This window comes from Manis pentadactyla, chromosome X, assembly GCF_030020395.1.
Source record: "Manis pentadactyla isolate mManPen7 chromosome X, mManPen7.hap1, whole genome shotgun sequence".
NCBI lineage: Eukaryota > Metazoa > Chordata > Mammalia > Pholidota > Manidae > Manis > Manis pentadactyla.
The window spans coordinates 28,636,940-28,709,028 of NC_080038.1; the positions used below are offsets into that span (position 1 = coordinate 28,636,940).

General features: G+C 38.0%; 1 protein-coding gene across 1 annotated transcript; it reads right to left on the reverse strand.

The window, feature by feature from the left end:
• Positions 1–13,109: 13,109 nt before the first annotated feature.
• LOC118934030 (transmembrane protein 47) lies at positions 13,110–41,969 on the reverse strand. The gene is made up of 3 exons (XM_036929129.2): positions 41,467–41,969; positions 26,430–26,570; positions 13,110–16,477 (listed from the first exon to the last, which is right to left on the reverse strand). Exons 1-3 carry the CDS (start codon positions 41,690–41,692, stop codon positions 16,299–16,301), a joined length of 546 nt encoding a protein of 181 aa, XP_036785024.1. The 5' UTR covers positions 41,693–41,969; the 3' UTR covers positions 13,110–16,298.
• Between the last annotated feature and the right edge of the window lie 30,120 nt (positions 41,970–72,089).

Consider the following 72,089-nt stretch of genomic DNA (forward strand, 5'->3'; position numbering starts at 1 on the left):
CACCCAAATTAGCACAGGACAGAAATAGGAATCAACGATGGACCCTATGATGTCATGTTCCCTTCTTCTTACAATTCCTTTAGACAATATATGGCAGGTGTTCAGATTTAGAGCAGAAAACAGGATGTTTAAGAAGTGCAAGTCCTTAAGGTGTCACTAGTGCTGATAAGATGCTCTGGCTTTTTACATTAGTAATAAATATATGCCCTTCTTGACTTGACAGCACCAACAAAATAAATCAGTGCAATCCAATTTTAAAAACATTAAGTTATAGAGCTCTGAAGTCTCAAAATTACCCAGTTTGTCAGACAGAAGAATCCTTTGAGGACCCTGACCTTAGTGGGAATAAGAAGGGGGAAATGAAATAGGGTCTATTCTAAGATACTAACTGACAGATAAGGTACATCAGCAGTGTATGATAATGAGAAGTTTTAATAGATTATTGCTCTTTATAAATATTCTCTCCTGATCTATATGAAACATTATTTGTAACTGGGAGAATAATTTGATTTGGATGTCCATATAATTGACTTACCTGAATCCACACATAGGGAAATCAATTGCATTGTAACTACAGGGCCGTTTACTAGTGTAGTCAATTCATTGAAGAGAGGCCATCTAAAAGACAATACATAGGACAGCTCTAGAAACATTTTGATGCATAGTTTAGTGCCAAATATGTAATAGGAACGTATGTAAAAATAATCCAAATGCATATTTATACATAATGTATCTGTTTAACTGGCTAAAATATAATTAGATATACAAAGAAGAAATAAATGTGAAAAATACCACCATCACCATGTTTAGGCAAATAAAGTGAGGTAAGCATGAAATAATTGTATTTAGCTATAGCTCACAAATTCTCAAGTGCTTTTGAGATGGCTTGTCTGAGAGTATTAATATAGAATTTAGCTACTCCAGCTTCATTTTTATTTCAAGGAGTTAGTAACCAACAGATAGAATGCTACAGGGTTATCGTTGGCAAAAGACCAGGTGTTTCAGATGTCAGTACTCACTGGCAATGCTCGAGTTTTATGAGGGTAAAGAGTTGGGAAATTATGTCTCTGTGCTGTATGTAAAGTTGTGTCACAGAATTATTTATCTATCACCAAGCATCTCAAAATGCAGCAATAATATGCAAGAAGACAACTGGATTTAGAGTCAGAACACTGCCTTGAAATTAAAAATTAAAATTTAGTAGCTGAGTAACCTTGAAAATTAACCAGACTTCAGTTTCTTCCACTGAAAATGGTAGATGATAATTCCTTTTTACAGAAGGTTGTAATAGTAATTCGAGGTTGAGTCATATCAAATTGCTGATATTCGGTCATTTTTATCTACAAAAACGATAATTTCATTTGGCTCAACCTAATAGTAATAGCTACACTATTGAGTGTACACTACACTAAATAGCTATTTATTGAATCCTCGGTCTTATAGGTGCTTTGCTGTGTTTTACATGTTACAATAGATTACAATGATGGCTTCAATCTGTTTATCCCTTCCTTTATTTGTGCCCTTTGCTATATACATTTTTAGTGTCCTCCTGTCACTAGTAAGCTGACCTACCCTGTCCTGTGAGTCTGGGCTCAACAGCTTGACTTATTTCTGTCAACAGGATGTTAGCTGGGTGAGCAAGTGCAGAGTCTTGTAATGGACTTTATCAATGGGGCTTGCCCTCTTGTACCATGAGAATATGTCCAGGTAGACTGATAGAGAATGAGACACATCTAGAACAGAGTCAAGGATACCCAGTCATCCCAGCCTCGGCCATCTCGGATCAACTGACATCCAGCCAACTACAAGACTTGTTCTTGAGATCGAGGATGATGAGTATAGCCAACCTCTAGCCAACTTCCAGCTATAAACATTTAGTTTTTAACCACTGAGGATTTATATCAGTTCACATTTTATTGTGGCAATAACTAACAGATACAAATGGTTATCTCATTTCATTCATACAACAAATCTATAGGCACTATTATCATTCTCACTGGACAAAAGAAGACACTGTGACCCAGGGAAAAGCTCAGTAAACTGCCGTGGGTCATATTGACAGACAGTAAATGACAGAGGAAGGGTTCAAAATTAGGGAGCCTGGTTCCAGAGGCCATATTCTAACCAATACACTGAACAGGCTTTGTTCCTGTGAAGATGAAATGAGATTTTTTTTTGAAAGTGCTTTGTCAATGTTAAAGCACACTGAAAATAAAAGTCATTATTATGAAGCTGCAACTCGTTTTCAAAGATGCTGTAAAATTTCAGCTAAGTTTTTTCTTTGTCTCATGGAAAAAGAAACCCCAGGCAAGCATGAGATGATTTAAAATGCACTGTTCTTTGATATGCCAGTTACACATGGGGAAAATTGATAAATGGTGAAATTTAACATGCCACCTTCCTTCCGAATCAGTGATAGACCGCTGCTATTTGCTAGGCAACTACCAAGTAAACAGAAAAATAAGCCACGGTTTTCTTGGCAAGTGTCATTAAAAATAGATTAAGTTTACAGTAAATGTAATCTGTAGCATAGATCATACAGACAAAAACCTGAAGGGGAAATGAAGGCATTAATAAGATATTTCTTAATTTTATGAAGCCTTACACACATCAGCCCACTGAACCAAAATAACCTAGGGAAATAACAATGAAACAGGGTGCTTATTCCTCAGCTTTGAGGAGGCATGCAAATACAAATGGTGCAAAACAAGAAGCTGATTATGACAAAAATAAAAAAGAGAAGTCTGGAGATGCTAATAGGCATTAAGTTTATGAGGTGTGACTTTATTTACATGGAATATTCTCTATGGGTATGAATTTTCCAAATACCATTCGATTTTTCATTTTTACATATATTGAATTCTGCCCCCCACCCCTTGTCCCAAAGTTATTATTTTCTTCAAAAAAAAAAAAAAACTAGAAAGCTGCACTAGGTGAAATGCATGTTGGGGAGAACTGAAGGGAAACAGGCCTCTCTGTGGAAATGCCACCTAAGTTGAGCAAGGCGTGACCAGAAGAGGGACTTTTTGATTGGGGAGGCTTCTGTCTGAAGGTTTCGTTCTTTCTTTTTTTTTTTTTTGTAAAACACACAAGTGAGACTTCTTTAAAAAGAGAAAGAAAAAAATAATAACCTTAACAGAAGAAAAAGCAAAAAGGAACCCAAAAGAAATGGATTAAACAGAATAAGAAAGGAGCAGAAAGGAGAGTTCTGCTTTGGAAAGCATCACTAAGACTTAAATGATTTATATGAAACCTAAGTTTCATAAATGTCTCCAAAAAGTCCTAGGTTTGATTTAACTGGCTCTTATTTGAATCATTTGCTTCTCCTGTGACAATTGTCACCTAATTTTTTCTGTCCTTTGAATAAAAAGGAAATTTAGAAGAAAGACAACACTTAGTACAGCCTTGCTCTTGAATGTCTTTACTTTCCCAAGTATTCAGCTTTGAACACAAACTATACATCATTCATTCATTCATTCATTGACTTATTCAATAACTAACAAGCATCTACCAAGAGATATGATAGCTCCTCATTAAAAGGTGGGCATACAAAAGCTCTGTGGAGGGAAAACTGACCATGCTTGATGTAGATTTGGAGAGCATTTTTTTTCCCTGACAACTGCACCTTTGTGACATCCCACCCTCTTTTACTTGAGAAATTCTGTGACAGTCTCCTCACAGAGTACTTGGTTAGATGATGTAGCTTTGTATAGTACCTGCTAAATTTTACCTTATTGTCATTGCTTCATTGTTCCAGCCTGTCAGTAGTTTGAATCCTGACAGTATAATCTGACCATGTTATTTGCACATTTTTGTGTATTCTTGAAAGTCATTGCAAAAATTTTTCACAGGCCACAGGACTGAAATAAATTTTAAAAACCTGAAAAAGTTGTCACTTATTACATGCCTACTGGACATGCAAATTGATACTGCTGCTTTGGAAAACTGTTTGGAAATAATTAAGCTGAATGTGTGGATTCCCTATAATTCATCAATTATATTCCAAGTTATAAACACACAGCAGAACTGTGTTAACAGTTTTATCAAGGGGCCTGTACAGGACTGATCATGCCATCAATGTTTTTCTTATGTCTTGCTTTTTTTATTACAAAGTGTGATTGATATACAATATTATATTTGTTTCAAGTATACAACACAGTGGTTCAACAGTTGCCCACATTATTAAATCCTCATCCCCACTAGTGTGGTTACTGTCTGTCAACACAGAAAGATGTTATAGAATCATTGGCTATATTCTCCATGCTGTACTACCATCCCCATGACCAACTTACATTATGAATGGGAATTTTTTTATCCTAATATATAAGTATAAATATAAAAGTGCCCTTTTATCCCCCTCACCGTCCTTACCCACCCACCCCAACCTGTCCCCCCATGTTAACTACCGGGCACTTCTCAGTGCCTAGCCATCAGTATTTGTCATAGCCCTAAATGAAAGCAAACTATATATCTAGCCATAGTAGAACAGATAATTATGGCATCTTCATATAATGGACTACTGTACATCAATGAGATGAACAAACTACATTTTATATGCAATAGTACAGACAAATCTCAAGACCATACTGTTGAGCAAAATAAGACAGAAACAAAACAAGTACTGCTTAAGTCCATTTTCCTGAGTTCAAAAAACAGACTAAATAAAACTAGAATGCATAGCAATGAATAGTTGCATGGTCAAGCTATTTTTTAAAAAAAGGAAACAAGGAAATGATTATCCCTAGTGTGGGTGAAATAGGGGGACAGTGACAAGAGGAGCATGAGAGATCTCTGAAATGCTGGCAATTTCTGTTTCTTCATCTCGGTTGAGGTTATGTGGATGTTCACTCCATGGTAAATTACTGAGCTCTACATATGGATTTGTATACTTTTATGTGTGTTTTATTTCACAATGAAAAAGATTTAAAAGCAAACAATACTAATTAGAAAGTCATGTATGGAAGCCCCCCTACAAGATGATCTTCTGGTTCATCTCCATTCCTAATAGCTTAAGCTGCTATTAAGCATTTTTTAAATGGTTGCTTTTATATAGAGCAAATCTTTCAAATAAATCTTATCTAATATTTTACCACTATTGTGTAAATGACATATTAGCATGGAATTGCTAGGCTGGAAACATATTGCAGAAGATATATAGATAAGTCTCCTAAAATTAAAGACACTGAAAAACGTGACAAAGATATATAAGACAATGAACTCTTCTTAAATCTCTGATATAACGAATAGTTAATCCTGAGGTGAAAGTCCTTTAATCACTTACAAATAAGTAATAACCACATTTCATTAATCTTAAAACATATTTTCTTACACCTGTGATGTCAGGGTGCATCTTACAATCAGCTGCATCCTCAATCCTTGTCAGCCTGGATTGAAGTTAAGGTCTTCCACAGAATTTTCATTTGCTTTTGCCAGTACCCATCTGAGACCATTTTAAATTAAATTCTCTGCTTGAGGTTTTTGGACCACTCTGGAAGTGTGAATTCAGAGCTCATACCTGCCTGAGCACTGACTAGTTGTTCGAATTCTCCAGCCACCCCATGCCAAGGTTGAGATACTAGGTTTCCCTTTCTGTGTGGCTACTGTATTGAGTCACTTAATTTTACACTGAACCTATAGCCTTTGGTGGCCCAGCTTTATTTGGAGGACTCCTGTTCAACCACCCTTCTGCCCAACTTGGTTGTGCTTTTCCTTTGTTACTGATACGTAAAATTTTACAATCAGTGGTGTCTTAGATTATACAAAATAGAGGTCACGGGTAGAGGTCTGCTTTTTTTCAAAAAGAAAATATTTAGCCTACAGTTGGGTAGGAAAACCAGACTGATTCTTACATGTATCATTTTGTTTAACCAGGTATTCATCTTGGTTAAAATCTTGTTGCATACTCTATAGTGTTATTTAAAGTATCAGATTGCAGTGAAATTAGTGAACTTACTTTGAGAACTGTAAATTATTCTACAGTATAAAGCAGAATTGTTGTTTCTATGTGCATGCTTTGTGTTTCCTACTTGAATTATAAGACCTATGAAGTCTCAGATTATACTTTTAAGAATGTCCCATTGCCTTGTTTAGTATTGGGCCCATATTAAAGATGTGGTAAAACTTAGTGAAAGTTTGGAGGGCTGAAAAACAAACATATGAGGTTTGCAAGAAACGAACAAGCAAAACTTCCATAAATAGGGTGCATGTGTGTGTGCATGTGAATACAAATCCAGGCACCGAAGCAACGAGAGCTTCTTGGTTGGTCTTTATTATGAAAATATTTTGGTCTTGCCAGGATTAGATTATGGGAGAGTGCATGGGAGGGGATTGGGAATCCTATCTACAATGCTTGCTCCAACAGATTCCATTCACAGCAGTACCAGTACTAAAAGGACCCTCTGGACCATGTGAGGGATTGCCCGGGCATAGCTAGGTGCATTGGCCATTTTATGTATGAATGCCAATCTCAAATAAATCACTTTTCTGTCGGCTGTGAAAGGAAAGAGGATATTTCTGTCAGTAAGTGAATGGAGGATTACTGACTTTCTGACCTTTCCTGACTGTGATAAAAGATGACTTCTTTTCTTTCAGCAATACTTCAAAAATGGAAATTGCTCTTTTAAATGTATGATGTGAGAATGAAGTAGGGAGCCCACTATTATTCCATAAATAGATGGTAGCAGAGGGCACCCCTTGGGAAAGGGAGAAATTCTCATTAGGGCTATTTTTCTGAGAGCTGTCAGTATGCATGTGTTTGCATGCATCCATTTAAAGACTGGAAAGAGGAGGAAGCAAGTCCTGACTGGATGTATTTTTAAGGCTCTATTCTTACTCCTGCAGCACTTAAATATAGTGTGTAAAATACAGCACTCCTAAATGCCTCATGCTATGTATGTTATGTGGATGATTCTTATAGCATTTTCCTGATGAAGGAGTCAGGAATGCAAAGTTATTTTGCCTTGCATTGTTAGATCCAAGTAAAAATGGAGAGTTATGACACATGCATTTTCCTTTGACCCGAGGAAATGTGACAGTTGCCTGGCATTTCAAAAACAAAGGGCCTCTGCTGCTCAGGCCACAGGAACAGAATATTCTAAAGGATTGGACTTTTTGTTAAATGTGTTCAAGGATCTCTTGAAGGCCTGAGAAATTTGACACCATGATGATGATATTGAGTATTTAGTGATATCAAATATTGAAGCAACTAAAATGACCCAGAGGAAGTCTCACCATATTCCTGAGGTCTTCTATCAATTAAGTCTTAAGGAACCCTTCTTTCAGTAGTACCAGTTGTCAGGACCACTGTTTTGTCTCACATTCTGGGTGTATGTGGCTTGTCTGGGTGACTTGATGATACTGTTCACAAAAAGCATGCATCATGTATTATACCAGTGGATGCTTCTGGTAATGGATCACTTTGGCTTAAGGGCTCAGGGCCCTCTGCTGTCATACAGAATCACAGAAAAATGTCCCCAAAGCTGAAATTCACATCAATCAATAGAACTTTATTTGGAAATTAAATAGGGGAAAAAACCCCACTCTCAAAGTGGATGATTTAGCCCCTGGATGAAAGATGTGGAGATGACAGATAATTTAACTGCCTATAATACTTTGTGCTAGGAAGTAAAAAAATCATACTAGCATGCCATTTAAACACCTAAATATTTTTGATCTCATTGCAAGAAAGAATAATTGTCCTTTTGAAGGTGTCACAGTGCATCTGATATTGAAATACATATGACATCAGTGGATTTTCATGAACAAGTAATGATGTTGTCTTAAAACACATTCACACACAGATTTGCCTTTAGAATACAATAGCAAGAAGTGGTGGGTTGGGGGTTACTTCCCATCTCTTGAGTTGGGAATACAAATACTGGGGGAGATTAAGTCCTTGACCTTGGGTTGTCTGTGTACAACTACTTTTTCCTGTATGGAGCTGCTACATTAGCCAAAGGATGGTCCAAGAATAACCATAACCATTAGGTTGACTTGCTTAAGCACCCATGCAGATCAGGTGGCTAGAGGAGTTGGATGAGTAGACTCCTTTTCCATATGCGAACAACAGATTCACTCCAACATGCTTGATTCTACTTAGGTTTGATTCACCTGAGCCCAAAGTAGCACTAGAGTGAAGACAATGGAACCGTGGTTGATGGCATTGTGTGTATTCAGGTGTCACTCTGAAATCCTTGTGAGAAGCCTTAAGTCAAAAGAAATAGCTGAAGTCAGCAGAACTAATGTTTTTGGACAACACAGGTGGATGGTGCTCTCTGTAATTGTGCTGCACGATAACCCTTATGGGCTAAGGTAGATTGCCAATGCATTCTAAACAAAATATGGGGCACATAGTACCATGAGTGGCTTCAGAGATTCCAGGGCTTTCCTGCCATCTGAGAGTCATTGATCTTTCTTAGCAAATGACTTTGATCCTGGAAAAAAATATACACACAGAAGGGAGAGTTTACACTAAAATATTTTTACTTAGTTACATTTTACTGTGGATGAGACAGCTGGGAAGAATTTTTGATGGGCAATAGAGTGTTAGGCACCCTGGGATGGGATGGGAAGTGTGTCAAGAAATCTTCATGTGCTTCCCAATTCCTTTTTTGAGATTTAGCGCAACCTGAATACTGAACCTTCTAACAAAGGATGCTTTGTCAAACAAATTCTGTTGCTTCCAACTATAACTGGCTTATTCAAAACAGGAAATTACTGGAAGGACACGGGAGTATTTCATGTAACGCAAGGCAGCTTGACTTTATAAGGAACTGGGACCACGAACTCTTTCATTCTCTCTAGGTCTTACATGGTCCCTCTTGATGCTTCTCTCTGCACGTCTATTTCATTCCTTTCTTCTCTGCAGTTTTTCTTTACATCCTTGCACACACCCCAGAACCCCATAGTTTATGTATTTTATTACTAGCTACATGCAGAGACCAATTCCAAATAATGGGCAAGAGAAACAGAGGGGACTAGCTTAAGGCAGGAAACGTCTCTGCTGTAATCACCTCTGACCAGGGGTACAGGGTCATGTGGTACAAATATGGCTGCCTGCTAAGTACTCTGTTGTTCTCAGAAAATCATTATGGGAAGAACATAGACTCCAAAGCTAATCAATTACATCAACCTGTCAGGTTTCTACTCTCATACAGTCCTGTACCACACAGTTATGACTAAATGTTAAGCTTGGAAGATCCAATTGTTTGATCTCCTTTTCCTGTAGATAGTTCCCCCAATCTTCACTTTTACTTTATATTTCCATAAATTGTAAATAACTCTAAAAATGCTCCAGTTCCAAAACAGATAATATGCAAACCATTCTAAGTATATACATGCATGGAATTTGTACATATTTATACTGGTAAATTAAAAACAGCCTAACTTTAAGAAAACAGCACATTACATGTGTTTTCCCCACCCAAACAGCACCATAGTCCAACAAGCCTAAATGAAGCTAAACAGTGTTTTTGATTTTTTTATGGGTATAAGAAGTCTTAATTGTTGCCTCAACTTTCAGAGCATTTCTAATTCAAAGATGTCATGCAATCATCGGCAGCAGGAGGTTGCTGTATTTAGGATTGTACTTGAACTTCCTAAATCTCAAATACCTGGCTAAATATGTACTAATGTTTATTGACTTTCTGATATCAAAAGGGAAAGAAATAATTTTATTCATGCCTGAAAAAATACGGGTGACAGTTTTTCATGTCTTGAAAGTTGGTTGGAAAGGTATGTGCTAAATACTGAGGTTTGCAAATACTCTTAGAATAGATTTTCCAACTCTACTTCATTAAGCTACATTAAAAAATATCAAGGTATTCAGAAAATACAACTGGAAATTTTATATGAAGCATTATGCCTCCATAAGGATGTCTAAATTATGTCGAATTTGTTCCAACAGTGAACAGCATGGTGGGAGTTCAATGGGAAATAAGCGATCTTAAGTGTTAAATGTTTTATGTAGGGGGGCAAAATTTGCTACCCCAAAATACGTCTTTGGCATGTGGACTATTTCAGGCTGATTCTTTTTAAGAAATGGAAGACTCAAGTTTTTCTTTTTTGCCTTCCTCCCAACTGCATAAAAAGAATTTAGATGGACAACCTGCTCTAGGAAGGGAGCTATCACCACACATAACTTCATTGTAACATGAACTGAGGTGATGTACAGGGAAGAACTTAGCAAGACCTTATTACCAGTCTTCTCTGTGTCCCATTGTTTCTGGATGGCCCAGCAAACATTTGTTTACCAAACATTTACTCTTGTCATTCTTCCTATGAATTTCCTTCCTTCTCTCTGTAGTCCCAGACCCATATCCACCTCTCCTTAGTCCAGAATGATATATATACCTCATTTTATCTGTTTTTATAATGTCTCATGTTTATATGGATTCTCCAGAAGGACATAATTAAATTTGATTTTCTCCTGTTAATCTGTCTTATGTCAATCTGATTCTTAGACTAGCCAGAAGAAACTTGAAGGGTACAGGAAAATTCTTCCTCCCCAACAATTAAAATTTCTCCTTTAGCTTCTTTCAAACATACGACTATCCAAATCGTTAGCACAACCGTAATGGCTAGATCATGTTAAGAACTGGAAAATTTGTTCTTCATGTCAGGAGTTGCCCCATTCCCACTGAGCAGTGATAAGGCCGCAAAAGGGGGAGTCACTCTCCAAGAACGCTTGATACAGAGCTTTGCCTGGGAAAGATTCCCAAGCATGATCCCCTTATCTTTCCAGTAAACACAGCATCAAAGACCCGCTGTGTTTCTCCATTTAATCCTCAGTAATTTAACTCCCCAAATTTAAAATAATCTTAAGAGAAATGCTTTCTGTTCAGGTTTAAAACAATTTCTTTCAACTTTCCCTTATGAACTATATTTTTACTAAAAATAATTAAATAGGCTGTATCATATTATTTTGTATCTATGACAAATTCAAACAACCAGGGGGCAGTCTTCAGTCCATCATATATATATATATATATATATGCAGTGTTTTAAGTTTTACTCTATGCCTGACTGCCTTTCTTCTTATACAGTATAAGAAATGCTTCTAGGTCACCCACAAACTTATTTCTCACCCATGCCAAAATTAGTATATAAATATCTAAACTGTTTAGATACTATTTTCTTCATTAATCCTTGTCACATGCAGAAATGGAAGTACTCAAGGTTTTTGCTGGTTTGATGACATGGTTTTCCAGTACTTGTTCCAAGCTTCTTTTATAATCATTATTCCTATGAAGTCATTCAACTTGGAAATAATTGCTTGCCAAAACTGAGTCCCTCTGGTGAACCACTCGACACAGCTTTAGTTTTACAAAGAATACCATTCTTTGTATGCTATTAATCTTGGCTAAGAAACACCACACAGTATTCTTCCCACTTAAACAGCTCAGCTCCTGTTCTCTTGGTTACACTTTAGAAACACTAGACTTACTGCTGGAATGTAAATGTGTATCTATCACCTAGCCGGTGACTCTGAAAACAGACCTTCCCAACATAGATAATACAGACCCTCTGCTATGGCAACATTTAATAGTTGTTAAAAATGTGGAGGACTTCCCAGTCTGAAAACCTGCCTTATATAAGGTTTCTGGCATTTTATTACATGGAGTTTGTTACTTAGTCTGATTTTAATGTTGACATTAAGCAGCTATGATAACATGTTCATAAATCACGAGTTAATTTATACACATAAACCAGTGCTTTCTGTGAAAATACTAAGCACTTAATTCTAAATTTACTCTTTTAATCTAAGCTCACACTTCTGAAAAGCTATTAATAGGTCATAAGGTGAAAAGTTTATAAATAAATTAGAAATCCAGGTATTCAGTGGATTATTCTAGAGAATACAAAATTACTACCAATTTATTTTCTAACCAAAATGAATTAAAAGCCATCAAAATGCAACACTGTGTTGACATAGTATGGGCCTGACTTAATTAAACAAACTGCTAACAGGCTATATGGACATTACGGCAAAGCAAATTGAAATTGCCTTCCTGTTTCATATTCACAATGAAATCTCTGAGGCAAAGGATTTTCCCTTGTCCAAGCCAGTGAAGTTATGTCTCCAATGTCTTCCAAGTTCAAAGAAACTGGGTCGTGGATAATTATCAGGCAGAACATGTTGTAAAGGTGTTTTGTCCATGAGAATTCTGTATAAAAATGAAAACACTTTATACTGAAAATAAAATACATCAAGCGAATCATGCTACTCCGTCAAATTGGAATAAGGCCATTGGAAAGGAAAATTTCCAAAATCAAAGTTTGTGAAAATGTTAGAATTTCTAACTGTTAAATATGCATACTTTTGAAAGTTTGATATTAAATGTATCAGGGTTGCAGACAATTTACAAAATTTTCTTCGTAGCAGAAAAATATATTGTGAACCTCTCAAAATGTGAGGGTTCATATGACACATGAAAGAGTATCTTCACTACAAAAATATATATTTTACATTCAGACTATTTTATCTAAAATGTAAGTTTTCTCAATTACATATGGTTCTATTTATATTAAGAAAATTTTCTGACAATCCATATAAAGTGAATTTTGACTAATTTAAATTTCTTTACAGATATACTCACATTTTTATATACACAAAGGGTGATGTGTAATTTTGACTTTAATTCTATTCTTCACATACACACGTGTGTATATGCACATTGAAAATTTAAAGTGCCTCTCAAATTAAATATAGACTTCAGGAAAGCCTGCTTTAACATACCTTGCAAACACTGAAAACTAAGCAAAAACCAAAATAGAGTAACAAACCCTTTTATTACTTTTTTCTAATTGTGTGATTAGAAAATAGGAGAAACAATAGCCTATATTGTACCTTCTTCTGTGCACTTTAAAACACTGTTTAGAAAGACATTTAATATTCTTTCTTTCTTTAATTGTTCATATAACTCAGCTTCACAGCATAGCATTTTCAGAGAACATTCGAAATGAAAAGGCTAAATTGTATACAAAATAGCATGTCATATTTACCTGTTTTCTAAATAATATGTATTATAAAGGAGAAAATGAACTGAAGACATATAATTTAGGCACCTGTTAAAGGGTCTGCACAGTAGAGAAGACTCAGTCAAACCACATCAGTGAAACCACTTTTATTTTTATTTTTTCCATGTAGATAATTTCATGTCAGCTACAAAAACCATGAAATGAAGAACCGATTGTGAAACTGCAAACTCAAAACCACTGGAGTGATAAACAGGTGCCCCCAGAGGACTGTTACAAAAAATAATCAGAATACCATGAATTCATATTTAAGTAGTGAACATGTATATTTAAAAATAATAAATATAGAACAGCAGGAGAGAAACTAATAGCATAAACAGCATGAAGTACATTTTATTTTTTAAGACAGATGAAGTTTCTAGGCACAGTTTTAGGCATTAAAGAGGACACAGAGGCATAGGTTAGTGTGCGCTGCTCTGTACAAAAATACAGTCTGAATAAATTACATTGCTAGCCATACAATTGGACATCACTTACCAGTCAGTTCATTGCATGTTTAATAATATACAGGTACATGCTAATCCATATATATCATTTATATTTCAAACACGTAGGTCTCTCTATATTTGTCTTTAAAATTTACATGTTGAACTTACAAAAAGCTAAACAGTTGTGCAAGAAATCCAAATAACTAGCCCTGCTGAGTACTTTATGCTATATGTGTGTATGTGTATGTGAATATATATCTCTCTAAGATAGACAATGGGTTTGTAGTTAACAGGTTTGCTCGTAAGAAAACATCCAACAAACCTCAAGCTGCAAAAACATTATGTTAATGTAGGTGAAAATTCACTTGTGTTTATTCTGATAGACAAAACAGTGTTTCAGGTGAGCAACAATAACGTTCATGTTGTACTGAGCTTGTTAGTAATGAAAACACTTTCAAATATTAGTGATGGTAGAAATATAGCATACGGCTCTTCACCAGGAAAGGGGAAAGTTATATAATAAGTCTACTTTCCAGTAAACTGCAAATGTGTGTGCCTTAGCCTATAATATATTCTGTCATTTTCCAGCTTGTCATATTGACAGAGAATGAAAACTTGGTAAAACTTGAGATGTGATATTGGTCTAATAGCACACTGCATCCTCTACTAGGACTAAGAAAAGCGCCTCATTGATGTCAGCACCAACATACTGTTCTTCCATTATTCACGAATAAAGAGGTTCTCTCACAATAGAGAGTGTTAAGTAGCCGAATTCTCTATCCAACAAATCTATTTCTCATGCTGCTCTGACAATAGGTAATTAACTGCAAGACAGTTTGGCCCAGATTTTACTATTTGTCAAGAAAATTGCTTCAAAAGAGTCTGTAATACTACTATCCTTCTGGAAAACTTCCACTCACAGTTTCTTATGATTCTATATAGAATCATATACTTTTATAATGGTTTCTCTCTAGCATGCATTTAATCACTTCTATCATTGCTAAAATCAGAATAAGCCTGGTTCTTCTTGTTTACTTTGTGATTCTATAGAAAAGTTACAAGGCAAGAGTTTTTTTTAAGCATTTGAATAATAAAATAGGTTTTTCTTTCCTGCTGTTTTGGCAACAGATCCTAAGACAAGCTGAAAGCAGAACTCTGCTTTGGGAAGGAAAGCAAATTATTAAATACCACTGATGCGGTCCTGCTCTTAACAGATTTTGCAGTACAGTAGAACATAGGTACATTTTAAGTGATTTTTCCAGTGCTTCTTTCTGCAAGAGGGCCAAAACCTGGACATAACTGTTTTAGTGTCTTTGTTAAGAAAAATATCATTTATAAGTTTTATATTAGAACTGTATATTTGATATAAAAATATGTTTATAATTAAACTATCCAAGTTTGTGTATTAAATAGGATTATCACAAGTTTGCATTGTGAGATAGTTGCAAACTTATTCCCTATTATTGACTTTTCCTTCCATTTGAGCAGCCAGCAAATGATTCCCTTAACATAAATCCATCATTACTGTGTGCACAAATCAGTTAGCCCATTAGTTAATTCAGAGGACCAGGTAATAACCAGATGAATTCTACTCCTCTACTGAGACATTTAGACATTTATAAAAATCTATTGCTATTCCTTTTTCATAAAGACATTTAAAATACTTGAAAAAGCAGCCTTCTATTTTAATGAATTTTAAACAAAATGATCATCCTAATTGCTACTCTCTTTTCAACTACAGCACTTATAGAAGAATCATTTTCCGATTAACACCATTTCAATTCTTCTTCCTATACAATTCTATTACAACTTTCCAGTCAAACAGTAGAGTACGTAGAGCAAAAGCTTTTAAGGTATATGTGCTTTTGTACATTAAGTAAGCGTGAATACCGATCTAAGCCTCTTAACAACGTGTACAAAGTTAGTGTTCAAATCACTTCACTAGAGCAAACATTAATTTTACGTGTAATAGGCAAATGCATGATGTAGGGCTAGGGAACAGCTCATTATCATTTATACTAATGGTTCACCTTCTATAAAAATATTTAAGCTGTTACATATGCACGGTTATTTGCTGTAATGTTTAGTAAATGATTTAAAGGGCAATTGGGACAAAAGCAATTCATGCATATATCTTTCTAGTTGCCCCAGGGAAAGTAGAGCCTCTCCATTTTCCTCATTCTAGATATGGCTGAGGCACAACTTCTAACCACATAATGAAAAGCACATGTCTCTAAGTCTTGACTCCCTTCCCAGAGAGATGCTGATTGCCAGAGCATAATCTCCCACTAAAAAGAGTATTCATAAAGGTGGAATATGTACCATTAACCAGTTACATTCAGAACTCCCATTAATGCCAAAGGGCAGTTCACTTTTCAAGAGCTCTCTCAAATAACCGAGGGCCAATGGGTGGGCTAAGCAGGTGATAAGCACTCTGAGAGTGGAATCCTTGTGGGTGTAAAGGAACTTCTAAATGTTGCTTATGCCAGCTGCGCCCCTGCAGGCAATAGGAGACTCAGGCATTTTGCACTCCAGCTAGTTTCTCACAATGCTTGCTGGCATTTAGGACCCTTCACTTGTCAAGAAAAATGACATGAACGTATTGGAAGTTTGCAGCATTTGCCTATGTCTAATCAGCTCTCTTAACTTGTGCAGGTCCCTAACATGGATGTAAAAGGTGGTTATGATGTTGACAGCCAAAAGGCAAGACGTTAAATCAAGTAAGTAAACTGCTTGATGCTCCACAAGTGTTTTAGAAAACAGTGAGTTAGAAAAGATGCAGGCGTAATCCTTTTGTTGAATGGTTGTTTGTTTTTAAATTTGAGACTATTGGTTCTAGTAGTAGTCTTCGTAGTTCTTAGGGTTCAGGCAATAAAGGATGGCACCCCCAAACGAAAATATAGTTGCACCCCAGGCCAGGCCATAACCCCAATTGAACTCATGGTAAATTTTCAAGCTCACAGTTTCAATGAACTTGATTGGGTAAAGGACCAGGCTGCAAACCTGTAGAACAACTGAAAGAAAAGCAAATCAAAATTAGAAAAATGTTAGTTACAGGAAATATAATGATACAACAAACAAACACACATATATATGAGAATTACTTTTTAATCAATAAATATAAAAGCCAAAATATGTGAAGCATCGCTTATTCTAGATGGTATACTTTAAAATACTAATGGTTTTTCTATTTCACAATATAGTAAGAATTACTATATTAATAATCAGTAAAACACTATAATAGTATTTGAAGAAATAATTAGTACAACAGAATAATTTATATGAGTATACAAAGTAGCGATTTTCACTTTACAAATACATACATTATTATCGCTATTATGGCAAGTAGTGGTAGTTAGGCTAAACTGTTCCACTATACAAACCCTGTAAATAGCTCCCTAAGGACAGTGACCTGGGATACCAGCTAAAATCCTTTTTACTTATTTATGCTCTTAGGGAACTGGAGAATTTGAATTCATTTGTACTGATGAAACTGGTCAACCTGTGATTTAAGTCTTGCTTTCATTATTGTTGCTTCTAACTCAGCGCAGTATTTCACCAATTCCTACCTTGATGTCTTTACTTCTATTACTCTGATGGAAAACTATTTTCATACTTTATCTCTCATCCAGTCCATACTCAAACGTCATCTTTGTCAAGAAGCCGCATCTAATTATACATTTTCTATTAGATATAACAGATGACATTTACATATTTATTCCTCACCTACTTTTAAAAAAGAATTAATTCGATGAAGGCAGAGGAGATAATGGTCCTGGAAAACCTAACCTAATGATGGCTATCTACAATAGAGCACAAAACTTGGCTCTTAGTTCTTAGTTAAATCCTAGTACCCTGTGAGGGCTCAAGGGGAAATGTGGTGAGTCATACCTAATGAAAGAGAACAAACCGATTATCAGGAAAGGGAAGGGTTTTTGTGTGTGTTTTTTTGAGTATCTAAAATTAAAATGGTATTTATCCTGTGGATATTTTTACATGAGAGACACAGGATTATACAAGAGATGATGTCTTCCATTCAGGATCATAATTTCCTATTAGATCAAATATTATATAATTTCTATTTTATTTAAATCAATTTAAGTAGAATTCACGGGATGCAGTGGCCTCATTCTCTACTATATGATTGCTAACATCCTCAAAAACAGAAACTCTTCTCCCTGAAAAATTTGGCATACAGTAATACTTGACAGGGGTTTGGCAAACTACCAAATCTAGTTTGCTGTTTGTTTTTGGAAAAAAGCTTTATTGGAGCATAGCCAGGTGTGTTCATTTATATCCTGTCCACACTACGATGACAGGTTTCTGCAGCAGAAACCATGTGGCCCACAAAGGCAAAATATTTACTATTTGCCCCTTTATTATAAACTTTGCCAGTGTCTGATACATAAACTTTTGCTCAAAACAATTGTTATTTACTACATCTTAAAAATACTGTAAATTCCAAATGTCAACAACAAAAACAATTAAGGAGTAGGAGATAAGAACATACTTTGATATACTAAAAAAAGATAGTTTATTACATTTCTTAAGAGCAATAGGATGGATACTGTCTTTAATTAACTAGAATTTTGTGCTTTAAAATATACTCTCATCTATTCCCACTACCTGCGAAAGATCATTATTACCAATATAATTAATGTTCCTAGAAAGTCTAGGAATGTTCCTAGAAAGTCTATTTGTGCACAGACCTGAAGCACAGATACAAGACCTGCACAGATACAAGCCATCTATCTGTGGCATAAAACTGATGCATAACAGAAAATTCATGAGGGCAAGATTACTCAAGATCATTACTTTCCATCAGGCTCTGACTGCGGGGTCAAGTGACCTTTGTGGAACCAGATAAAAGAATTCCAACATCTTTGCCGCAGGGCCAGCACCGGCCCACCATACTTCCACATTATTACTGAGCAGGTGGCTATATAGGTCCATATAAAAGGAGAATCTCTCAACATCCAAAATGGAAATCACACCTTATTTATAGTTTAAAAATCTCAGAAATAAGTTTAAAGTCGTTGTTAGGACAACTGACAGCATATTATACAACACACACTTCATCTATTTCCAGCCAGTAAGTGTTAAATGTATATTAATTTAAAAATATTCAGCTGGCTCTGTGCCTTTGTCATGGAAAGGGAGCTCTGATGTTTTAAATGTCTTAAAACTAACAAGAAGTCAGTGGCTACCAACTATGAAGTATGAAGAAAAAAAAAATTCCAAAGTTACTAAGCAAGTTCAAAAAAAAGGCATGTCTCCGTTTTCTACCTTTATCTCACATCTACCTACCACTTCAGCATTTTATTAAAAATAATAATAATAATAAGGGAGAAATGTGGGATTCACATATAAATCAAGTATAAAAATCAAACGAATAATCATATTTGACCTGATTGTTTATAGTTCATGATGCGTGATCAAAACCGAAAGTTTCTGTGATATGACTGCCCCTTGCACTGTTCACCATGTAAGAACTTGTTCGTTATGCTTCAGAAGATTGGAGTCTGTTGAGAATTAGGCTTGGGGTTGATTAATGATTGTGCATTGAGTCCCCTATACAGAATTTTATTATTGTTAACAACCATTTGATCAATAAATATGAGAGATGCCCTCTCAAAAAAAAAAAAAAGGCATTTCTCCTAGGTCTCTATATTCTGGTCACTAGTCAAAGCATGACTGATGCTGCCTTGACATGACTGAAATATGAATGTGAATTAGGAATTGTAATTCATTGACTCATTCAACACATTCATTCATTCAATAAATATTTGAATGTTTCTAAAGTGAGACAGTTAAGGCGCTGGTAACAAAAGTTGCTACTCTCATGAACAGGCAATCCATTAGTAAATAAATACAGAATACAACAAGTATTGCTGAGAAACGAAAATACAAAAAAGCAAGACAAGATGGAGGGGCACAGGCTGCTTTTTTAGACTAAGAGTTGAGGGCGGCCTTTCTGGGGAGGAGTCATTTGTGCACAGACCTGAATGAAGTGAGGGGTGCACATTCATATAGCGGGGAGTGAGCAATCTGGGTGGAAGGCATACGCAGTGCAAAACTTCTGCCACAGGAGTACACTGGGTACAGTGAAACTTCAGTAAAGATGTGGTTGTATCAAGAGAGCAAGGAAGGGACTGGCATGAGATGAGAGGGACAAGAGAGCTGGGGGCCTGTTCAGGAATGGCCCTACACACCATGGTCAGGGGTCTGGATTTGATTCTAACTGCGCTGCACAGCTGCGAGAGGAGTTTGAGCAGAGAAGTAATAATTTACCCACATTAGATTCTAGAAGAATTATACCGCTTCTTTTGTGAATCAGCTAGTATCTGGAGTGAGATGTTTACCTAAACTGCTTTTAATATTCATTTCAACGTGTTTTATTTAGCAAACATTTGGCCTCCAGGGTACAATATGTCCCTCTAATGGAAAAGTGGAAATACAACTTCATTAGGCTCCACTGGCATACTCTTCTGAGCAGCTTTCATAGAGATAAAACTTTATGGTGTTCAGCCAGATGAAAACTACCCTAAAACGTTTTATGCCTTTGACTTAATTTTACTCTTTGGAATCACTGAGAAAAAGGCATGTAATAGCAAAATTGAGAAAACAGATAATCCCACATTTGTAAATAATTTTTTCCATTTAATAAAAATAACATAGATGCAAGTAAAAATGCCTCCTTGACTTTTATAGATGCTGTAAAGAAAAAACAAACAAACCTAAGAGTCCACAACTCAAGAAAACACCACCACACTGTATTTCTACTTTACCACCGACCAATGAAATGTAACAGGCACTAGCTGTGGTATTCTCTGTGCTCTACCTTAGAGGCAATGTGGGTAAAGTTGTATAGCATTTTAGAATTTGAAGGGAATTTGAGGTTCATTTGATTCCCCCTCCCCACTTTTTTGAAAAGAGGCAATACAACTACCAGCCCTGAAATTGTGTGGAGAGATGCATAACAAGAATTTAGATGTACCGATTCTTGTGTTATTTCTAGTTTTAAGGGGGTATTTTTCACTGTTTTCAAAATTGAAATATTCAAAATATTTGATATTTTCTTCTAAGAGGATATTTCAGTATTTCAACAACCATTTACTGGATGTACACTGGGTTCTAGGTGAAAGGGATTAAGATATTTCATACTTTATAGTGGAGAAACACAGAAATAATTATTCCAAATGAATGTGTTCAACAGTAGTTACTAGAAGCATGTTCACTTCTAATCCACTCATCATGTGTTTACTGAGCTCTGACAACATTCCAAGCACCACACTTCATCCTGGCAAAATAAGAGAGGGTATTCAGAAAGGAAGCTCCATTTGAACCGGTTCTTAATGGATGGACAGGATGAGGTCAGAAGTGAAAGAGGAAAAGACCTCTAGGAAGAGGAAGCAGCTCGTATAGCACTTAAAGATATGAGAGTGTGCTTGTAGAAAAGGTACATGGGTTGAAAGAAGGGTACACTCACACGGAGATGTTTGGTTCATACTATAAAAGGCGTAGTGTGTCATAAAAATAATACACTGGTTTCTCCAGGGAGAAATCTTGGAGGTTTTTTAAATTGTGGATGCTGTTGGTGCCCTGTCTGTATACTCTCATCCTCATCACCCCAGTACATGTCTGTCTGACTTCCAACTGTCAACACCTACACTTCTTTGCCTGACTTTTCCTCTGGCCACTAAAGCTACTTTGTCTGACTTTAGGGGCGGGCCTGGCATTCTGGGAAATGAAAACTGCTGTCTTCCCATCATCAGCAATAGCCCTTTCCAATGACTCTCAGAATATGGTTTATAAATACCCAGATCCCCAGGCCTTCCAGTGAGATTACTCTGAGGTGTGTGTTATATACTGGTTTCTAGAATTTTGCCAGGAAGATTAAGCTACAGCTGCTTATGGCGACAACTTGGTTTGATAAGGCACTCTCTATTAGCTGCCTTCCCTTTCCTGTGTCAATTTCCACATCCTTTATTTTTTTTTACCTCCCCAAATAAGTACTTGCACTTGATTCCTGGTCTCAGGTTCTGCCTCTGGGGAAACCAAAAGGACAAGTGACACTAGCCTTGTATTCCAGAACGACATCTCATGTGTTTATGTGCAAGACAGAATAATGCAGAGGAGACTAGAGAAGGACAGGCCCCTAGGAAATTAGTCAACATGTGCAGACCCGTGTGTAGTGATAACTAAGGTTGATGTCAGCAGGAAAGAAAGGCCAGAGAATGTAAAGAAGAGACTACGGATAGAAGAAAAACTGAAGCTGGGTTCTGGGAAAGAAAAGAAGAGCTACAGACATTTAAAGTCAGATGTTACCAAAGAAAATAAAACACAGTAGGGGAAGTGCAATTTGGGAACCAACAAGTTCCATTTGGGGAAGAGTTATGTCCTCAACTAAGGCAGTAATGGTGATTTATGCAAAGAAGCTACAGACTTAGAAGATAATTTTAAAGAAAAAATTGATAGAACTTAGCAGCCAAGTCCTTAAATATAGAATTTACATAAAAGAAATGGTAATTTGGAGAATAAAAACATTTGCCCATGAAGGATTAATATGAAGCTATCCATTCCTTTTCTTGTTAGAATTTACTCAGTACCTAAACCACATATTAAATTAATTATTGGCAGTGATCATGTAAACTGTTCTAGCCAAAGGACAGTTTGATATTGATAAAAATCTAAAATAGGAGAACTCCTTTTAAGTTTGAAATCTAAGCTGGACACTAATTTTTCTGTCAAAATGTAGACTGAAATACCTCCAGCCATCTCTAATACAGGGTGGTGAGGAGGGCTGCCATATGCAAGCCTCTAATCAAAGCTCAGAGATGGAAAGTGGTCGCAGGATTCTGAAAAACAAAGTTACCATTTTGCATAAACATTTCTTTACAGGAGGCTTTTTGCAGATGTTACAGAGAGGAAACATCATTAGTAAAATTAGTGGGGATTCTGTTGTTTAAAATCTGAATTATAGAAGAGTGGGAATTTTCTGCAACTTGTATCAAAGGCCTTAGAAAAAAGGGAAACAATCATCGTAAGTCCAAGTGGGGTATAAAAAGATCTATAAAGCCAGAGAATAAAAGAAGAGGACCCAGAAAGAGGCAACCCCTCTAATTTCACCAAGTCTTTAGTGAGAACTAGATGCCAGTTAGCAGAATCTCATCGTACATTATCTGTCACTGTCAGTTAGACACTAGGAAATGTGCTGTAGTCAACTGTGCTGGAAACATGCACAGCTTTCATGATGTGTCTGGTTCAGTCATGCTGTACTGATTGTTTATGGTCCTTATGACATCTCAAGTTGACTTCCTTCAGGTGCTGCTTCCAACAGATGGAGTAACTAGAGTTACAGAATGGACTCCAAATGAAGTACAGTTGGCAGGTGAATTTAAAATTCAAGGCTGATTCTGCTCGTTTTCCTACGTGTTGTACGTACCCCAAGCGAAGATGGTTCATGAATCCACCCACACATGAGCTTTCAAGCCAGATAGATGCCCTGAACTGAAACCCTTGGCTCTGTAACTTACTAGTTGGATCATCCTGGGGTATTACTTAACCTTTCTAAACCTATTTCTTCATTGATAATATGAGGATAAGGAATATCTAATCTTAAGACTGTTACATCAGAGATAGCATATGCTATGTGTCTAGCAGTGTGACACATAGTAGGTGCTCAATGAATGATTATTATCAACATTATTGTTACATACGCCATCTTAAGCTGAAGTCTAGATTTCTAGGACCAATGAGTGAGAGAGTTGTAGAACATGAGTCATTTTAAATGGGCTGTAGTGATGACTAGCTCTTAGCACTTCTAGCAACTATTCAAGAAGGTAATGAGCCGATTCTCAGTTAAGGACCTCAGAGAAAAAGAGATCAACAAAAACCTTTCAAATCTGTTTGGCTGTCTTTATGAGGCTTCATCATCAGTTTTTAGTAAAAACCCTTGGAGAATATATTATTTAACACCAAGATAGTATAGTCACATACTACAGGTGTGCAACATGTATTTGTTAAATAAGTGGATGAAAACATGAATCAATAAAAAAATCTTTCTTACAACTATTACTTGTTTGTTTGAGTTGTTTTGGTCTTAGCTTTGTGGTCAAGTGAAACTCACTGCTTTATATATCCAAAGAAAGAGAAATGGTTTATGAAAAACTGAATTATAGTTAGCTAGTTGTTTACATGCCTATCACATTAGAAGCCACATAACTTAGTCATCTTTCTATCATTCACTCAACTATTTATTGACTGCCTTAGAAAACCAGACACAGCACATGATAATGAATTAATTAAGTATGTAGTCCTGTGTAGAGATGTTTCAGAGTGGCAATGCTCTGTTTCTACTTTATGTACTGCATGTCTCAGCAGGAGAAAACAAAGAATATTTCTTTGTTGAGAAAGATATTTGTGTGTGAACACCAAGACAAAGCTTCATATCATATGGAGAAAAAGAAAACATTTTGAGAAAAGAGGAGAAACAGACTACTTTCAAGCAGACCAAGATGAGTAAAAAGGGGAAATGGCCCCAAATGCACATTTGCAAAGAATCACCAAACTGAATTACAAGTGACACAAGCCATCTGCTAGAATAAGTATGTTTACTAAGAAGCAAGCAAAATAGACCACCATGATTTTAGCTAGCATTGTTGCAAACAGACTTTCCAAATTTGTTAATCTTATGTCCAAATAAATAATGGATTATTATGTATAATGAATAACCTTCCTAGAAATCGGCTATAGGCAACTCTTTAATGGCTTTTGCAGATGGGAGAAACCTTTTCATTCCATGTTTCAAAACAGCCCCTTGCCTATATGCAAAGTAACACTAAACTAATGGTTATTTTAAAAAAGAGCTTCACAAATACAGTGTCAGAACAAAATGGGTAAAATTAAATCTCAGCACATGTAGATTTTTAAAATGAAGGAGTATAATGCTCATTTTAGGTCTCAGCAGGTAGAATAATCTTATGAGTGTTGCTATAGGGATTCTTTTCATCATTTTATCATTTACTAATATTTGTGATAGCTAGAGCTGTATCAAAATCTTTATTTCCATTACCTTTAACTTATGTTCATTTGCAATGTTTGTTTGCTGTTATAACCAGTATTTACTTTCACATTTTCATGAATATTGCTATGCTTGGAAAAACATACAGAACTTTTTTAGAAAAAATGAAATTTTGAGTTACTTTACTAAGCATGTTGACAATAGGTGTTACGAACAATGCGTTTCTTTATAGATTCTGCATATGCCATGTGGTAAGTTAAAGGCTAAGTGGGATAGTAACTAAGTAGTACAGGAACAATTGGATATTATAAGAGAATGCCTAGAATATCTCTTTACCTTCCTAAAATCAGAAATTTCTGAGTAGTCTAAAAATTAAACATAATTCCAGTTTGAAAGAATGGCACAGCATTTCAGAACTTATCAAGAAAGTCTATTATAACTGATTATCTAATCACTATGTTAATAAATCCTAGCTGCAAAGAAAAACTTACACTATAATTAAAATATCTAAATTATTTCATTCTAAAAATCGCCATGGTAAATTCATGAACCAAGAAATAAACTAGAGTGATGGAATCTTTAGAAGAATCTTCATGTTATACTATGTGATTCACAATGGAGATCTTTATCGCACATGAGATTAACAAAGTAATGATACTACCTACGGCCACTGCCTAAATCCTCAAAATGTTTTCTGCAGTAGTGTTCTCTACTCTATTAGAAACTATCTGTGGTACTGTTTAGCCAGTTTTACAGGTATCAATACAATGTTCAGTCCATTAATAAGCACCCATAAAACAGTTGAATGAGTGAGTGAGGGAGTCAGTAGTGAATGAACCACTAGTTTAAGATTCAGTAGCCTCTCAGCCCCAGGTCAACCAGTAACTACTATGTGATCTTGAGCAAGTGAATTAGATGTATGTCTAGATTCCTTCAGCCCCTTTGGACCTTCATTTTTATATCTGCATTTCGACTGGTCTATAGAGGAAAATGAACACAAACAGCAGGGGGCAGCAGAACACTTCTGATTGTTTTTTAGCTCAAACTATCCTTTAAATCCTGGGAAATTTCATCTATTCCCATCTTTAAACAGCTTAAAAAAAATCTATCTAACAGCTTAAAGGGTTCTGTCAGTGTCTTCATTATTGACAGTCACAGGGACTTATTTTTCAGTCTTCAAATCAGGTGTGACTGACAGGGTAAATTGAAGGCACCAAAAGATTATTTCAGTTTGAGTCAAAAAGAACAATATAGTCAAGGCTGTTCGTATAAATGAAAATTAAAACACATAAAATAATGTACTGAGCTTTTAGTCTTTTAAGCCCCTTTTCTAAATACCAAAGTGACTTTTAGTAAAAGTAAAACTTTTACTTTGGTTGTTACATTCATCCAAGCTGTGCTTTATGGAATGATAGTTGTTAAATTAGTGAATATGCCATCAACCTCATCCAACTAAACTAGCTGATGGTTCCCGTTACACATTATGATTTTTTAGTATAACCATGTAAACATTTCCAAACAGATTTACACTTTTAAGCGTACATATATTAGAATTTGTTTTCAGTTCCAACACAGAAAAAATAATGTTGCCTCAAGATCAACAAGGTGGCAGTCAAAGGAGGGGGGTGGGGGAACTGGATGTGAAGAAAAGACTTGGTTAATACACCTGCTGCAATTCCTAAGGCAGCAGCCCTGTCAAGAACTATTACTTATTCATGTTTTTTCAGTTAGAAGTTTAGAAATTGCCACTGTACTTTGTGAAATGCTTAACACACTGAAAACTGATAATGTGATAAACCCTTAACCAATTTACCTTAAAATATAACAAATGCCTCTCCATCTGTATGTAATACAAGCAACCATACACTGCTTCTGCCTGAGAAAGGATAGTAGGAAGGTTCATGAAACTTTAATACCGGTTTGAAAGTAATGAATATATTTACCTGCTGCAAAAAGCATGACAGCAACAGGTCTGTAGAAGCGCCTTCGAGATCCCACGCAGATAGAAATCAAGCCCACCAGGAATGCAATGAGAATGATGGCAGCACCGCCCAGAAGTAAAGCCAGAGTAGCAATCTGCCAATCTGGAAAGAAAAAAGAAAGGTATCGTTTTTAAGCAGAGGGTCCTCAAAGAATCAATAGAACTGTGCTCAGCAGCCTTCCACCTTGCTGTAGCCAAACAGATGTGACTTTACTGCATGCTAGGCATCCTTTGGGATTTGAAATGTTTTGCAACAAAAACTACTATAAATGTCCTTATTTAGAAAAGTCTCCTATGCTAAATTCAGCAGAGCTTTTTAGACCAGAGGTTTGCCATGCTTTTCTTCCAAGGAAGCTACTAAGCCTTCATGCTAAATTTGGTTACCCCTCCAAATTTTCATTATTATTATTTCAATTTCTACTGAGCTATAAAGTTCATGAATCTTAAACATAGGAAGTAGAGAACTTGATGAATTTTTATATTTAGACACCCATGTAAACCACCACCCAGATTAAGATATAGAACATTTCCATCGCCCAGACGGTTACCTTGTGCCCCTCACCCAGTCAATAACCACCCTCCCACTCAAGCTACTGAAGGACATCTATCACCTTGGATTTGTTTTACCTGTTCTTAAATTTCATATAAGTGGTATGAACTCTTTAGTGTCTGGCTTTTACATCTGTGATATTTATTTTATGTCTGACTTTTATGTTTCTGATATTCATCCATGTTGTGTGTGGCAATAATACATTCTTCTTTTTAGAATTGTTGGCCTTTCTTGGACAGCCTTTCTTCTCTGCCCAAAAGAAAAAAAAACAAGTTTTTATTTGCCTTTCTCCCCCTCCCCTTCACTGAAACAACTTCCCAAAAATGAACACCAGGAGGATTTCTTGTTGTTTTTTCCTCCTTCCATTTCATTCTAACCGTACTGTTGCATTACCAACGCAGGAATGATTTATGAAATTAAGTATTCCCAGGGAGCCAAAATGGACTCTAAATGGCTGCTCAAAGCATTTCTTCATTCATACACGGAAACAGGAAGCATATATTGACCACTTACTATGTGCAGGTCTCTGTACACAGATACTTTAACAGAATCTCCCATAGCCCAACTAAAACAGGATCCTCATTGAAATGCACTTGTCATTTCTTACAAAATAAAGATGTAGAAATAGTGTGACAGAAAACTGGCTTACTTTCCATTCTGTAAGAAGAGTAGAATGTTCTCGAAGGAGAAGGAAAGTGAGTATGTGAAAACACTATCCAGCTTAGGAAGCACCACAGAAAATAATACTGTGGAGAACATTCTTCAGTGGGGGACTGGAAGTCCCAGGCTGCCTCTTCTGCCCCTCACTGTAATGTACGTGCAGGAAATGAAAATAGACTTTAATCCATGGTTAGATTGCAATACAGCCTATTCAAAGTCAAGGACTCATGATAACTTGATGCTGCGCTCCGCAATTATCCCTCCGGTAAGCTTCCAAAGTGCACTCTTTGCACTGTAGGTAAGGGATGAGTGGAGGAACCTAGGATACCCTAAGATCTTCTTTTATTTATACTTGTATATCCCTGCCTCAAGTGCCTCTTCCATATACTCTCCTAAGAAATTCTAAATATATAACTGGCACTGAACTAGAACTTGCACTGCGTTCAGGAAACAAACAAGGGGAGAACAGAAGAAATCCACATTTTTAAAATATAAAGATGAATCTACAGAAAGCAGAGGGTATTTTTTTGTGCCATCTACTTGTAACAAAGCCATGTAACTTCAAACAAAAGTGCATCTGGCTTTCAAGTAGAGTTTAAAAGGATAGCCATACTATGGCTTCTTTATTCCATAACAGCATGTAACTTTGGATTAAAAAATAAGAATAATCCTTACATCTTTGAAAAAGTTTATACACAGCATGATTATAGTGCATTATAGCATAACAGAAATCCTTCTGTAAACTTCTAAGTTGAAATTTCCAAATAGTGAGTCTAATTTTCATTATATCAAAGTGTTTAGGGTACAAAGAAAATAAAATCTATCCATCTATCCATCCGTCCATCCATCCATCAAATTCCTGGAGACTTTAAGACTGCCTATGCTGAAAAACTTTCTAGTTGGACTATTACTTCTATAAAATGATTACTATTTTTAGTAACTTCCTCCAAATTACTTTAAATAAATATGAATTTTTAAAATATCAACTTTGTTTAAATCAAGAGACAACTAAATATTCACTTAAAATATCTTGAAAGTACAATGCATTTTTTCTGATAAGCTTTCCCATGGCCCAATACACATGCATAAAATGCCATTTATTTCCACTTTCAACCCAAAATAATATAGGAATGAATTTTGATCACTTTTCTCTAAATATCCTCAAGGAATAGCTAAAATAATGTGATTATTTGCATTTTGTATAGATATGAAAAACTAAGATAAGAAAAAAAACTGGCAAAGTTTCCCTCTAAAAGGGCCAGCGAATATTTCAGCTCCTGGGACATGGTCTCCATTGTAACTACTCAACTCTGCCACATAGTGAGAAAACAGGCATAGATGATATATAAATGAGTTGAGCATGCCTTGTCTGAATAAAACTTTATCTACAAAAACAGGTGGTAGGCCAGTTTTGATCCTCTGGTTGTAGTGCGCTGGCCTCTGGTCTATACTTCACAGACATTTTTAAATGTTAAAATGTTGTCTAGGTAAAGGCCTCCCAGACAATAATTATTTCATAACAAAGCCAATCTGGTAAGTGAGTAGTATGGGAAAACAAAGTGATGATATCCAATTTAGCAACAGAAACCTGCAAAAAATCCCAATCTCACAAAATGTTGAATTTCCTTAAAATACTAATACTTTATTTCATAGGGAGAACCCAATAAATGCAGTAGAAGGCACCAGGAGAATAACAAGTTATTTTTTGAGTCCCCTTTTAAGGGACTAGAACCTAATTAGGAAGGCAGTCTCTTACTGCACAACAGGAAAATAGTTCTAAAAAGTAAATGAATACAACCAATTCTGCTTTTCTTCTAAATGTCCTATATCTACTTTTAGTATTGAGGGCTGTGGCTAATGAGAAAGTCACCTGACACATAAAGTCAAAAAGGCATGTGACAGCTTCACCACTGTTGTGATATTGCTACCTTTCCCTCTGGTCTACAACCATAGATATGTCTGCTCAAATGGAAAAGCCATTTTATTTTCCAAGAGACTAGAACTGGGCCATGTTGCCACTGTCTTTGCCAGAAGCTGGAGCTTAGATTGAGGCTACATATCTGGCAGAAGGTGCCAAGTTTGGGGATTGTTGTCATTATATTCATTTGGAATGAGTCCCTCAGGCAACTGCCCAGAACCAAAGCTTAACTTGCTAACCAGTTGAACATCCATCAGGCAGTTAAAAAAGTGGTTTGATGGCTACCACAGTCACACAGGCCTGAGGCACTTTTCAAAGTTCAGCACCAGGTGTTCTGGAGCTCACAACAGTGCTTGTGGCATCATTTCAGTAAACAGCCAGAAATCCACTATCCAGGTATTAAGGCCTGCCTTGCAGGTGAGCTAAAGTCAGGGACTATGTAGATCAGCCTAACACTATTTGCCTCTTTCTTATTGAACAGGACTAGGAATGTGGAATTTTTAAAAAAGTGAAAAATCCATTCTATAGATACCTATTAAAGGCCATTAAAATAATAGGCTGGGCTCCATGTTTACAGAGGTATTTATTTACCTACCAAACGTAGATTTAATAAGAACACATACACATAAAATGTTTTGTTATGTATCATATGCTTTGGGCAATTTTATAGCAAAATTATAATAAATGAACAAAATACTTGTCTCTACACTAATGGTTTTTCCATTAAATGGTTTGCAAGTCACAAATATTTACTATCCCATGCTGAGTGTTTGCATAACAAATTAAAATGTCATAAAATTCTCAATTTTCAGCCCCATTTCTTAAAAAAATTACCTATTTTAAGCTCTCATAATTGGTTAATTTCTCTATCAATCTTAGTCCAGCAGTTTTATAGCCCTCACAGTATTTAGTCAGATGAAGTGTTAAAAGAGTCCTTAGAAATTTATTACTGTGCATTAGTTTTACACATTTCTATAAATGATAAACTGATGCTATAGTGAAACAATGAACATAAACCAGCTCTGCAGAACATCAAAGGACATGGTGCTGTTTTACAAATTGTAATGCTCTGCACAATTAAAACTGGTCATTGTTCAATGTCAGTTTAGCTTGTATGAAATCTGAGTTTGTTTTCTGAGCCCTGAGAGAAAAGTGATAATCAGTTTTGAGGAACTAATATACATCCTTGGTCCACAAACTGAAAAGGGCTCTAATGGACTGAGAGGAGTGTTTTGGATCTGGAAATCAGACCTGTAATAAGGCTGCCATTATATATGTCAAGTTCCACTTGAGAGTACAGTAGTCCCCCCTTATCCACAGTTTATCTTTCCGCGGTTTCAGTTACCCACGATTAACTGAAGTCAGGAAGCGGATGATCCTTCTGCCAGATGGTCAGAAGGCCAATAGTAGCCTAACACTATGGCACAGTGCTTAACATCGTTCACCTCACTTCATCATAAGTAGAAGGGTGAGTACAGTACAGTAAGATATTTTGAGAGAGAAACCACATTCACATAACTTTCATTATAATATATTATTATTGTTGTACTTATTAGTTATCATTCATCTCTTATTGTGCATAATTTATGAAGTAAACTTTATCATAGGTATGAATGCATAGAAAAAATATACTATATATGGGGTTTGGTATTATCTCATGTTTCAGACATCACTGGGGGTCTTTGAACATATCCCCATTGGTGGGGGAGTACTACTGTATCTTGGCAAAATTGACATAGTAATACTGGAGGTATTAGAATTGCACGGATGAAGGCCAAGACTCAAGATGTGTGTTTCTCTACTAGTCCTTTCTCTAACAGAAAAAAAAGTAAAAAATAAGAATGAATATATATATAATATATAAAGTTATACTTTCCCCTGCAGTTACAGAATAAAAATCGAGCAGTCCTTATGTCATAACATCAAGTCCAGTGTTAATATGCAATCCAGGAACTAAATTCAAGTCCTCTTCCAAGGTATTTTTAGCAGCCAGTGCCAGAGTTTCCAATGTCTAAAAACACTTTAGTATTCTGCAGAATTACGCTGACTTACTTTACATGAGACTGGTCTGAAATTGCCATTGCGTTATGAAAATTCTACGGGCCACATTATAACTGCCAAATTGGAGAATTCCATTCCGTTAGGGAATTCATGGTCAAAATTTAGTTCCAAGCTTCAGGAAAGACAAAATCTTAATGACAATAGATTTTCCACACTTTTGAGCCAAGGTCAATGTGCCAGACCAGTGTCTATAGCTTTCCCCCAACCATCTCATTTCAAAACCTTTAACTTGTCAAACACTAGCTAATTTATTTACCTCTATAGGTACTGTTTATATGCTGATTAGTTCTATTGTATGTAAATCCCTAAGCACACTTCTTCTAGGAAATCAGATGTAATTAAAGATGAAGAAACAGATTTTTAACCTTATAAATTCAACTCCCATAGTTTAGGTGCATAGTATTTCCCTAAATGCATTCTAATAATGTCTTAATGCCTGATTCTTTTCGGTAATTCTCATCACAAAATAAAAATCTGACTTTTAGTAACTTTTGTAATCATATTCAAATTTGCCAGATAGGCGTTTATATTTTCACCTCTGAATTCTCCAAAAGAAAGGATTAACCAAGATGATATCTGTAACTGAATCAAAATCATTCACTATTCACCCTTGAAGAGCGATCTTTCCTATCACCTACCTGGACACCGCCCCACATCATCCACAGGTTCTTCCTAATTCACCCACATGAACTGGACCATTTCACTCATCCCTGGCAACCATCCAGTTCTTCTAAGTACCTTTATTCACTGTAGGACATATGTATAGCAAAACACTTAAATTTATTTGAGTTATATTGGCGAGAACTCAGAAAGTGAACTTAATATTACCAGTTCTGTATTTTATCGTCAAGAATGGGAACTGTTTGGATGGTTTCTATTTGTTTAAGGAAAAGAAAAGCTCTGATTATTATTCCTCAAGATAGCCATCTCTTCCCCTAAGACAGTGTCTTTTTCCTGACTGGCTCAGGAATTATGGCATTTCATTATCTTCATCAAATGTAATTTAAGAACTTATTTTGAAATGAATGCTTCCTACATCTGAGCTTAGAGAATAAGTCCATATCCTCATATATGAAGAATGAACTCAAACAGTGCTGTTATTTTGTGTAAAAGGAAGGTAACTGTGGACTTAACCACTGAAGTATTTCCAGAGGTACCAAATGATATACTTAACTTTTTCAAGTAGTCTGCATGTGACACATGAAGTGGAAAACCAAAACCATCGAGGCATTTTCAACTTCGTTTTCTTGGCCAAGTTGCATTCTGACCTCAATCTGTCAGCATTGCATTAATTTTCCACTATTCCATGAGTTACAGACACCAAAGGCAGTCAAAAGAAGAATCTGGATTCTAATTTTAGTAATTAAAATGACCACCTCTTCTTACAAACAACTAACATCAAAAATAATTTTCTTCATGTGCAAACAAGTATTTAGGGCAACCTATTTGTCTTTTATAAAATGACTGACAATATAGACACAGTGCTCTGTGCTGCACGGTGAAGTGCAGTATTACAGAAGCACCTGCATTAATCACATTGACAGTGACACGATTCACAGGCCTACTCTTTAGGCCCATTTATCCATAAAATGTGGGTCAAAAGTACAGCGCCAACTTGATTTTAAGCACATAAGTGACCCCAGTTAATCATCCAAATAAGTGAGGCAACAACTCCAATGACCAAAGTACAGGTCACTTTTGCCAAAACTGTCTGAAAGTGCCAAGCAAGTTAATTTTCAATCATTACAATTTCATTCAAGCCTTTTGACTTGTTTTGTGTTGATATGAGAAGAATATTCATCTCTTTTTCTTTAATATATGAAGGGGCATTTTAGCTGCTTCACAGAATTCTATATTAGACAATTTAGTGGAAATGCAATCTATCTAAATCCTGTAACATATGGAACTCCCCCCTCAAAAAAAAAAGTATAGTGCTTAGCAAAGAGCCTGCTACTAAAGCATGTTTCAGAATAGAGACAAAAAGGAACCTACCATTCTCACTACTGACTGCTGTTTCCTGCCATGTTCTGTATTAGAAAGCTTTCATTAGCATTTGGTGGTAACTAATATTATCTAATGGGTACTGACATTCCTCAGTAGTAATTTTTAAACATGGTATTTCTATAAAGTAGTGATGAGTTTGTAACACTGAACATTGTTCCTTCTCCACTCTTTGGGAAAAAACCTAAGAAGGGTTACCATTTGGAAAACTTGGTTATTGGGAAAAGCAGGAAGAGGAAAACCCATACCAGGACTAGGAGTGAGTGACCTTCCCCGAAGCAACTAAAAAGCTTTTGTGATGGGTTTAGGGTAGCTAATCATAATCAGAGTAGACAGAAGACAGTCAGCCAGTTCACCCACAATCCATATTGACACCCCCCCTTAGTAAACACGGGGAGCTAAAATTGGTAAGCTAGTGCACCCACCAGTTCCGTTAGCGAGCTTCTTTACATGAGATCCCTTCTACCCCCAGCGGAAGGCAAACTTTTATTTCCTCCTTTACTGCACCTTTGTACTTATATATTATTTCATTAATTTGTTTGATGGAAACTGCCTGTTTTCATTTATCACCTTACTTAGACTTCCCACTACAGTGCCTGGCACACAGACTGACTAGTTGACTTTGTCCCAGGATAATGCCAACTCCCTGCTAGGAAATCAGTGAATATGTTTCAGTAAAGTTAACTCCTTGGGTACGTGTGAGAAGATAGGAAAGAGGGGACGGGTAATTTCTATCTCTTTAAGTTACCTAGTGGTGCTCAGAACAGACACTGGGTTGCATTCATAAAGCACTAAGGTAGCATGCAGATGAACATTTTGTTTCAGGACTTTAAAACATAACAGCAATAAAACCACCTTTGATAGAAGTCTGGGTTCTTTTGTGGGTGTGCCTTTCTATGCATAGAGAATATGTGACTCATGGGCCCCAACATCTATTTTTTAACATCTTTTTTGCCTAGTGAACACCTATTTTGAAAAAAGAATCAATATTTGTGACATTATCTTGAAATGTTGCTCATTACACAATCATTTAAAATCTTACAACAGTTAAAAAGCTGGCAGAGACAAAAACAGTTTCCTGTATATTTTTTCCTAGTTCTTTGGAAACTATGGATGCCTCATTTTTGTAGGGTTTTTTGTTTTGTTTTGTTTTTTAATGGGTGTCCTTGGTGCCAAAGGCAATGGAATAGCAAACTGATAGCCTACAAGTGTCTCAAAATCCTACACAGATATAGGGAGCAAAAATGTATAAGGTAAGGAGTCCTTGCCTTTTTTTCATAGGAGTTGATCCAATACTCAAAAATCTGAAAAGACTGGTAAGATTCAACTGTCAAGTACCTTTGACATGTGAGGATGAAATTGTGCTTAAGGAAAATTCAGTCTCTTTTGATAAATAAATGTTATTTTCTTAAAAATAAAGCCAAAATGCAGAGTACTGAGTTAATCTAGTGAAATTTATATTCACTTAATCAATTTAAGAAGTTTACATGGCTGGGTTCCACATACTTTTCAAATTATTTTTAACTTAAAATTAAGCAGTTGTTTGAAGTTTTAAAGTACCCTATCATGAAGAAACTTAAAAAGAAGTTTGTTGATGTTGAAGGACTAGTCCTACTAACAATGTCAATTTGATGATAATTAACATCTAAAACTTAATGGACTTACAAACATGAGAGTCTATTTGAAGACTTTAAATTCTATGTGAAATCACATCTTGAGTGATTAAATAATCTCATAAAAAGTGGACATCTATTTCATGTACAGTCCTTAACCTCTTCATCCTAAATTCCATACATGATAGTATTCAACAATCCTTCAAACACCAAGAGGGGATTATTATAGGAAATTTTGAAAACCTACCCTACAAAAATACAACAGCTAAATACAATCTCTCTATTGAGTTTTTAACATTGTGTCTCGTCTCATTTTTTTTACCCATGCAATAAATTTGATTGGGAAAGATTTTTCTTTAATTCCTACTCCAAATAACTATGATTCTGCAATTCAATATATGGCAATTATCAGGAGTAGAATGATGTTATTAAAATAAAGAAAAAACAAGCTAACAGAAAGCAGCTCTCTAATACCTTTCTAGTGCCACAGAACTTGGCTCTGTCTGGAATGAAATAAAAAATGTTTGTGTTCATGTGTGAAGAAGACATCTCATCAGACTCATACACAACTTTCTAAAGAAAGACTAAAATTTTATCATGCAACATGAAGTAGCGGACTACAGTTAGTCCAAATTATTCAACAGTTTATTCCAAATCCAAAGTAATCCCATACAAGGGACCAATCATTAAAGCCACATGTTGGTTGAGGGCAGTTTTGCCCTAGCCAAACATTATTTACATAATTCAAAGTTCTTAAGGAAAGAAGTTAAGCAGTAAGGTGTCTTTGTTCTCCAAAGGTAATAAACTGAGAATATAGATTTGCAGCTAGACTCTTGTGTGGTACAGTATATGCTGTAACCATGGCCCAACAGCATCCCCTAATCTACATGCTCTTCTACAGTGTGACCTTGCTGCTACTCCATCAAGAGGTAGAGTCCAGTTCTCCTCCCCTGGAATCTGGGCTGGCCATATGGCTCCTCTGTGCCTTCTCAGGCTAGTTCAGACAGAGCCGTTCTCTTAGAACCTCACTGTGGAGACAAGCACTCATCCTGTAAGAAGCCCAACTATCATGGAACCACCATGCTAAAAAGGTCAGACCCAGTTGAGTCCAGCCTCCTGGCCATTTCTACAAAGGTGCCAAAAACAGTGAAACCTTTGGAAGGGGATCCTGCAGTTCCAAATGTTCCAGTTCCCCAGTCATTCAAGTCACTCTGGGCTATGGCCCCAGATACCCGGGAGCAGAGACAAACCATCCTCACTATGCCCTGTCTGAATCCCTGACCACAAAAGTCATAAGCATTCTAAAATGGCTGTTATTTTACACCATTAACATGTAACTATCAGCAGGATCAAGATATCAAACATTCTAATGTTTTCCCCCTCCATCTATTTCACCCATCCCCCCCACCTCCCCCTCACGGGTTGGTCTTTGTGAATATATAGAGGAAGAAACACAACCTTAATAAGCAGGTACTTTTGTATATTTAATCTTCATGACAAACCATTTGAAGACTAAGGAAGTTGTATGAGGTCACACAATTGTAAGTGGTGAAGGCCAGAGCTCTTTGAATCCAAAACCTCATGTACTGTCCACAGTTCTGCCTTCTATAGGATTATGTTATAATTTAGCAAAGTTCATAGAATTTTACTGTGGTATTTAGGTAATGTATTCCAGAGACTTATTTTCAGGCATCTACAGTCCTTTTCACTGACATATCTAGTAGCACTGGATGTATCTATGGTCTCGCCAAGTGGTCTTACTGTTAAACAGAAACTGGAAAGAAACTCCTACAATGTATTCCTGACAGCAAGCAAAATCTATTGCTGGAGATATGCTTTTGTTTGTGTTGGTTCTGTCTTGAAATGTTTTATGAAAGACCAGGCTTCTCACACACTCATCAAATCCCTTAGCTGACAAAGATTGATCTAAATGGCTCCCTGGAGATTACAATCATTCTATAAATGTGAGCAAAAGTGGAATTATATTGGCCCACAAATTAAAATGCCCTTTGTAAAAGTCAATCTGGGGAACTCGAAAATCTTAGGAGACATTAGAAGAAAATCATCATAAGATCTTGAAATAAATTAGACTTGGTTTTCTCTGGTTTATTAACTGGGGAAGTTTTGGTGCTGTTACTCTTTGTATAATTTTCCACCTGTCTACACTGTGTAGGTTAAATAAAACTGCATTTGTTCTATTTATGCTCTTTTTTCAGGAAGCCAGAGGAGGGTGTAACTGTCCTGACCTCCAGGCTTGCTGAGCTATTTGTAAACATGCATCACTATCACCTCATTTCATGCAACAAGCTGAAGGTTCCCTGGAGTAGATCCCATCCCAATGAAATTCTGTTTCTCAATTAAGGTATGGATTCAAAATATGCACAGATCATACAGTTCTGAACTCAGAATCACTGTATCTCAGATTTCCTAAAATCTGCAGGGGTTTAGGCAGTTCAGTTTATCTTTACCATCTAAAACAGGGTTTCTTGTAATGCCTTTCAAAGTGGATTTTTAGGCTACAGTTTAAAAAAAATGAGCTACCTATAAAGCACTCTTAAAAGAACTTCTTGTCAACTGAAAATAATATTCACCTGCTATTAGCATACCGTGCACTGCCATTTCAAAACTGCCAGTGACTCATGTTACAAATGCAGCTATTTTTAGGACAGTGCTCGAACCATGCTACCAATATTCCTTGAAAAAGGCACTAATTACTTCATCAAGTATTTCGTGGATGGAAAAGATGGATAGACTTTGCGGATGTAAAGATAGATAAACATACTTGCTATGCTCCAAAATTACTCTCAGTAAAATGTGTTCATTTGGCCATCTGCATGTCCTTGCTTTTTTGCTTAGTCAATAAATCAAACAGACATCAAAAAAGCAATCTGCTTTATATGAAATAGCTACATATTTATAAATTTTAAAGAAACATAACATCACCCTTGAGGTTATACAGCATGTCTGATGTCCAGTAGGGCATCAGCATTCCAGACACACTTGAGTAATCCTATTTGCACTAAGGATTCTCTTGTAATGGCTATGGCTGTGAAACCCTAACTATATTCTGAAAAAAGCTATCAAAACTAAATGTGACTAAGCAAAGGTCTAAAACATTACTATTATTTTTAAAAAGTAAGATCGAAGATTTATGAAAAGACTGCCAAAATCAGTAGTGGGGAAAACTATCCTGAGAAATTCTGTGGCCAGCAGCCATGTACTACCTATTCTAAACTTCCTGTATTATGATGTTGATTATGATTTTGGTTTCCACGTGAATGACAGTCAATTAGCATTTTTTTCATTTTTTTTTTTTCGAAAATTTATACCTCAAAATGACTGCCTGGAATGTCCCCCATACATTCAATTGGGACACGGGAGAAAAGCATTAGTTGACTGACACCCGGATTACTGGTTTGTACTAGAAGTGCTGACGCAACCTTCAGTACACCAGGAACACAGAAAGCATGGTTCTGCTTTCGCTTAAAACCATAAAAAAGGTTATAAGCAGCAAACGATGCATATCTAGTACCAAAATTAAAATGCAGCTTTAAAAATAATGGCTATGGGGAAAGTTTCCGTAGGAACTAGGCCTAAGTAGGGCATACTGTCGTCAGTAGAAACATTCCTGAAATTTCCCTTCTGTAAATACAAGCTTGCCTCTTCACGGCAGTTTTAATTCTAATTAAGACGAAGGTTCTTAATTAAGCCCTGAAGAGCCCGGTGAAGGGCCTTCAGTAAAACTGTCCTTGTTTTTCCTCCCGAGGTAATTCATTTTGAGGCAATGTAGTGGATCTCTTAAAATCTTCAGAGAAGACATTTCCCTCCCTGCTTTCAGCTTACTCTACACAGCAAACAGAACGAGAAAAGCTGCCTGCCCTTTGGAACAGACAAGAAAAGCATTGCTCATTTCAATTCAAGCTTCCCCCTTCGTTTCAAAACACTGGTGGATAGAAGCTTCAAGTCCACAGAACATTTTAAGAAAGCACATTTTGTAAAGTGAGGAGACAAAGCAATTTTCCATATTTTGTTTCCTTTCTTCCCACATTCCCCAAAGTCCAACCTACCCCCCAACCCCCACGCACAACTACCACCACCTTGGAGAGGAAAAATGAACTGCTACTACATAAAAGAAAGTCAAGAACTTGTTCCAGATAGCCTCAAACAAAACCATCTTTACACACCCTACCCCACTTGCTTCCAAACTGTTCTTTTTCTGAGATGAAAACTATTCCTTAAGCAAATAAAACTAAGGCTGATTTTCAGGAGCCCAAGTAGAAATAAATGCTGTGGTATAAGTTTCAGCAAGAGGGCAGAATTACAGGTTTAGGGGACAAAAATCAGAAACCGTACCTGCATCCGTTTTTACCTTGCCGAGTCCTATTATCACTAAATTTGCATTAAGCTCCCATCTCCCTATTTCCTTGCCTAAGGAGGGAAAGAAGCTGAGATAGATGGGTACGGAGGCAATTAAGAAAAGATTAGCAAACACTGCGTACCGCTCAACAAACTCGCGCTGGCTTCTCCCCACTCCCCACATTCCTGGCCAAGAGAAAAGGATACGAGCCTGAAAAGAAAATGGGAGTGGAAGCTAGTTTCTCTAACCTATCTTAAAAGTCTTTATACAATCAGAAGGCTATTATTTCAGGAGACAGTGAGAAAGGGGCAAAAGATTCACGTTGCTAAGGAGACATGCTGAAGCTGGCATTCCTACATAAATTTCCATTTCTATTGGAGAGGGGAGAGAAAAGATATTTTCTCCAAAGTTTATTTGGATCCCCTGGTTACTGAAGAAAGGCATTTTGCCGATTTACTTTATCTTTAGTTGTAAACAACCAACCCTGAAAGAATTTAAAGACCCAAATGTTGACCTCCTGCTGCCAACCAGTTCCCCCCCACCCCACAGTGAATTAGGCAACAAAGACAAACCCTTCCACGGGAATTTTGAGGTAATATCAAAGAAAAAGCCTTTTGTAAACAGAAAATAAAATTTATGGAAGAAACTTAACCAAGTGAACTAATCTCTTTAATAACAAGGAACCGAAGACAAAAGTAAATCGTATTTTTGCGGCTTTTTGTGCGATTGCAACTTTCTTTGAACTTGAAACGTTTCCAGGAAAGCTTTATAACTAGTCCCAGATAAGACATGAAACTGTCAGTAAGAAATTTAATCATTTTCTCAGGGGTGCGAGTGTGTACCTGTGTAAAATAACGGGCAGGTCTTCTTCCTTTATCCCCCCCCTTTCTCTGCACTGACACCAGCAGTTTAAGGATCGAGATTAGGGAGGAAAAGGGTTCGCAGCAAGAAATCGGAAGTTGGCAGATTTCTGCTAAGGGCGTACGTAAGTAGGGTGCAGGGGAAGGCAACTGGGGGATCAAGGAGCGAGTAAAGCAGTTAAGTATCCCTGGGACCAGTAGCCCCAGTGACTACCTTCTTCTCCACCCTCCACCCCATCCATTCGCAGTTTCCTGCTTCAGCTGAATAAGCTATAAAGTTCCAGGCATCCGTGAGCAGGAGCTCTTGGACAAGAGAAAGGTCTGGAGGAGAGAGGAGGTACTTGGAGCAGGAGGGAAAGAAGGACAACTCACAGTGCCAACGACGGTGTCACCAAAAAAGGAAAGGATATTAAGCCTTTCCCCCTCCCAACCCTCCACATCCCTCAAACATTTAAAGAAACAAAATCCAAACCGAAACCCAGAGAAAGTGGAGCAGAACAGGCAGAAATGGGGGCACGAAGAGGTAAACTCAGGCAAATTCCTCCTTGAGAGGAGGGCGAAGAGAGTGGGGAGGACTGCGCACAGCGCCCACAGCATTTTGGTGGACTTGGGGCGTTTCTGCCTGTTTCTTTTTTAACGGGGGTATGGAAGGCGTTACATTTTTAGCACAGCCGCGTGCTTCTCGCCTTAAGTGATAACAATCACCCCAAAGAGCTAACGGGTTACTCCAGGACCCGAGGAACGGCCGCGGGAGGAGGGAGAGGGCGTGGGACGGCGCCTTGGGTTTGGCGACCAGGGCTGGGGAGAGGAGAGGGCTGGGTTCAGGGAGGCGGCTGGAGCCCAGAGCCGCGAGGGGCCAGGACGGAGGGAGGAGCACAAGGGCAGGGGACACCGGGGGTGGGGGTGGGAGTGGCCGTCTGGGCGGGGGGCGCGGGCAGCCGGAGCGGGAGGCAGGGGGCGCGGCGAGCCAGGTCCTCACCGCTGCTGAGCGTGGACTCGCAGTGCCAGATGTCCAAGCTGGCGGGCTTCCGGCAGGACTCCCAGAGGGACAGGTAGTACTGGTGGTCGGCCGTGACCCAGGCGGGGCTCAGCACGGCCCCCAGGTCCAGACACAGCGCCAGGAAGATGCACACCAGCCCGACCAGCTTCAGCGGGGTCAGCACGGACACGCGCACCTCCTCCATGCCGCTACCCGCCGAAGCCATGCCCGGGCGCCGCGGCCGGTCGGCCCCGCCGGAGGCGAGGACGCCAGGCGGGTCCGGAGAGCCCGGAGCCCTACCGTCCCCCGAGTCAAGCAGCCGCGCCTCTGCGCGCGAGGACTCGCTCCCTCGGGGCTCCGCACCCCTTCCGCCGCGCCGAGCAGGTGGATCTGCTAAGGCGGCCGGCCGGGCGGGGATCGTGAGCAGCCGCAGCGACGCCGATCCCGCCGCGGACCTTCGCCACCGGCCCCGCGCCGCGCTCTGCCGGGACCCGCTCCGCCCCGGCGCAGCGCGGCTCGCTCCGCCCCGGCCCCTCCCCGGGCTGCAGGAGGCGGTGCCGAGCGGGGGAGAGGGCGGTGGGTCCGCACCCAGGCGGCGTCAGGCTCCAGCTCCTGGCGCGAGAGGCTCGGCCCGCCCTGCCCGTACCCCGTGCATGCGGGGCAGGTCCCTCTTCTGTGTTCCCCCGCGCGCGGCACGAGTCTTCTCGCCCCGTGCACTACGCGCGCGGAGCCTAGCGCGAGCCCCCCCGCCCCTTCCCTACTGCGCGAGGCGATTCCTCGAAGCTGCGGGGGCCCCGAGCCCCGCCCCTGGCCGCTCTCGTTCCGGGGTCGCTTCCCCCCTCCCCAGTTCCGTCACGTGGGTCCCTTTTACTCAGTGAGCCGGGGTGGGTCTTTTTCTAGAAGGCGTTAGCTGTGGATTCCTAGGTTTTCGGGGCTGTGGCCGTTGGAGCAAGGAGAGGTTCTCTCTCTCAATGATGTAATACCACCTCCAACCCCATCCCCAGATTTCTCATCCTGGGAGATTTGGAGGAAGGAAGAGAAAAGTGCGAAAAGTATTTTCATCCTCTTTTCAAACCCAGGACAGACCCAGTCGCAGACCTAGTAACCCCTCCGTTTTCTCTATTTCCTAACTTTCCCTCCAAGCCTGCCGCCACTTCTATTCTCTGGGCTCGCCTCCTTTTGCGCCCCCCATAAAGGGCGATTGCTAAGGGAACCGAAACGCCAAAATGCGAATAAGAGCTCCTGCAAAATGTGAAGTAAACCTTACTTTCCCGCTGCTCTGTTCTTTGTGTGCTGACTAAAACTATTCATTCGACTGTGCAGTATGCCAAGTTGGACCTGAATCCCTTTCTGGGCATTAACCTGTTTTTGTGCGCCGCAAGACCTAGCCTGGCGCCTGGATTAGGAAAAGTGCGTTTCTTTAATCAAGCTATGCATATTTATTGAGCACCTACTGTGCGCTCTGGGCCAAGGATTTTCAGCGCAATACGGCCTTGCCCCTGTTCTTAAGGACATGGATTTATTTTATTTTCTTACTATACGTGAAGAATAAACACTCCGTGAAATTGAATTTGCGGTTCTGTAATTGTCTACTTCAGCTTGTGATTGGCGTTCTCTCTCATATGGCTTTGATGACTTAACTTTACTATAAAAGAAAAATATATTAATAGATCATTGCAGGTAGAGGTATCCCAGATCTTTCACCATCTGGAAAATTTGGTAAGGAACCAAAATAGTGGTTAAAATCTGAAGAATGGAAGAAATGCCTGCTCTTTCAATCAAATACTGTATTTGACACTGCAGGATTTCATACTTCTTGTTGAGAACAATTTTGTTCCTTCTAACCACATCTTTCCCTACAACAGACTACATTTTGACCGAAGCAATATTTTGAATGTAAGAAAGAATTGAGTTAGTGTCACATGACATGAGAGCAAAAACCAACCCCATTTGAAATAAAAATCCATGGTTTTCTTATATTTGGAAATTAGAAAACTGGCAAATTTCTCTTACCTCTGAATCATGATATTTACTGCCCTTAATTAAGAATGCCTAGGGCACTCTGAGCTTCATAATCTCAGCTTCCAACAGGCCTCCCAACTTTCCAAGGAGAAAGAAGCCTGAATGCTTCTCGGAAAGAAAGTTCTCATGGAACTCTGCAAAATTAAAAACCAGGACGATTAAGAAGGGACCACCAGGTTTGTGATATTTTTTTAAGATGGATTTATGTTTGTGGGTTTAGAATGCACATTTGAAGATCATATATAAGATTTCTTGACTCTACCATCAAAGTTAAAAAGAAATCTTTTTTCTCCAAATTCTCTTAACCTGCCCTTTAGTAAATTCCGTTTCCATTCGGCCAATAGTTTTTGTTATCTTTCTTCCCTCTAATTTGGGTTTTCTTCCTCCTCCATCTCCACCCTGACTCCTACCACCCCATTCATTTTGCTTCATTTTTCTGGCTTGTTCTCAACTGCTTATCTGAGTGGCGCATCCTTCTTTGTACTACCTGCAAATTGTCTCGCTGTTGTCTCCAAAATTAGAACGTATAGAACATTTTTAGCAACAAAAAGTCAAATTCTGAAATACTCCATTCCTCTGTGAATCATATGTAGAATTTGCAAAACAAAATACAGGTCAACCATCCTTATTCCTCAAATTCAAAAATACAAAAAAGCTCCCCAGACAAAAGTGTGTTTGTTTGTTTTTTTCCTTTTCAGAAGTTTGTAGCAGACTCTTGTGGGGGCGGGGGGGAAACCAATTTCAAACTGATGTGAGGCTATTTCTGGTTTTGGTTCATCCCAGTCAGTGTGAGTAACTATGCAACCACAGATCCTGCTGGTTGTTGTCTCATTTATGTGTATGCACCATAGTAGCCTTCAAAATCTGAAAAAGTCTAAATTTTCAACACAGATGGCCCCAAAGGTTTTAAATAAGGGATAGTGGAACTGCATTTACTCTAAAGATTGAAAAAGTAAAATTGGGGATTCCAACAGTTAGTAAACATTGAATAAAAACCTACCAAAAAAAGGGTATCTGGCTGCAAGTAAGATGGGAGGTGACAACTAAGGTGTGCATGTGTGCGTGTGTGTGCGTGTATGTGTGTGTGTGTTTAGGAGTGGGGTAGAAACAAGGATTGAAATAGACACATATCTGAAAAATGATATGAGCCTACAGTGAATTTTGAAGAAAGCTAGAATTTAAAGGAGAATTCACTCGAGATCTCTTAGGAACAATGACTTTATTGGCCCTGCATTATAACATCATACAAACACCCCTCTTTTATCTCAAGTGAACCCCTCTTTTATCTGAGCCTAGCCTGGGGTACCATGTCACCATGGTCACCCCTATCTTGGGGCCTATGGTGGGGCAAGGGCTAGGAACCCAAACTCTATCCCATAGGAGCCCCATGGAAATTGGAGTCGCAGAATTCTGACGGGTGACTGTGTAAGTTGTGCAGCTAGGGAAAGGCAGGAAAGAGTCAATCCCTAGACCCTGAAGTAAAGGAAGATATTAGCCTCATGCTTGAACCAGGCTGGAAAAACAGGATAGCAATGGGAGGTAATGTCAGCTGGAAGAGATTGGGAAGTTCATCAGAAAAATAGAAAAGTGTCCTGTTGGAGGTAGAGGGTGTACAAAAGATGGGGAAGAGGAGCACATTCCAGAATGGATGAGTCTTAAGAGAATAAATAGGAGTAAATGCCATGTTATTTGCTCATAGTCTGTCAATAAGGGCACCATCTCTACATTTGCTTAACAGTTGAAAGGTACAACTACTATGATTCAGTCATTTAGAAGAAACGAGAGGGGATTTAATCAGTTAGGAAAGGAGAAATAATTTTTTTGTTTTCAGGAATAAGCCCAGCCTACCTCACACATTGTTCAAGCCACCAATCTTGTCACTTGGCAGCCTCTGGTCAATGTCAGCCCTGTCGCCCTTCTTTAGGTAGGCACTGGGGAGGTGTCTTCTAGTTTTTCTGAATCCAGGTCACCATCCATGTAAGAGTAGGCTCCATCCATCAAGGACAGAGCCATTTGGCTCTGCTCTTTGAGTTGTACTTCTTTTGCCAGATCCTAGAAAGGTCTTCCTGTGCTGAGGACTTTCAGCACTGGGATCACTTCCAGAAATGCACTGGTTAGACCTATTTGCTCAGAAAGGAAGAAATAGAATGGAGGGAATAACGATGAAACAATCATTAAAACATTAGAAATATCCACCAACTCGTTTTCTAGTGTAGCAGATAATAATGTTGGCAAAATACTTTAAAAATTAGGAAGAGCACTTCAGTGGTTTACTCTCTTTATTATAATTCCATTCTTGAAGTCCATGCTGGAAGGGTTCAGATACGAGTGAAACCATGATGTAATGAGGCCTGCCTGCTATTTGTAATAATGACTAGGTCTGAGAGTTCCAGTTTTGGGTGTATTCTGTATTGCAGTATTGAGATATGTTGTTGCATTGTGGCAGGTTCTTGGCTTAGAGTTATTATAAGAATTGTGACTAAAAGTGGTATTTCTGTTTTTCAAAAAAATTGATAAAGAACTTTACATGCAAAAAAACTATGAATTCCTTCATTTTCTAATATTTTTCCAATCTAAAAACATATGATATTGTTGAATCAGTTAAATGTGTGTCAATAATAGCACATACACTATTCACGTTGTGTGTTGACTAGGTTTCAAGTTAACTTGATTTCAAATTAATTGTTGTTTCATGGTAGTACCTATGACTATAATAATTTGCTCATCCGCAAAGAAAGGAAATAAATCATGGAAGTGAAAACACAAGAAGCCACTGGTATGATGGATGATTAGTTTTAAAATAAATATTTTTATCGTAATGAAAGAATTGTGAGTCAGATGCCCAGGAGGCGGGAACACAGGGAAAATTAGAATATTTCCAGTGGGACTAATTCTAAATGTCTTTTCTATCTTTTTCAAGCATCTGTTTCCTTAACAATGATCACTTATGGGCACAAATCTTACTCCATATTTGAATTTTATTTGTATTCACTTAAAGCTTTGGTGGAGAAATGACAGGGTGTAGTAAACACATCAAGCACCTCATCTTAATCTTTTTGTGTTTTTGTTTCTATGACTGTAAGTTGTAACTTTTGGTTACCCTGAAGCAAGTGCCTGCCTACCAACATATCCTCACCCTGGTGGCATTTCAGTTATCCTTGGTCACCATCGGCATGATACGTCATTTCTACATCTCTCCTGGTGTGCCCCATGTCTGAGGACTGAATGGAAAATGGAACCCTGGAAGTGTCAGAAATAGTTACCCTGACTAGTTGAATACTTTGGTTCATAGGATGGGCAGGTTTTGCTTATGCTTGGTGGAGCTTGAAGGGGATTAGTGTTGAATCATGACTTGAGTGTTGACTTAAACACAAGCAAGGGAAGTGAGAGTAGAGATGGAGTCATCACCATCAGGAGTAATCCCAGGAAATTGTTCACCATTTCCATGGCTCTCTTTGGAGCTTGTTAGCTAAGCTTCCTCCATGACTTTAGATTTGAGTCTAAAGCCGTCTTTTGTCCACTTCTTGGTGAGTTTTCATAGAGAATTTTTACCCCTGGGCATTTGAATGAAGACACTTGTGACTAGATGGAAAAATCCCAAGAAATGCCTGCTTAGGACTACCCCCTTCCCAAATTAGACTGCAGCCATGTCAGTTTCTCATCTCAAGAATCGTTTCATCTGTGATGACTGGCATTGTTGCATTCTCTCCCATGTGTTTATTTTATGTAATACAGACAGTCTCAAAGTTGTTATAGCTGGGAGCCCTTCCTAAACATTCTCCTGATAGTGACTACATCTGTAGTGTAAGAGAGGTCTCTTTCATTAGAAAGCGTGGATCCCTCCTCTCCTTTGTGATCTGAAGGACTCACATTTGCAAAGGGAATAAAATGAACCCCAAATCCATATATTTCAAGTACAGTGTTGGCTCAGAGTTAATTGAAGGAAAGGCTGAAATTAAAAAAAGATTAAGTAGAAAGGGTACCTGGAGCAATTATACTCACACTTCCAAGTAAAAGAGTGCAGCTAAGCTACTTCTCTCTGGAATTTCCAAAAGGTGGTCTTAAATGTCAGCAATGCAAGGGGATTGAGGCTAGTGGAAAAAAGATTCTCTTAGGAATTATATTTCAGTGTGGCTCTCACCTCTGAATTTCACCTTTTAAAATTTGTCTGTAAGTGAGTAGCACTGCATGATTCATCAGCAGTCTGTCAAAATTCAAAATGTCAGCTCATTCCGGTCCAAACAAATATAGGTGGAAATATCAGAACAATATGAGGATCAGTGCTTTTGTTATTCCCTGAATCATTTGTTCCCCAACTTTTCCTTAGTTTACCTGTTTCACATTTCCCCCCCTCTCCTTTCAAGCTTCCTTGTCTTCAGTAAACAAGAATGGGAATTGCTTTTGATTCAGCCAGACCAAGGTTAAGATACTCACTCTGGAACCTACTGACTACACAGATTTAGATATGGCACTACCTCAGTTTCTTCCTTTATAAAATGGGGTCATACCTACGTTGCTATCAAGTTATCAGGATTAATAAGGTAATTCATATGATACATAATGTCTGGCATATGGTAAACACTAATCATAATTTTTATATTATTATAATCCCGATGTTAGCTAAGGCCTTCTGGTTCCCAGGAGATTTAGGTAAACTTTGTTCAAACCTCTAATTTCACAATCCTTCGGAGTCCAGAATCCTTTCCCAAATCCTTGCTTTGTCTGTTCTGCTCTGTATTTGGTTCTGCATCTAGTCAAATGCTCAGTGCTACCCCTCACCAACCTAGGTGCAAATGTCAGCCGCTTCACCAATTTTCAGGAAAAGCACACCAAATAGCACTACATAACTTTCAATCTACGAAACTTTTCTGACTACGAGAGAAGTCACGAGAAGGGGTGCTACATTATGAAGAGTAGAGCCTTCCCCATCTTGCCTGCCTTATCAGAGTCCACATCTATCCCCTCTTCTCTCTCTCAGTCTCATCTTTCCCTCGTCTCCCCACCTGCTCATACAGCTGACCCCACCCCCAATGCTCTCAATCCTGGCTACTTGAAATGTGGTTCAAGGATGCCAGCAGTACTGGCAGTACTGGCATCACCCAGAATTTTGCTAGAACTGCAGATTCCTGGTCTCTCCCCAGACCTACTGAATCAGAATCTGTAGTTTAATGGGATCAGTAGTGATTCAGGTACAAATTAAAGTCTGGAAAGTGCCTGATCTGCATCATCTTCTTAGGCCTCTCAGGGCTCAACCCCTACTGCAAGTAGTTGTATGAAAGCAGCTGCTAAGGGAATAAAAAACCATTATGTTCTTCCTTACTCTTCAATGCTTGACCTGGTGACCAGGAGAATGGTGTTTCTTTCATGTCCACTTGTCATCAGGCTTCAATTGTTGCTGATTTTGGCCCCATTGCACTTATTAATCCCTGTTGTCTACCTTACTTGGCATCAGTGTGTTCTTCGTTTGGTAGTCCTAAACCACCATACTTTGTTTTGCTCCCATTTCTGAGAGCTGTGATTCTCAGAGCAGTCCCAAGGTTCTGATGACATGTTAACTCACTGATGAAGACAAATGATGTTGCCTCTCCAAACACACCTTAAAAAACAACTTTTAAGACTGAGGAACACTTAAGAGTGACCCCTAGCTCCTTGTGAATTCACTTTGAGACATTTATGTGGCTTCGCAATACATAAATAAACTACAAGGGATCTAGAAATAAAAGGTAGAAGTTCAATTACCCAAGTCATCTGAAAGAGCATCACTCAACAAAGTATAGAAGGGCAGCTAATCCCCACTGATAAAGACGTCAAAGCCAGCTGAGTCACAGGCCTGGAAATGATATCTCTAGGTAAAGTAAGGACGCAGCTGCACTGTTGTGGTTTCACACTCTGGCCACTTTGACCTTTGCTCTCCTGACTCCTTTTAAATTCCTTATCTTTAGCCAACCCAGTTATTAGACTTTGGGAACTCACATAGAGCCTTCTTAATAGACAAACTGACAAACAAAAAGTGGTGTGCCAGTAAACAGAAACTGCCAGGAGAAGCAACAGTAAGCTAAAGATGCCATTTGGGAAAGTTGATCCAGGGGGTATGATGTATAGAGAGAGTGGATACAGGATTTTCAGTATGATGGAGAGAAAACTAAAGTGGAAAAGATAAGTAAAACTTACTTGAAAAATTATAAGGGCTCAATTATATATGAATAGTTGGCAGATCAGGAGCAAAAATAGAAGATAAATAAAAGTCATTGATTACTATAGTTGACAATTAAGACTGAAGGACAGGCTAGTAACCCTTGCAGGGACCAATTTTTCATAGCTGGCATAGAATCAGGGTGATTGACACCACCATTCTACCTTTTGACACCATTGCCCTACAGTGAACTAAGTGAAGCTGTAATTTCTGATAACCCTTTATGATTTCTTGGCAAGATATCACCAGCTTTGATAAAGCAAGACAGATAAGGAAAATTCTTAAACACATTCAGAGAACTACATTTTCCTAATATATTCTTTTATTCAATATGTATTGCAATTTTTCTCAAAATATTTTGAATGTTTTTACTGATTTACTGTCACTTTCATTTCAAATTTTGGACACTTCTTTGGTAATACATTTTAATAGTCTGTGTGTGCCCAGGAGGAAGAACACATATTTTGTATATGTTGTGCGCGCTTTGGATCTTTTATTTTTCAGCATATTTTTCATTGACTGGATTGTGCATGCCTTTCCTGGAGCACATCTCTCTCTTACAAATAAGCTCCCTCTTAGGAGAAAAACCAGACCGGTTTTCATTCTTTGCTCAAGTTTCTGAATGCAGGATCAAATAATGTAATAAAAATAAATACATTAAAGTTGTGCTCTGGAGTCAGCAAAACTAAAATAGAAATTATTTTAAAGGGTATGGCTTTAATTATTGATAGACCTGCTGCAAAATACTTTCAGTTACTCCATGCTTCTTAATTCTACTTTCATTTATCATATCCTTTTAAATTCATGGTGTTTTCCTGATTATTTTCAATGTTTACTTCCATTCCTTAAATCCACTGAGAGAAGCAAAGGGTGGTAAAAGTAATCAAAAGGCATTTCTAAAGTATGTATACAGGATTTACTTTGTCTCATCTTAAAAATTGTACTCCTTTATATTCCTTTTTCTACTGCTGTCATATTTGGTTTCTTAGATGATCCACATTCTGACATTTTTGTTTTTGGAATAAGCAAGTATCGAATCAAATTGTCTAAAAACACACACAAACACACAGAGCCCATGTTGTGTTATTTGTATAACATCCAATGTTTGTGAACATCCTTGATTCTCCCCAGGAAATATGTAGAACTGTCTTTCCTTGAAGTAGAGTCCAATTTATTTTGAATGTGACCAATTTCACCAAACTGAAAACTCTGCATATTTTGGGATAATGTTCCTACTGCCATTTTCCTGAATATGGGGCTAGTTTTGCCTTTACTGAGCCAGATCCAGGCCAACCAGCCAGTCATCCAACCCAAATTCAGGACACAAGGACTGACCGACTTAGTGTTCTAAAGGAACAACTGGACAAAATATTGAAAATCAGGAGTGGTGTGCAAAACCTGGAGATGGGATTGCTGAAGCTGTAGAGCAAAATGTTCAGTCTGTCTTTGATCTCTGTTCTCAGTCATACTTCTTTATTACTGAAGCCAAACATTTAAATGGCTTAGCCACCACTGTACTTTTCCTTCACTCCTCCAAATGGTTTTCCAACCATGCCCTAGTTTCTCATCATATCCACTAATGCTTGATCTTGTAAGATGTTTCTTGCCTTCCCATCACCCCTTGTTCTGATGTATCCGAACAAAAGTAAGACAGTAGGCTATGTGCATAAATGAGGATAGTTTTGGTGGTAATCATTAATAGTGCTCTAATTGAAAAGAGATCAAAAGAGAAATAAGTCTAGATTAAATTAGAGTTGACAGTACTCTAAATAATTTATTTGACAATGGCTCCCTAAGAAGAAAAGTTTGGAAAAGTATTCTAAAGAAAAAAAAGGATGCAAAGCATGTTTGGAAACAAGCAAGGTATGTGGATGTTAAAGAGTGAAGAGGTGGAAATGATTCCACTATTTATGGGTAACCAGTCTGTTTGAAAAAACATGGTTCAAAGGGCAACTTATGGAAAGTCGAATGTTGATTGCTACAGGCTGAGGGGAAGGGAGGAATTGTTTAATGGATTCAGAATTTCAGCTTTATAAGATGAAGAGTTCTGGAGATCCTTAGTGGTGATGTAGTGCAACATTATGAATACATTTAATTCCACTGAACTCTACGTTAAAAAATGTTTTAAATGGTGAACTTTATGTTATACATAACCTTCCTCCACTCTTTGTTGAAATCTCTTACAGAGCTCATAGGTGTCTGTTCACATTCAGGTAATAGAGAATCCTATGGTCACTTTGGGTGGTAAATGAATCTCAATTCAGCAATTAGAACGTCCAGCTGCAATATATTAATCAAAACTCCACAAACAGCATTTAGCATTAAAACTTTTTTTGTAGCTCAGGGTTAATGCAGGTTGGATATATAAAGCTATTCTCTTTTTACGGGGTACTGCTTCTGTTCTAGGTCTATTTTTATGTCATTGATGAGGCTGAGGGTTTCAGGAGATATGGAACTGGTCCTACTTTGTATTCTTTGTAAATTCAGTAATTGGAAGACGGAATATCTGGCATCCCAATATGTGTTCTGTTTGGTACCTCATTTAAATTTGAGGCAAGGGAGACCCTGTTACAGTGTGCTGTCAAGTTTGGCCAGAAGGTTGGGAAAGAGTGAGGATACTGTGGCCATCAGTCAGATGACTGGTCAAGGACTGTAAAGGACTTAACTGTTGTGACACATGTATATTGATAGCCTAGTGTGTGAGAGCTGTAAGTAGCTCCAAATCAGATTTCATTGCACATCATTTTTATTAATATCATTATTAACCATAATTTATTGAGCACCTACCAACTGTTAGCATTTTCTAGGTGTTTTAAACATGTGTTTGAATTTATTAAATGAATAAAACGACACAAAGAGGTAGGTACCAACATTGGTTCTCAGGTGAGATAACCGAGTTGTGTCAAGTTTGAGTTACTTGCCTAAGGCCATGCAGTTAAGTAGGAAAGCTGAGATTTCTATCTTCTGTCATCTGATATTTTTTTTTTTTTTAATAATTATTTTTTATTGAAGGGTAGTTGACACACAGTATTACATTACATGAGTTTCAAGTGTACAACACAGTGGTAGAACATTTATATACATAATTCTAGGTTCCAGCTATCACCCTACCAGGCTGTTACAATATCTTGACTATATTCCTTATGCTATACATTACATCCCGGTTACTAATTTATTTTACCATTGGAAGTCTGTCCTTTTTTTTTTTTTTTTTTTGTGAGGGCATCTCTCATATTTATTGATCAAATGGTTGTTAACGACAATAAAATTCTGTATAGGGGAGTCAATGCTCAATGCACAATCATTATTCCACCCCAAGCCTAATTTTTGTCAGTCTCCAATCTTCTGAGGCATAACAAACAAGTTTTTACATGTAGAACAAATTCTTACATAATGAATAAGTTACATAGTGAACAGTACAAGGGCAGTCATCACAGAAACTTTCGGTTTTGCTCATGCATTATGAACTATAAACAGTCAGTTCAAATATGAATACTCATTTGATTTTTATACTTGATTTATATGTGGATACCACATTTCTCTCTTTATTATTATTATTTTTAATAAAATGCTGAAGTGGTAGGTAGATACAAGATAAAGGTAGAAAACATAGTTTAGTGTTGTAAGAGAGCAAATGTAGATGATCAGGTGTGTGCCTGTAGACTATGTGTTAATCCAAGCTAGACCAGGGCAATAAAACATCCACGTATGCAGAAGATTTCTCTCAGAACGGGGGGGTGAGGTTCTAAGCCTCACCTCTGTTGATCCCCAATTTCTCACCTGATGGCCCCCCTGCGACTGTGCCTGTCTTAGGTTGTTCCTCCCTTGAGGAATCTTACCCGTCTCTGGCTAACCAGTCATCTTCCGGGGCCATACAGGGAAATGTGAAGTTGGTAAGTGAGAGAGAAGCCTTATTGTTTGAAAAAGTTAGCTTTTTACTTCTTTGCATATTTATGCCCTGTGGCTTCTATGCCCAGCATTTGTCTTGAGGTATCTTTACCACTTGGAAGAATTATGATACTCGGTAAATTTGATATGAGGCACGAATTCTATTTAAGGGTTGTAATTAGGAAGGAAGAAGAAAAGCTATAGAAGTAGCAGGCGGAAGAAAACATGGGAAGATTGATTATTTCTTTGATATATCTTCTTGTAGAGTAACTTCAGCATGTATAGGTTTTAAGCTACTACTTAAATTGCACACACACATTAACATAATAGGAGTATAGTTACATAACCAAAGCATATCTGTAATTACCAGCCATCTGCAGTGAAACCAAGAAAACCAGTTAGGCACCTTAGGCATTTGTGAAAACTTATCTATGATATGGTGGATATTGTCCAAATGAACTTGAACAGTCTGAGAGAAATCAGACAAATTAAAACAACCCATTCCTGGGGACTGTTCACATGCCATATGTTCTTTTAACAATAAATAGTTTGTAGTTGTAAGACTTTGGAGCGCTACAATTTGCACTTCTCCAAATTCTTGGTTGAGTTCCAACAGTATAGATCCAGTCCAATTTTGTTGTTTTACTGTATGCACAGGCCAGCTTAGATATCTCCTTCCTCATTCCCATGGCAGGTCCAGGAACTGGTGGGATGAGTGCATCTACAGCTGTAGCAGTGCGTCGATCTTTGTTGGGGTTTTTTGATGATCATTTTCTGGCATGAGTCTTCCAGAGAGTGCAGATGTTGGAAGTTCTTTTTCATATCGTATCTTAGTTCATTTTCGGGGTAGCCCAATTAGGCTTTGATCCTCTGTATAAACACAAACAGACCCTTTGCCTACACTTTTATATGCCCTTTACACCCTTGTGTAGAACTCGTTGGAGGTTACCACACAGGAACTGCCCTTTTTTTTTTTTTTTTTTTTTTTTTGCTATCACTAATCTACACTTACATGACGAATATTATGTTTACTAGGCTCTCCCCTATACCAGGTCTCCCCTATAAACCCCTTTACAGTCACTGTCCATCAGCGTAGCAACCTGTTGTAGAATCACTACTTGCCTTCTCTGTGTTGTACAGCCCTCCCTTTTCTCCTACCCCCCCATGCATGTTAATCTTAATACCCCCCTACTTCTCCCCCCCTTATCCCTCCCTACCCACCCATCCTCCCCAGTCCCTTTCCCTTTGGTACCTGTTAGTCCATTCTTGAGTTCTGTGATTCTGCTGCTGTTTTGTTCCTTCAGTTTTTCCTTTGTTCTTATATTCCACAGATAAGTGAAATCATTTGGTATTTCTCTTTCTCCGCTTGGCTTGTTTCACTGAGCATAATACCCTCCAGCTCCATCCATGTTGCTGCAAATGATTGGATTTGCCCTTTTCTTATAGCTGAGTAGTATTCCATTGTGTATATGTACCACATCTTCTTTATCCATTCATCTATTGATGGACATTTAGGTTGCTTCCAATTCTTGGCTATTGTAAATAGTGCTGCAATAAACATAGGGGTGCATCTGTCTTTCTCAAACTTGATTGCTGCATTCTTAGGGTAAATTCCTAGGAGTGCAATTCCTGGGTCAAATGGTAAGTCTGTTTTGAGCATTTTGATGTACCTCCATACTGCTTTCCACAATGGTTGAACTAACTTACATTCCCACCAGCAGTGTAGGAGGGTTCCCCTTTCTCCACAGCCTCGCCAACATTTGTTGTTGTTTGTCTTTTGGATGGCAGCCATCCTTACTGGTGTGAGGTGATACCTCATTGTAGTTTTAATTTGCATTTCTCTGATAATTAGCGATGTGGAGCATCTTTTCATGTGTCTGTTGGCCATCTGTATTTCTTTTTTGGAGAACTGTCTGTTCAGTTCCTCTGCCCATTTTTTAATTGGGTTATTTGTTTTTTGTTTGTTGAGGCGTGAGAGCTCCTTATATATTCTGGACGTCAAGCCTTTATCGGATGTGTCATTTTCAAATATATTCTCCCATACTGTAGGGATCCTTCTTGTTCTATTGATGGTGTCTTTTGCTGTACAGAAGCTTTTCAGCTTAATATAGTCCCACTTACTCATTTTTGCTGTTGTTTTCCTTGCCCGGGGAGATATGTTCAAGAAGAGGTCACTCATGTTTATGTCTAAGAGGTTTTCGCCTATGTTTTCTTCCAGGAGTTTAATGGTTTCATGGCTTACATTCAGGTCTTTGATCCATTTTGAGTTTACTTTTGTATATGGGGTTAGACAATGGTCCAGTTTCATTCTCCTACATGTAGCTGTCCAGTTTTGCCAGCACCACCTGTTGAAGAGACTGTCATTTCGCCATTGTATGTCCATGGCTCCTTTATCAAATATTAATTGACCATATATGTCTGGGTTAATGTCTGGATTCTCTAGTCTGTTCCATTGGTCTGTGGCTCTGCTCTTGTGCCAGTACCAAATTGTCTTGATTACTACGGCTTTATAGTAGAGCTTGAAGTTGGGGAGTGAGATGCCCCCTACTTTATTCTTCTTTCTCAGGATTGCTTTGGCTATTCGGGGTCTTTGGTGTTTCCATATGAATTTTTGAATTATTTGTTCCAGTTCATTGAAGAATGTTGCTGGTAGTTTCATAGGGATTGCATCAAATCTGTATATTGCTTTGGGCAGGATGGCCATTTTAACGATATTAATTCTTCCTAGCCACGAGCATGGGATGAGTTTCCATCTGTTAGTGTCCCCTTTAATTTCTCTTAAGAGTGACTTGTAGTTTTCAGAGTATAAGTCTTTCACTTCTTTGGTTAGGTTTATTCCTAGGTATTTTATTTTTTTTGATGCAATTGTGAATGGAGTTGTTTTCCTGATTTCTCTCTCTGTTGGTTCTTTGTTAGTATATAGGAAAGCCACAGATTTCTGTGTGTTGATTTTGTATCCTGCAACTTTGCTGTATTCCGATATCAGTTCTAGTAGTTTTGGGGTGGAGTCTTTAGGGTTTTTTATGTCCAGTATCATGTCATCTGCAAATAGTGACAGTTTAACTTCTTCTTTACCAATCTGGATTCCTTGTATTTCTTTATTTTGTCTGATTGCCGTGGCTAGGACCTCCAGTACTATGTTAAATAACAGTGGAGAGAGTGGGCATCCCTGTCTAGTTCCCGATCTCAGAGGAAATGCTTTCAGCTTCTCGCTGTTCAATATAATGTTGGCTGTGGGTTTATCATAGATGGCCTTTATTATGTTGAGGTACTTGCCCTCTATTCCCATTTTGCTGAGAGTTTTTAACATGAATGGATGTTGAACTTTGTCAAATGCTTTTTCAGCATCTATGGAGATGATCATGTGGTTTTTGTCTTTCTTTTTGTTGATGTGGTGGATGATGTTGATGGACTTTCGAATGTTGTACCATCCTTGCATCCCTGGAATGAATCCCACTTGGTCATGGTGTATGATCCTTTTGATGTATTTTTGAATTCGGTTTGCTAATATTTTGTTGAGTATTTTTGCATCTACGTTCATCAGGGATATTGGTCTGTAGTTTTCTTTTTTGGTGGGGTCTTTGCCTGGTTTTGGTATTAGGGTGATGTTAGCTTCATAGAATGAGTTTGGGAGTATCCCCTCCTCCTCTATTTTTTGGAAGACTTTAAGGAGAATGGGTATTATGTCTTCCCTGTATGTCTGATAAAATTCCGAGGTAAATCCATCTGGCCCGGGGGTTTTGTTCTTTGGTAGTTTTTTGATTACCTCTTCAATTTCATTGCTGGTAATTGGTCTGTTTAGATTTTCTGTTTCTTCCTGGGTCAATCTTGGAAGGTTATATTTTTCTAGGAAGTTGTCCATTTCTCCTAGGTTTCCCAGCTTGTTAGCATATAGGTTTTCATAGTATTCTCCAATAATTCTTTGCATTTCCGTGGGGTCCGTCGTGATTTTTCCTTTCTCGTTTCTGATACTGTTGATTTGTGTTGACTCTCTTTTCTTCTTAATAAGTCTGGCTAGAGGCTTATCTATTTTGTTTATTTTCTCGAAGAACCAGCTCTTGGTTTCATTGATTTTTGCTATTGTTTTATTCTTCTCAATTTTATTTATTTCTTCTCTGATCTTTATTATGTCCCTCCTTCTGCTGACCTTAGGCCTCATCTGTTCTTCTTTTTCCAATTTCGATAATTGTGACATTAGACCATTCATTTGGGATTGCTCTTCCTTTTTTAAATATGCTTGGATTGCTATATACTTTCCTCTTAAGACTGCTTTTGCTGTGTCCCACAGAAGTTGGGGCTTAGTGTTGTTGTTGTCATTTGTTTCCATATATTGCTGGATCTCCATTTTGATTTGGTCATTGATCCATTGATTATTTAGGAGCGTGTTGTTAAGCCTCCATGTGTTCGTGAGCCTCTTTGCTTTCTTTGTACAGTTTATTTCTAGTTTTATGCCTTTGTGGTCTGAAAAGTTGGTTGGTAGGATTTCAATCTTTTGGAATTTTCTGAGGCTCTTTTTGTGGCCTAGTATGTGGTCTATTCTGGAGAATGTTCCATGTGCACTTGAGAAGAATGTATATCCCGCTGCTTTTGGATGTAGAGTTCTATAGATGTCTATTAGGTCCATCTGCTCTACTGTGTTGTTCAGTGCTTCCGTGTCCTTACTTATTTTCTGCCCAGTGGATCTATCCTTTGGGGTGAGTGGTGTGTTGAAGTCTCCTAGAATGAATGCATTGCAGTCTATATCCCCCTTTAGTTCTGTTAGTATTTGTTTCACATATGCTGGTGCTCCTGTGTTGGGTGCATATATATTTAGAATGGTTATATCCTCTTGTTTGACTGAGCCCTTTATCATTATGTAGTGTCCTTCTTTATCTCTTGTTACTTTCTTTGTTTTGAAGTCTATTTTGTCTGATATTAGTACTGCAACCCCTGCTTTCTTCTCACTGTTGTTTGCTTGAAATATGTTTTTCCATCCCTTGACTTTTAGTCTGTACATGTCTTTGGGTTTGAGGTGAGTTTCTTGTAAGCAGCATATAGATGGGTCTTGCTTTTTTATCCATTCTGTTACTCTGTGTCTTTTGATTGGTGCATTCAACCCATTAACATTTAGGGTGACTATTGAAAGATATGTACTTATTGCCATTGCAGGCTTTAAATTCGTGGTTACCAAAGGTTCAAGGTTAGCCTCTTTAGTATCTTACTGCCTAACTTAGCTCGCTTATTGAGCTGTTATATACACTGTCTGGAGATTCTTTTCTTCTCTCCCTTCTTGTTCCTCCTCCTCGATTCTTCATATGTTGGGTGTTTTGTGCTGTGCTCTTTCTAGGAGTGCTCCCATCTAGAGCAGTCCCTGTAAGATGTTCTGTAGAGGTGGTTTGTGGAAAGCAAATTCCCTCAGCTTTTGTTTGTCTGGGAATTGTTTAATCCCACCGTCATATTTGAATGATAGTCGTGCTGGATACAGTATCCTTGGTTCAAGGCCCTTCTGTTTCATTGTATTAAATATATCATGCCATTCTCTTCTGGCCTGTAGGGTTTCTGTTGAGAAATCTGATGTTAGCCTGATGGGTTTCCCTTTATAGGTGACCTTTTTCTCTCTAGCTGCCTTTAACACTCTTTCCTTGTCCTTGATCTTTGCCATTTTAATTATTATGTGTCTTGGTGTTGCCCTTCTTGGATCCTTTCTGTTGGGGGTTCTGTGTATTTCCGTGGTCTCTTTGATTACTTCCTCCCCCAGTGTGGGGAAGTTTTCAGCAATTATTTCTTCTAAGATACTTTCCATCTCTTTGCCTCTCTCTTCTTCTTCTGGGACCCCTATAATACGGATATTGCTCCTTTTAGATTGGTCACACAGTTCTCTTAATATTGTTTCATTCCTGGAGATCCTTTTGTCTCTCTCTATGTCAGCTTCCATGCGTTCCTGTTCTCTGATTTCAATTCCATCAATGGCCTCTTGCATTCTATCCATTCTGCTTATAAACCCTTCCAGAGTTTGCTTCATTTCTGCAATCTCCTTTCTGGCATCTGTGATCTCTTTCCGGACTTCATCCCATTTCTCTTGCGTATTTCTCTGCATCTCTGTCAGCATGTTTATGATTCTTATTTTGAATTCTTTGTCAGGAAGACTGGTTAGGTCTGTCTCCTTCTCTGGTGTTGTCTCTGTGATCTTTGTCTGCCTGTAGCTTTGCCTTTTCATGGTGATAGGAATAGTCTGCAGAACTGGGACGAGTGACGGCTGGAAGGACTTCCTTTCTTGTTGGTTTGTGGCCCTCCTCTCCTGGGAGAACAGCGGCCTCTAGTGGCTTGTGCTGCGCAGCTGCGCGCAGACAGGGTTTCTGCTTCCTGCCCGGCTGCTATGGAGTTAATCTCCGCTGTTGCTGTGGGCGTGGCCTGGCTCGGGCAGCTACTCCAAAATGGTGGAGTCGCGTTGGAGCAGGAGCTGCTGGGAGGCTATTTATCTCCGTAAGGGGCCTCCCTGCTCCCTGCAGCCCAGGGGTTAGGGTGCCCAGAGATCCCGGATTCCCTACCTCTGGATTAAGTGGCCCGCCCTGCCCCTTTAAGACTTCCAAAAAGCACCCGCCAAAACAAAACAACGACCACAAAAAAAAACAAGAAAAAAAATTTTTTTAATTAAAAAAAAAAAAAAATTTTTTAATTAAAAAAAAAAAAAGGTGGTCGTTCGTTTTTCTTTATTCTCCGGTGCCAGCCTCAGGCCTCTGCTCACCGGTCTTTCTGCCCTGTTTCCCTAATATCGGGGTCCCTGTCCCTTTAAGACTTCCAAAAAGCGCTCGCCAAAACAAAGCAGCAAAAAAGCAAAAAAAAAAAAATGGTCGCGCGCTTTTCTTATGTCCTCTGTCGCCCAGCCTCCAGTGTCTGCTCACTGTTCTTGCTGCCCTGTTTTCCCAGTATCGAGGGCCCTGCACTCTGGCCCGGATGGCTGGGGCTGGGTGTTCGGCAGCCCTGGGCTCCGTCTCCCTCCCGCTCTGCCTGCTCTTCTCCTGCCGGGAGTTGGGGGGAGGGGCGCTCGGCTCCCGCGGGGCCGGGGCTTGTATCTTACCCCCTTCGCGAGGCGCTGGGTTCTCTCAGGTGTGGATGTGGTCTGGATATTGTCCTGTGTCCTCTGGTCTTTATTCTAGGAAGGGTTGTCTTTGTTATATTTTCATAGATATATGTTGTTTTGGGAGGAGATTTCCGCTGCTCTACTCACGCCGCCATCTTCCGCCCCTGTCATCTGATATTGATGATAGAACATCAAGAGGCTTCATTATTCCCAAGTAATTTGTTTTTTTACAAGGAGACCTAAAGCTATGTTGTAGGAGGGACCAAGAGTTGACAAGCATGGCTAATTGTCTTTTGTTTTATTCCTGCTGGTAGGCTTCACCTCAGAACTGACACCCCATTCACCTTTTTTCTTCCCTTGGCATTGCTAATCTCCTTTCTCTCCACCTGGAGACTTAATCTTTCAGACTAAGCAATGTTTGTAAAAAACACACACTAAGTTAACTGTGTGTAAAACATGATCTGAATACCAATACAAACCAAAAATTTCTAAGACTACTATATTAACCAAGGATGAGTGAAGGCATCTTAAGTGAAAGATAATAAATGTAGGGACATCTGTGTCCCCTGGTTTAGATTTCTTCTGTGCTGTCATACTTTATATGTCATTTTAATGTACCATGATCTCATGTAAGGAGCCTTTTTCTACTCAACCAACTAACCAAATGAACATCTTCTCCTGTCTCTGTGAAGTGAGCCAGCTGATGCCCAGGGCATGCTCAAGACTCATGGTGGGAGCTACCCAGGTGTAGGCCCACTCGCCATGGGGATGAATGTTTACCAAGAACCATCGGTGTTTGTTGTCATACCTTCTATGGTTCTTGCATATGTTCTGGTAATTGTCAAATTAACTGTGGGAGAAGCAGTGGTAAAAAATCAACATGCAGTCCAAGTCCAGAATAATGCCTAAGTGTCTAAGTTCTTTTTGTACTTAAAATAAACAAAAACAAAACACAGATAATCATTTATTCATAAAAAATGGCCTCATATTCAAAGGGAGTACCTTAGGCCTATAACACAAGACTGGTAAACAGGTGTTCAGACTCTGAGGAAGTCCCATTTTACTTTGAAGAATAAGGACCAAGAATGTGTGACATTAAGAACATGCATGTGCAGGCACACGCAAACACACACACACGCACGCACAAGCACACAATGGTAAGGTCGGAACCCTAGCCAACTACCAACCCTAAAACCATTTTTCTTCACAATCAGATTTTTTGTGTGCATACTTACAAAAGGGAGGTATGTCAATTTAACCAATAACAATTAAATGAGCACTCATATCCAATAAATTGAGAACAACTTAGAAGAGCGTATTTGCATCTCAGAATCCCCTGTATCCCAAACTGGGACCCCTGTGTCCCATAAAGGATCCAAACCACCAAAGGCTTCATCTCAAAAGTGGGCAAGCAACCGTCAGATCTCAGAGAACCAGAGTCCAGTTGTGACTCCATATGGCAACAACACAATGGTGTTAGAACCAGACTTTCTAGTTCTCTGTGTAGAGAGAGTTTGGGAGAATTTTGGACCAAATAAGCTCTCCTTTTCTTGGTTAATGTAATCTAAAGCCTTCAATGAGGAGAAACTGCACATGCTGTTAATAAGGACATCTCAGGTTTTAAGTTATCAGTTTGAAAAATAAAAAAGATATGTCCTTGTTTACATCCCAACCTATTGAAAAAGTTCACAAAAATTAAACCCTATTTTAGGAAATATTGTTAGGTTGAATATAAAATAATCTAATTAGCTTTCCAAGACAAGAAATAAATTTAGTTAATATCCATTCATTTGCAAACATAAAAAGCAAAGGGTTTAAAGAAAATATGATTTGTATTAAAAGGCATTATAATATCTGCATTTAATTTAAGATTATTTTCTTGCTTTGGTTCATCTAATAATTACACTTCTAGGTACATATCCTTGAAAAATTCTTTATAGTTTTAGTATTAACTTTATCACTTTGATATTGCAGTTGGGCCAATGTATGCACTCAGTTCCATGTAGGTCAGTTGATTTTTGCACCACAAAACTCATGTGAATATACAGTTAAAAGAACTAAGCTAAAGCAGGTGTATATGCCCCTTCCTCATTCATGAAAGAGCAGGGCAGCTCCTGGTCTTGGGCTAGAACATTACTTGCTCATGGGCAGTGCAATGAATACAGGTGAGAAAATAGAAGAAGATGCACCCTGGGGAGAAGCCGAGTCGACCACGTAAGCAGATTGTCAGCCCTAAGGTGCCAGACCAAGAAGTAATTCCAGGAATATAGCAGCTGATTGGAACTGAAGGAATGAGATGATATCTAGGAGGCTCACAATGGAGAGTGGAGAAGTAGAATGAAGAAAAGTTCCCCGAAAAGTAGCAGTACCTGCCAAACCTCGCGCTGTTTGAGGGAGCTTTCACAGGCTCTCCTGTGGCTGAAAGGCAGTGGATGATTTCTCAGTTAAAGAGATGCAAATATGCTCTTCTAAATTTGTGCTCAATTTGTTGGATATGAGTGCTCATTTAATTGTTATTGGTTAAATCGACATACCTCCCTTTTGTAAATATGCAATGTAAATACCTTTTTCAGTTTCCACTGGACTTGTGTACATGATTTTAACTTCATGAAAACACCACTGGGCATGAGTGAGGTGGGGATGGGTGTCACAGCGTGGGATGGGTAGGTTCTTATAGGGTTTTATACCCAAATCACTGTAAATATTGCAAATGATTTCCTCCACTCTAGAGAAGCAAGTCTACATCTGACAGAGGCCACCTCTGAGCAAACTGCCAACCCAAAGACCATTTTTCTTCACAATCACATTTTTTATTCTGCACATTTACAAAAGGGAGGTATATCAGTTTTAAACAAATAACAAAAACACTCCTGTATCCTGCACCAAATTTAGAATAGAATATTAGCATCTCAGAGTCCCCTGTATGCTCCTAATCTATCTCCCTGTCTTTAACCTAGATGTACTTAAGATCCAAAAATTTATATTATTTACTCTCTTCCTTTTACTTTATATTTTTACCACATAAACAAGTTAGTATTTAGCTTTATCACTCTTAGTACTATGTGAGTAAAATCGCACAGCATGTCTTTTTCTGTAACTCTTTTATCAACTTCATGAATGCTGATGCACACAGTTGTTATTCCTTCATTTTTTCTGTTGTGTAATATTCCAGTTTATATTTGTCCATTCTCCTGTGGAAGGCCCTAAGAGTTGACCTTATTTTTCCCTTTAAGAGCAGTGCTGCTCCGAACATTCTGCAAGCGTTGCTGCAGGCATATATGCAAGCATTATATACTCAGGAGTGCGCTCATGGGCCATCAAGTATGCTCTTGTTTACTTTTATTGGACAACACCAAACGTTTTTCCAATTTATACTTCCACCGGCAGTGCATGAATGTTGGTGGAGGTCATAGGGAAGACAATGACTGCAGATTGCCCCATGAGCTGGACTTGGGCAGCTGAAGACTCCTCATATCCTCCCCTGTCCTTGGGATGTGTGTTCCGCTTGCCATCCCCACACTATGAGCTGCTCCAAGAATGTAGTCTTGAGAGAATAAGGTGTTCTTCAGACCATCTGGATCGTATATATGACTGAAACTTGTTAAGGCTTCTGTATAAACTTTTAAGATTCTGTGTAGATCTAGTCATCTCATCACCCAGGACAAGCCTGGTAGGTAAGTCCCTCTGCTTATTAAACCTGCCACCTACCAATCTAGAGTCGCCTGCCTCTTTCCCTGGTCTCTCCTTGCCCTCTGGGTTCAGGGGCCAGTTTGCAAACCAACAGTGAAATAGTTTCTGTTGCTCCTCCTCCTCATTAACACTTGGAATTTCTGAAGAGCCCTAGGAAAAACATCTCCGAACGGCCTACCTGGAAGAAGGAGGTAAGCACTGATTGATACATGGGCCCTTTTAACCTGTTGGCTGAGATGGACTCACGGGGTGTTAACTATTCTGTACTTTTAAGTTTCGTATGCATGAGTGTAAGTGGGTTCATGCAAGTAACGTTTGCCAACATGGTTGCAGGAAGGGAGGGGTGTAGAATGCACCTCCAGGGGAGGGAGCTCCTCAAGTTATCTTTTTGAGCAAACTCATTAAAGTTCTCATAGAAATGGTTGCTGCAGCAAGAGGTGAAAAAAGAGTTGGTATGCAGGATATTTTATAATTTTTGTAGTTTTTTTTTGTTTTTGTAGGTGTTCTCTATCAAGTTCATAGTTCCTTTTTGATTTTTGCCACTTTTAAGTATGAAGTTCAATGATTTTTGACTAATGTAACCTCCACCATCATCATGATATAAAACCTTTCCTTCACCCCAATAAGTTCCCTCATGTTTATTTTGCAGTCAATCTCTCCTCACCTTACCCCCACCCAACACCCATCACCCAGTCCTGGGTAACTGCTGATCTGTCTGCCAGATTTAATGATAGAGTTAATGATTCCCTTTTATTTTTGTTCTCTAAAAATTCTTATTAGGAAAGGATGTTGAATACTATCAAATGTATTATATTGATCTATTTATGTGATCACATGTTTTTTTCCCTACTGTAGTCTCTTGATAGAGTGAATTTTATTAATATTTTCATTAATAGGAAAATAATCCTGGGATAATACCAATTTGGTAATGATTTTTTTCCAACAAGACTATAGTCAGGTTGTTGGTAGTTTGTTTAGGAGTAGTGCATCTGTATTCTTGAAGTGTTCCTGTAACTCCATACTGTACCCTCTGCAAGGCAGTCACTATACACAGTCCAGTTAAGGAGTGGAGATTTGTGCTCCCTGAGGGAAGAGTATTTACATAAATCATTTGTAAATCTGCGCAGAAGACTTGCTTTGTCTCTCTTAATGATTTGTTTATTTAATCATTTATTTATAGTACTATAGACTCATGGGTATTTATTTTATACTTTGAGTTACAATGCTATGTTATTTATTTTGTTACTCAAATGCTGGCTCCTATGTTCCTTTGACATACCCAAATCATTGTGTGGTTTTGTTTTGTTTTTTCAAACACTTCCTTTCTGGGATTATAAGATGCTCCAGGCGCATTGTGTATATTTTTAGCTCCAGTTCGAGTCAGCCATTTCTCCAGGAGACCAGTCGTACAACTTTTTAATACACTATTAAAAAAAAATTCTTTTAAGGTTATTATGTCATCAAATGAGTTGGAAGAAATGTTCCTTCTTTTTTTCTGCTGAAAAAGTTGGCTTATTGTTGGAATTCTTTGTTAGTTCATGTTTCTGGAACTTCCCTGCAAAACTGTCAATTCTAGTGCGCTTTTTGGTAGAATAATTTAAACTATTGATTCTGTATTTTAATGGTTTTCTGTTTTTTCTAATTGAACCAGTTTAGGTAGGTTGCATTTTTCTAGAAATATTTCACATTTTATCTAATATTTAAAATTTATTGATAAAATTATTCATAACATTATTTTACCTTGTGAGTCACTATAGTATCTGCAGTTATGTCATCTCTTTCACTCCTAATATTGTCTATTTTGCCTTCTCTATTTTGTTTTCTTCGCTTATATGACCAGAGATTTGTGCAAGTTATTAGCCTTTTCTAATAATTGTTTTCGGGAGCCTTGTTGGCCTCTTATTTTTGTTCCTATTTTATTTATTTATGATCTTTGTTATTTATTCCCTACTATTTTAGAGAGGTTTATTGTCTTGTTCTTTTTTATTCTTAGCCTGGATGACTAGCTAATTATTTTTTTAAGTGATTCTCCTTTTCTAATATACAGACTGAAAAGTATAACATTTCCTCTAAATACCCCTTTAGCTATATACTACAGTTTTGATATTAATGATTTTGGTCATTTAGTTTGAAATACTTTATAATTTCATTATGATTTTTTTCTCTGACTCAAGGGTTATATAAAAAATGCTTTTAAATTTCCAAATTCATTAATTCTTTATTTATGCAGTCAGTATTTGTTATATACAGAAAAAGTAACAAGAGCTACTCTAGTCACTGCTCTAGCAGTAAGTAGAGCAGAATAAAAACTACAGATTCAAGAAGTTTATATGCTAGTGAATGGAGAGAGATGAGAAAATAAGTAATTTTTTAGATGGCGTGACATAATTTAGAGGAAAATTAAGTATGGAAGAGGAATAGAGAAAGAGTTATGGATAAGGTATTGAAGGCCTCAGTAAAAAACTAATATTTGTAAAATGACCTGAAGGAGATGAAGGAGTGAGTGTTCAGATAACTGCAGGAAGAATCTTGGCAGAAAAAATAGCAAGCAGAAACTTCAGAGGTTGCACCAACCTTAATGTGTTACTGGGAGAGCAGAGGCCCAGGTACCTGGAGCACATTCGGTGAGGGAGACAAGAGGAGGCAAGATTGGAGAGACAAAGCCAGCTGGAGGGGTAGGTGGGTAGGCCTCGTGGGATACTGTAATGACTGTGGATTTGGGTTTTAATTTGTAGTATTAAGTGAAGCCACTGGAGAAATCTATAGAGAGGTATGGCTCTATATAGGCATGATCCAGGTTAGGTTTTCCCAGGATCATTCTGGTTGTGGAGTTGAGACTAGACTGAATAAGAACAAAGGGGAAGGGAAGAAGACAAAAAAACATATTGCCATTTACTTTCTAGACTGGAATATGGGTCAATTTTCATAATGTTCTTCAAGTTCTTGTAGAAAACATATTCTTCAGCCATTCTACAGTTAATATACATTCATTGGATCAAAATTATTCCTACGGTGCTCAGATTTTCTGCATTCTTGCCAAGTTTTTAGCTGTTTGAACCATTAGTCACTACAGATATGTGTTAAAGAGTTTTTCTAATTTCCCACCTAATTCTGTCAATTTGTGCTTTATACAGCTTGAGGGTATATTATTAAACACATGAGTCAAAACTCATTATTATCTTCGGGCAAATTGAAACTTTAAATCACTATGTAGGACTCTATCTTCAACAATGCATTAGTCTTAAAATCTACTTATTTAATTTCAAATATATTGACACCACCTTTGCTTTGATTAGTGTTCGCTTGGTATACATTTCTACCATTTGGCTTTCAATCTTTCTGTATTTGATAATATAGGTAGGTCTCATGTAAACAACATATGGCTAGATTTTATTTTATATATGGTCTAGAAAAGAATTGTCTTTCAGGTTGAGAATTTAGTCCATGGACATTGTTCTAGGATTACTGATGTATTAGAATTAATTCTGATATCTTCATGTGTTCATTTTGTACTGCTTACCCCTTCTGTTAGCATTGCCAATTTTTTTTCTTTTTAAGTATAGTTCTCCATTATATTGCTTTAGATGTAACACTCTTTTGTCTATTTTGCTTGGTTATTTACCCTAGCTATTTATACATGCATACTTTATGTAGTCTCACATTTTCCAACTCTGTCTTTTTGAGCTGCTTTTTGGAGAGTTTGTAAGGAACCATCTTTCATTTATCTCTTCTCTCTTAAGTGGTCTTATTGGCTGTTTAACCAACCACCAAGATTTTAATTTTAATTATTATGGTTTTCATTTCTACACATTCTTTTGATTCTATTTCAGATACGCATTTTTATTTTTTATTAGTTCTCATATCTTGTTTAAATTTTCAAACTTCGCTTTCATGTTTTGAAATATATAACCATAGTTACCTTATATTCTGGGTCTGATGATTCCAGTATTGGAATTCTTTGCACATTGGATTCGGCCTTTTGGCTATGGTAAGTGGTTTTATGTAGCATTTGTGTTTTCTATTTTTTCTGTGGTCTCATGTTCCTTAGACTGCTATCTGGGGTAATTATTTGAGGGCTGAGTTGCAATTCTTTTCCCCAAGAAAGACTCGTTTGATTCTGCCAGTCATCTAGGAGTCCAGAGCTTTTATCTTAAACACTTCTCTTCATGTTTCTGATTATGCGAATTTGGGCTACAAACATATGTAAGGACTGCTTGTGTTTACATATTATCAGGGGAGACTTTTATTCCTCTTCCATAGAAGGTGAATGTCAAGATAAGCAAGTTTTCTTATTGTACCGTTGGTGTGCTAGGTTTATTTCTCATTACCATTACATGGGAGTTCTGTCCCTTCTGGGTCCCAGCTTTGGCCCAGGAGTTGTATTGACTCCAGCCTTGAGCAAACCTGAGGCTCTGCTCCTGTCCCTGTACCTTTCAGAACAGCAGCAAATGCTCTGCCCAAGGTCACCAAGGTTTACAGATATCCTGAGGATAAAGTCTACCTGCATTACATCTTGGGATTTCTGTATTCATTTTATTTTTTGTAATTTATCTATTCTTTATTTCTTGCCATATCCATGGCAACATTAAAAATAGATGTTTACATTTTGTGCAGCTTTAAAAAATTTCCTTAGAAAGGATGTTCAAGGTCTCAAGTCTGCCATACCACTACAAATAAAAGCCACTTCACAGATGCTCTCTTTCCCTTCATATGTATAATTTATCTATTTTATGTATTTGGCCTATATAAGTATGAAATACATTATTTCACTTTGACTCTCCCAAAAGATGATATACCATAAAGAACATGGTAACTATGATAATCAGAGTTAATCCTAAAATTTAATAATTATTGGTAAAAATTGGAGACAAATGGTATTTTAGTATGTCACAGGAAAATTTCCAGTTATGTTATCACCCAAGTTGACTAGAAATCAGCAAAATATGAATCATAGTAATTAGTTTAAAATGTGAACATTTTCCAAATTGGTAGTCTGAAAGCTAGAGGTAAAAATCACCCAATTTAACCTCTATTTTAATGTTGTGTTTCTTCTCATTATCTCCAGAAACTAGACAGGTTCTATGACAGAAAGATGGACAAAACACAATCCCTGAATTTCATTCTGATTTCTCCCTAGTCTTGATTTCCATTCTGACAACCATGGAACATATACTTAAAAGCTTATAGAATCTGATTATCAAAATTCAGAATCTTTTATAGAATACTGACAATATAAGCTCTCTGACAAGAGAAGTTTATTTTCTGTTAAGAGTTTGCATTAAAAGAAAAGCAAGATACTATCTCTATATTCAAGGGGCTCACTGGCTGGTAGTTCAACCAGCCCAACAAAAAGCTAAATTCATACAATGAATAGAGATTTATTAAAACCATTATGAGATCACATAGGAAAGCACTCTCATCCAGTATCATGGGCTGAGGTGTTGAGCCACAATGGGCTTTGTAGAAAAATGGAGTGAAGCAGTGTATACTTACCAATTATCCCATCTATACCTTGCGACTTGTTTGCAGTTAAGTTAGGCCATGTGACCAGTTCTGGCCAATGAGTAAAAGTAACATAAGTCACTTCTTAGCCAAGGCAGTTAAGAGTGAGAGTGTCTCTTCCATCCTGCTTTGCCTACTGACCTGGCTTAGGAAAATGAGTGTTCCTAATGACCACCAGTATGGAGAAGGACTGATCAATCTTCATTAGACTTAACAAAAGTGAGAAAAAACATTGATTGTATTTAGTTTTGAGATGTTCTGGCTATAGCTACAGGTAATGTTAATTACCTTTACAATAAAGTCTTTGTTTGCAGTCCCCCCAAAACAGACCCCAGCACTGGGATTTGAGAATAAGTAGTTTATTGGGGAGGTGACACCAGGACACACCAATGAGGAAGCAGGGTGTTGAAGAAATAATGGTGAATAAAAAGTTTGTTTTCAAGCAGTTGTTACGGGTAACTTGAATTTGAACCTGCTGGTGACTTCTGAGGGGCAGCATAGAATACATACTTCAGAGTTACTCCTAAGTAATTCCTGAAGGGTGAGAGAGTAAGAGTTTTTATACACCAGCTCCTGTCATTGATTGAGGGTTTCTCCTAGGAGGTGCTGATTTCCCAGCACTTTTTGCCTGCTATACAGGTGAGAAAATGGACCTCCGTAACTAAAGAAAGCTCTCAATCAAAGCAATGCAGATGGGCACAGCATGGATTCACTTGTATGAAGACACAATACAACGTGACATACCCTGGGAATCATAAATAGTTGGTGACTGTTGAAGTGTAATATGAGGGACTGGATGTCATGAGATAGGGCTGAAGAGATAATGTGGCATCCAATCACGGAGGCTCTTGTTTGCCATACAAAGACCTTTTGTCTTGTCAGTGGCAGGAAGCTGTGGATGGCTACTAAGTACAGGAGTGTTATGGTCAGATTTATACTCTAGATTGCTTGCTGTGAAGGGTATTTAGAGCATGGAATTAGAAGTAGAGTAATTCAGGGAACAATATAGCTCTCCAGTGTGAGACCACAGGACTTGAAACTATGACATTGACAATAGAGACAATCCTGATAAAATCTAATAACTACATTATTAGTTTACATAAGTCATTTAATACAACAGCCATAGTAATAGGAATTATTCTCCTCATTTTTAGGAAACTGTAGCTAAGAAAGTTTAAGTATATTCCTAAAGATCAGAGTTAAGATGTAGATGAACCTGCTCACAAACTCAAGATAAGTTGTTCCAGAATCCATACTCTTTACAGACTCAAGACCAACTGTTGATCAAAAAATGAATGGATTTGTTAACATTATTTGGTAAAATGAGCAGATTGTGGGGATTTATTCTAAGGGAAAGCAAAATGTGAAGTATGACTCCATTTCTATCATGGGCAAAAGGTTAGATGCCTGTTTAGAAGCAATATTTTTAAAAGAAGAGAAAATTCTTTACTGCATAAAATGCTGCTAAGAGGCATTCATTTTAGCAAGAGCAAAAAAGCTTCTGAAGTTTATTTTATCCTTACAGTTACAGTAAAAGAAATGAACCCTGAATTTCTTCCAAGAACCTGATACACTGATTTGTGGCCAAAGAGGTAAAATATGACATAACTCAATGGCAGGGAGTATATACTATTTTGTTTACTGGCAAGTTGGCAGGTAGAGTCTTCTGATCTAGGAATAAATGGCTCTTTAGGCAGGAGGGGCTTATTTCGGTCATGATGTGAAAAGCAAACCATAGCTATAAGACTAGTAGCCTTATTTATAGTGGAAATGTCACACAGATTTAAGTTTTTAAGTATTTTTCTTAGAGACGAAGATGTACCATACTTCAAGAATTTTTTCTCTAAAGATGGCTGAAATTATATGGCAAATGAGCATGAATGTTACTTTCGGTGGCACTGACAGCTAAATCATCACCATGACTGTTGTGGTTGTACTGCGTACACTGAGGATGCTGGTCATTCACTCTTCATTTGAAAGCACATTTCCTGTGATCAATGCTCTAAAAATATATTCACATATTTTCCTAAGTTTATTGGCCATTTATATATCATCTTAGGAGAACTGTCTGTTAAAGACCTTTGTCCATTTTTTAATCGGGCTATTTTATTTTTTGTCATTGAGTTTTAGGAGTTCTTCATATACTCTGGATATCAATCTCTTGTCAGATATATGGTTTGTAAATATTTTTTCCTGTTTTAGATTGCCTATTTAATCTGTCAATTGTTTCCTCTAACACACAGAAGTAAGTTGATGTAGTCCTATTGT

Excerpts from the sequence above, each read along its gene's own strand:
- LOC118934030 (XM_036929129.2), bottom strand. The coding sequence starts at position 41,692 with ATGGCTTCGGCGGGTAGCGGCATGGAGGAGGTGCGCGTGTCCGTGCTG. Across the intron at positions 26,571-41,466 it reads CGAGTCCACGCTCAGCAGCG|ATTGGCAGATTGCTACTCTG; the intron begins GTGAGGACCTGG and ends TTTTCTTTCCAG. Across the intron at positions 16,478-26,429 it reads TGTCATGCTTTTTGCAGCAG|TTGTTCTACAGGTTTGCAGC; the intron begins GTAAATATATTC and ends CTTTTCTTTCAG.